Source organism: Chenopodium quinoa, unplaced genomic scaffold, assembly GCF_001683475.1.
Source record: "Chenopodium quinoa cultivar QQ74 unplaced genomic scaffold, ASM168347v1, whole genome shotgun sequence".
Lineage (NCBI taxonomy): Eukaryota > Viridiplantae > Streptophyta > Magnoliopsida > Caryophyllales > Amaranthaceae > Chenopodium > Chenopodium quinoa.
Window position 1 is genome coordinate 1172166 of NW_018745082.1, and position 72089 is coordinate 1244254.

The following is a 72089-nucleotide window of genomic DNA, read 5'->3' on the forward strand; positions in this document are numbered from 1 at the left end:
CCTAATTGGTCTGGCCCCTACATTGTCAAAACAATCCTGTCAGGTGGTGCAGCAAAATTAACTGACATGGATGGCAATGAACTCTCAAACATGACCAATCTTGACCAAGTTAAAAAATACTACCCATAATTACTTGAGTAGGACACTCAAGAGAGCTACGTTCGGCCTAATTCCTTAGGAAAGGATACGTAGGCAACCCATTACGGGTGCGGCCACTTTGTTTTTCGACATCTCCGCGTTCCAGAATCAACAAAAAGTTAACAAAAGTCGGAAAAGCAAATGGCGTCACAGAACAGAGTCTGGCGCCAGCCAAAAGCCATTAGCGCCAGACGATGGAATTGGCGCCTGGCGCCAGACCTCGATAGTTGGCGCCAATCTGCAATTACTGACGCCAATTCACTCTTAAAATCTGGGCGAATTTCGGTGTTTTTCGGAAAATTTTCGACTTCCGTACTCGAAAGGTTTCCGAAAATTAATTTTTTTTTTTCGGTTTTTCATTGCTTTAATAAAATAAATTTAAAGTAACAATTTAATTGAAAGCTAAAATTTCATTAATGAAATAAAATTGCATTGTTAATGGAATTTAAATAAGGCTGAAATAAATTAACTTTAAATAAAAATTAAGAATCTAATAAATCTAAAGCTAAGCAATGGTCTAGTCTTTCTTCTCCTTCTTTGCTCTTTTCCAATTCTTTTCCTCCTCCTCCTCTTCATCCATTACTTTAGCTAGTAGGCATCCTTTAGAGGACCTACATTCAATCTTAGAATAGATTGTTTCTCCTTCAGCTAGCACCCCATGCTTCTTTTCCACCCAAGCCTTCTTGTCTGTAGCTTTCCTTTTCCCCTTGTCTTTAGTAGTATTCTTCTTCTTAGGCATTGTAGGTGTCTTGAACTCAATTCTTGCACCTAAGAGTTCCTTGGCCGGTGTCACCCTGTCACCTAGATGATTCTTCACATCAGTTCTACCCTGATCAATTGAAGACTTCTTCAACACCACTTCTTTACATCATTAGGTAAAGAAGGGGGAACCTTTTGGGTAATCACTTCCCATAAAGGTCTAGCGCTCCAGTAAGTGTCAAATTTATCTACTTCTTGAGATATGGGATACTCATAGGGAGGACGAAGATCCCCGGAAGGAATATTTTGAAGCAAGCCATATTGTCTCTTTACTCTGCAGGGGTAATAATATGTCATGCGAGACAAGCTTGGAAGACGACAGAAAGGTTGCTTGTTAACACCAACCATCCTTTTTATTTTCCACCATGGGATGACCCACTTGATAGCGAAATCACGTGATTCAAAGACTTTCTTCCACCCATGGCGCCCAATTTTAGGGATGCGCTTCTTTCTTCTCACAAAGCAATTGGGCGTATAACTTTCAATGTCGTTTGGAGGGCTAATTAATCCTAGCCTTTCCATTAGCCACATCTGTAAAAAAAAAAAAATTCCAATGCAAATAAATTAATATTACATTACAAAAATATATTTTTTGATTTCTGTAATTAAAAATATTATTTTTCTACCTGTAATAAAATTGGAGAACCGCGAAGAGGTGCTTTTAGGTCCCTTTTCAACTCATCTAGACTAATCATAGTCTCTCCAACTATCAATGGCATTGGATTTCTCCCTGATTCAATTTGTTCAAGCACAGTGGTTATAATTGATTGACCCTCATTAATTTTACCACTACTAAGATAATATTGATTAAGCATGCAGAATAAGAACGCCCTTCTTCTATATATGTGAAAAGATTCAGAAAGCGGTTTATCAAAATAATAGCGTGCGAATTCTTTTAAATTCACCACATTGTCATCTACTATTTTTGATAAATCCCTTTCCTTCAAGTTAAAAAAGCGCTCAAAATCCTTATAGTAATATGCATCTATTCTAGGGATTACTACCAGGTCTATTGCAGGGAAGCCTAAAACAGCACCAAATTCCTCTGGCAAAGGGCTAATTTCATCATACCCTATTCTAAAACAATGTGTATCAATGTTCCAATATTCTAAAGCGGTATGTATGAAGTCTATGTCTAGATCTACCCCTTTAATGCCATATATTCCCCCCAAGTGAAATAAATCCAATTCTTTTCTTTCTCTAGCATTAAGAGATCGACACCATTCATGAGAATATTGGGTGAAGGTTTTAGTGGCTAAAGACATGATTATTATTTTTTCTAAAGAGAAGAATAATTTTTTCGCTGAAATTATGTGAAGAATCGGTTGAGCAGGGGGCTATTTATGCACAAATTGCGAGGAATTTCAATCTGGATAAACTACGGAGTCAGCGTCGATTGGCGTCAAAACACCGAGAATTGGCGTCACCCATCAGCTTTTGGCACCACACGCTAGAAATAGCGCCTGGCGCCACAGGCTGGCGCCAGCTGGCGCCAAGTCAGCAGGACAGCCCCGCGTGCTCAGTTTGCGTTTTGATATTAAATTGGAGTCGGTTAATGACTTTATGGCCCCGTTTTAATTTCTTCTAAATATCTTTCTATCCTTTTCTTAATTAATTAAATATAGCAATTATTTTTAGCTAATTTTTCCTTTTTTGGATTTTATATTAAAATTCAAAAATCAGCCTTTCTCTCCGTTTTATTTTTCCTTTTTATTTTTCCTTTTGGAGGAGAGAATCGGATAATACCCTCCATAAATAATGAAAATGACGGAATTTTTGCGCAAAATTGTTATCACATCTGCACACACTAACATACACTAACATAATAATAGATAATAATAGATTTACAGAACAAAGTGTCTAAATAACAAGTCAAAGGCAAAGTTCTATAAAAAGTCAAAATAAAATGCATATACAGAAATAAACTACGGCGCCGGAGGACGTAGGCCCATCATGCCATAAAACTGCGCCGTCCGAGGAGTCACCTCTCCACCAGCTCCAGTCTCCGTAAGAGGTGGGAAACTCAAAACAGGTTGAGACCGTGGAGGTTGCTGCGATGACGAGCCAACCTCGTACATCCCACCACCTTTGAAAGCCGAGGTAGCCTCTCCCACCGGTACAGCAGGAGCACCCTCAGAAGAAGACCCTGAGCCCTCAGCAACGTCGGCTCGAGCAGCCTCGGAACGGCCACCTCTACTTCCTAACGAAGTGCGACGACGTCTCGAGCTAGACCTCGCCGGCTCTCTCCGCCCCTCAGGCCTCGTACGGGTGTGAAGAAGCAATCGGCTGATCCTGCAAAAAGAATTAAATCAGAAACAAGGTGAAAACTGAAGCATAGTGCAGAAATAATAAGTAAAGAAAAGTTACCTCTCGGACAGCGTCGCCTCGACGACAGGTAGCCGCGTTCCTCATCCGGACGAGTTGGCTCCGGAAGCCATCTATGCATCGTGCCATAGCCGAAATCACCTCGCGTGAGAATTGTCAAGGAAATTTAAGTCAGTAAAAATGCATGATAACTGAATACAAGATTTTGAATTAGAACTAGACTCACCCTGGTCTGGTGACGAGGAATCGACCGCTCCACGAAGCGCTCGCCCTCAGGAGCCGGAGAAATCATCTCCTCGATCGGCCCGTACATCCCCTGGTAGTGGATGGACATACGGGGTGGGACAAACTCAGTCGGACCATCCTGGTGAAACAGAAAGAAATCAGTAAGGTATTACTTGGGGGCTACTTAGCGAAAAACAAAAAGTTAAGAATCTTACCCTCACATCCTCGGCCGGCACGGGGGATGGAGCCAACAAAGGAAGTAGCTCCTCAACATAACTCCGCCCAAGGATCACATGGGACCGCCAGAGGGAACCAGACTCCTCAGCCATGCTCGACAACTCTCTCTCGTCGAACATGTGGCGTGGTGGAGGAGCAGGAACGACAAAAGCATCGGAAGAGTGCTGTCTGGCGACTCTCTCTCCTAAGTACACAACCGCTCCGTAGGTCCCCCAGAAAGTAACGGTGCTCAGCAGAGTACTGTGCAGCTAATCCAGGGACCGTCCAACCACCCCATGGTCGGTATACTACCTCAGGTCCCTATAAAAATATCAATCGGGTAAGAACATGTCTAAAACGTCACAGAAGGGCAAGATAAACACTAAAAATCGTACCGAGATGATCCGACTCCGGACACGTGCAGTAGACAGGTCCGCATGGTGGCCGCCCCAAGAGGCGCTCACCGGATACCCCCTCGGCGATGGTCTCGCCGGCGCAATGGAAGGAAAGTACTCATAGAACCAGATCTACAAAAAAGCTAAAGCATGAGTAAAAGCTGCCGAACATATAGGGCTAAACTTTATAGGGAATAATGTTTACCTCTACGACTTTCCAGAAAGCAGACAGAGCAACATTCGTCCTAAAGGACCGGTGGCGACACGAGTCCCTCAGTGCGCGAACGAAGTCAGTATAGGCCAAGCTGGCCCAGTCATAAGTCCCGATCCGCCGGAGATCGCGAACAGCAGGGAGGTAGTAAAGCAACGCCCTACTACCCCTGTCAGGAGAGAATGTCCCTGACAACAACATCAGCACAAAGATGCGCACCCGCTGCTCTCGGGTGGTCGCATCATCGTCAAGAGCCGCTGCCAGCGTTGAGCGGCGAATCCCTCTAGCACTGAACTGAGTCGTCTCGACCTCAGCTCGGGCCCGAACAACAATCGGCCCCAACAGTTCCTCGACCTCTGGAGAAAAGACGTCGATACCGCCGTCAAATGGCAGCGGCACAGAAGAGAACTCCAGTCCTGTGATGAGACTGAAGTCTGTAGGAGTGACCATCATCTAACCCCATGGAAAATGAAAGGTGTTGGTGGTGTCCCAAAAGAACTCCACCAGAGCGCGTATTACGTGGTGACCCCCGCTAGAGGCGACCATAGCCTCGGAGGTCTCGAACAGGGCAACCAGTCCGCAAGACTCCCATAGGAGTCTCGTCTCTCGATCTCTGGCGATATGCATCCTATACAAATCACCTAGACCATCACAGCCAGAGCCGTGATACCGTGTCCTCCCAGGCTCGGTTCCCCGTCTCACCCTCTCAGAAATGTGGTGGACAGGGGCAAAGAATAAGGTCTGCTCATCCCACTCTGGGAACTGACCAAGCGAAGTGGACGGTGTGGTGTCGTCTTCCACGAGCTCATGCTCCCGTCTAGTGTTTCGGGACCGTGAACCTGAGCCTCGTTTTCTAGCCATGCTACATTGTGCAAAATCATCATAAATTAAGGTTCTATAGTATCTAAAGGTTTGCCTAGCCGCATGATACTATGTTCGCAAAAACAGAGTACGTAGTACTAAAACAGAGCACAAATTCAAATCGACCATGACAGCATTTTTTCAAGTAATCAAACAATTTCTTGCAACACTATAGTGATTATTGTGACAAATTGAACAAGAATTGCTAGCAAAAACAACAAGAACGGGTCACATTGTTCTTCACGACCTTAGGAGGTCCAATAATGGCGGATTGCTCATTTCTTCGCCAAATTGAGTCAAACAAGTCTCAAATTACTCCCAAGGCAATATACAAACATAAACAAGCAATTTCATGGCATAAAACTTGATAAAAAAAAGCACATTGAGCATCATAAGTTTCGAATTTTCATGAAATTCGTGAATGAACATGCCAAAAATTCATAAAAACCGTTGTGAGTTGGAGGAAAACTTACATAGATCGGGAATATGGATGAGAAGAGCTTTGATTTGCAACAAATTTGAGCGAATTCGGTTGAGAAACAAATGAGCAACGATCAATTGAAGTTTCGACTTCTTTCGAGCTGCGTTCGCAACAAACCAGCGCACGAAATGAACTGAAAACGGGAATTTAAAGTGATTCCCGTGCTGGCGCCAGTCCCTAGGCATTGGCGTCACATTCTGTGCTTGGCGCCAGACGCCAATTTCAGCGTATGGCGCTAATGCCATAAGTCTAGCGCTGATTGGTTTTCAGCGACGCCAAAGCAGCCAGCCACCTGTTGGGGTTGTGCTAGCCTTCTGCAATATATTTTGGGTTCCTTGGTACGCCAATTAGCCCCTCTAAGCAATTTGACATGATTAGGTAATCGGCTTGATTACATAAAGTGATCGACCTGATGAAAAGATCGTCTCACTAAGCTTAAAGAGCCTAAGCATTGGCTCATTAGCAAAAAGCACCGACATACAGGTTCATTAGCAAAAAGCACCGACATATAGGTTCAAGAGCAAAGAGCGCCGACATACAGGCATAGCTCGAGAAAAGTTTAGGCGAACTTTTTAAGGATCGACAGGCGTGGATCTTCGGTATTTTCCTTTGGGAGATTATCGCATCAAATGAGGATGACTTCAAGAGAAGATGTCATCGACATCATTCCCTAGCTTGCGGAAAGTTGTCACAAACAACTGAAGGTAATTTTGGGCAAAATTGTCTTCGATCATAGTTCCTGAGGCATGGAAGATGATCATAATGCGGATGAGAATTATTTCAAGAGAAATAATTTTCGATGATGTTCCCTTGGACGTGGAATATTATCACAGCGGAGAAGGTAGTTTCAGGCGAAGCAATCTTCTAATTGGAAGCGGTTACAAGGCGTAGTGGTATTCAAGCGGGATGGCATTCTCTAGCTTGCAGGAGTTCGTCAAAACAACAGTTACAACAACAGCAGCAATCGGTTACTTTCAGAGACGTGTGCTCGACGGTGCAAGATACGCGTTTCTTAACTCTTTTATCTGTTTTAACTAATGCTAGTTTTGCAGGTATCGGCGTTATAAGATTGATTTAGGATCGCATAACGTTTTGAATCATTCTCCGTCCCTATCGATACATTCTAGAACGCGTTGAAATCCAATTTGGCGTCCAACCCCAGGCCTTGGCGCCTGGAATCAGGATTGGCGCCAGACGCCAGCCATTGGCGCATGGCGCTAGCCACTGGTCCTGGCGCCAATGAGCCAGGGCTGGCGCCAAGTTAGTTTTGTGGTCTTCAGACTCTGTTTTGATAAATTATCTTTTTTGGATGTTTTTCTCAATAAATATCGTATCAAAAACTCCGGTTTCATTCATCAACAACCACTTTATGAATTACCAATAATTAACTCTCTTCATTCACAAAATTATTCATCAACTCTCTTCATCTACATCATTCATTCATCAATTTTCAATAACATTAATCTTTTAGCATTCTGTTCTAAACTTTGCTTTTTTCACACAATATTCCGCATTCACAAGATCTAGAAACACCTAGCCATATTCGAAGTTGCCTTCGCCCTAGACGTGAAAGGTTTTAATTTCTGAGGGTTTGGTCCCAAATCTTTCTTTCAATTATTTAATTTAATTGTTTTGATTATTATTTTTTCCTTGAAGTTACTAACGTGTGTATTTTGTTATTAGAAAGAGGTACGAGGCATCCAAGTAAGTACTTTAATGGTTTAATTTATTTCATGATGTAGATATCATGCTTAGATTGTTATTTTTGATTCCTAGTATCATGTCTAGGGTATCTTTAATATCAAGTATGATTAAAAATATGATGCTTCCTATACTCTTCCTAATATTTATGATTATTATGATTATGATTATGATTGATTATTATTATCACTTATTATGTTGCTTGATATGTATCATATTTATTATTGTTATTGCTTGATCACCTTTATTGCATGTTAAAGGGAATTGGTATTTGCAACCACACTTAATAAGATATAAATAATCTTGTTAGGTTAATTGTGATTATAATTCAAGTGATCGCCAATAATAGTTTATTTGTGCATTAAATTCAACCAACATAGATTAAACATGTTTAGGGTTAATCCTATTGATTGTATGTTAGTCAGAAAGCGCACATGAATACGAGCAGAATAAAGTAGAGGCCTATTATTAGGGCAGGTTCAATCTCTTTTAGGTTGGATTTGTACCATCATCCTCGAACCCTTATTTGGTTCATGACCTTATGGAGTTGACGATCTCTTGGATCGTTAAGGGGTGTAACCTTCATCCTATGAACGGTTTACAAGTTCCTTAAAAAACTTGTTGGCGACTCTTTTTCTCTATCTTCTTCCCTTTTGGACGCCACCGTACTTTAGTGTATGATCACAGTGGGGTTCGAGCTAGTGGGATTATTAAAGGCTTGAAATTATTCCCTACACTAGCATATGTAAAACTTAGCCAAAGAAATATGATTTCAAATTGACTAAGAGTTCTAAAATATTCATTTTGGAACATGATGATTATGCAAGTAATAAAGATGATTTGACAAGTTATGACTCCAAGTGGTTTAAAACCAGGAAATCTGAAATAGATTCTAAGTCTGTAAGCAAGTGTATGAAACTTGAATAATTTACCTAATTGGGTGAGACCCATTATAAGAAAAACAGACAAGAAAGAAAAATGTTTTCTAATTAAGAAAAAACTTGTTAAAGGATTCAACTAATTCATAGTATGACTATGACTACGATGAAAACTTTACATAAGTCATGTTGCAAAGATCTATTAAAAATATTTTAGTGATTTCTACCTTATTAGATTTGGTAGTGTAGACACCCATTTGTGTCTCTCCAAAACCAAACCCAGTGATGAGTACCTTTCACGTCGAATCATAATCGAATGAAACGAAAGTGTGGAAAAGTCTAGTGTTGCGGAAAGTTTTATTTTCTTTTCTCTTCTCTCTGTTTTTGAAAACTTTATTTTAAGAAAACAGTCAATCCAGTTTGGTTGGTCCATGATATGGGTCCAATAGTAGTGTATTTGGATGGGGCTTGCAAAGACCTTTCCAACGATATATTATATGCCCAATTCCGATGAATATTGAGGAAGTTATGGTCAATTTACTAAACTGGGCCCAGTTTGAGCTTTATGTACGGCCCAATGATCTTGGGGGGGCCTAATATGATTTATCATTCCTAATACAATTAGGAATGGTTTTAGTCTTCTAGATTATTCTAGAAGGTTCTTTTCATTCCTAATTCAATTAGCATTGATAAGTTGACTTTGTTGACTTTTCAGAGTTTTAATCAAGATCAAATAGCATTTTCGAAGAAATTATATTATTTTATCTTCCAATACGGTAAACTTATCGGATTTTCGAAAACGCGTTGAAATCAAGCTTGGCGTCCAACCCCAGGCCTTGGCGCCTGGAACCAGGCTTGGCGCCTGGCGCTAGCCAATGGCGCCTGGCGCTAGTGCTGGTGCCTGGCGCCAGCTAGCCAGGGTTGGCGCCAGCTCTGTTTCCTGAGCGTCAGACTCTGTTTTGTTAATTTATCTTTTTTGGCTGATTTTCTCTATAAATATCGTATTAAAAACTCCGTTTTCATTCACGAATTCTCACCATTTATCACTAATTATCATCAACTACATTCATTCACCAATTTTCATCATCTACATCCATCATTCATCATCATTAGCATTCTCTAAATCATTCATCTCTCTCTTCATCTTTCAATTCTCTAAACTTTGTTTTCATATACAAAATTCCGGATTCACAAGACCTAGAAACACCTAGCCATATTCGAAGTTGCCTTCGCCCTAGACGTGAAAGGTTTTAATTTCTGAGGGTTTGGTCCCAAATCTCTCTTTCAATTATTTAATTTTATTGTTGTTTTTATTATTTTCCTTGAAGTTACTAACGTGTGTATTTTGTTATTAGAAAGAGGTACGAGGCATCAAAGTAAGTATTTTTATTGTTTTATTGATTTATGATGTAGAAATTATGTTTAGATTGTTATTATGATATTCCTAGTATCATGTCTAGGTTAATTTTAATATTAAATATGATTGTTACGATGCTTCCTATGTTCTTCCTAATATTTATGATTGTTAGTATCATGTTAGGGTTAAAGATTTGATTTTTATTGCTTAGTGACATGATAGGGTTTGTTATTAATCTTGTTAGTATCATGCCTAGGATCTTGCTATTATTATGCTTTAATATTAATATGAACATAATTATGATTATAATCGTTATAATTTACGATGATATTATTATTATTATTTTGATGATGATTATTTATGATGATATTATTATTATTATTATTACTTTGATGATGATTGTTTTATTTATAATTATTATTATGATGATTATTTATTTTGTTGCTTGATACATTATTCTTTATTGCTTGATCACCTTTTATGCATGTTTAAAGGGAATTTGTACTTGTAATTAGCTTAATAAGATAATTAATAATCTTGTTAGGGTAAACATGATTATAATTCAAGTGATCGCCAATAATACATTTATTTGTGCATTAAATTCAACCAACATAGATAAACAGGTTTAGGGTTAATCCTATTGATTGCATGTTAATCAAAAAGCACACATGAATACGATCAGAATAAAGTAGACGCCTATTATTAGGGCAGGTTCAATCTCTTTTAGGTTGGATTTGTACCTTCATCCCCGAACCCTTATTTGGTTCATGACCTTATGGAGTTGGCGATCTCTTGGATCGTTAAGGGGTGTAACCTTCACCTCGTGAACGGTTTACAAGTTCCTAAAAAACTTGTTGGCGACTCTTTTGCTCTATCTTCTTCCCTTTTGGACGCCACCGTACTTTAGTGTATGATCACAGTGGGGTTCGAGCTAGTGGGATTTTAAAGGCTTGAAATTATTCCCTACAATTTTTGGCGACTCCACTGGGGAGGATTTCTATTTTAATTCCTAAATTTGTTTCGGAAATGATTTAGAATGAGTGGATGAGACTCGTAAATTTCTAAGTATTTCATGTGCGTAATTTTGATTAACATTATTGTCATATGCATAAAAAAGATCTTATTGGAAAGACCATCCGTAATGAGTTAAAAACATAGGATTTTACACGTAGGAAATTTGAGAAATATCTTTCACAACTAGGACTGAAATAACACCGCGTGAAACTGGAAGATTTTATCGAGCACAGAAAGCTGCTGAGGCATGTGGGAAGTAGCGTCAGGGGCCAGAGCTTGGCGCCAGACTTTCAGCCGTAGCGCCAGACGCCAGTATTGGCGCCAGGCGCTATAGTTAAAAGTTGGCGCCAGTCTCTGATTGCTGGCGCCAATTTCCCCCAATACCGAGCCAGAAATATGCGTTCTAATTTCGACCGGTTTTTCGTATTGTTTGCTCGATCCTACTTCCTGATTGAATTTTTTCTCACTTTTCTGAAACCCATATGTGTTCTACATATGGACATAACCCTCTGGGAATTCTTGCTCCATCTACCCGATTGAACGCTCCGTGCAACAAAGGGTACATCCGAGATGTTGAATTCACCAAACCATGGAAGCGAGTTTTTTCCTAAAAACTCGCAGTGTCCCATCCACTCGTGCCAACCCTTCACGGTTAGGCTTCCGCGCGGTGCATCCGGAAAATTAACCATGGACCCTCTTTGACTAAACCATATCCCGAACTTTAGAGAACTAGAGCCATGGTTAGGTTGCGAACTCATTGCATCATATTGTGCCTACTTGATTAAGTGTGCATTATTTGTTGTGCATATATATTCTATGTTTCTCTTAACCGTTTGTTGACTTGTGTTGAGACTAAATAAATTAATGACTTGAAGAACTTTTCCTAATCAATTAATTAATTAATTTGAGTCAATAAAGTCTATTTTCTTTTAATCGGAATTGACCTAGTACGACTTTAGGCATACCCCAGTTGACTAATAACACCGAAAACAGTCCCAGACCGAAGCTCCAATACTAGCGCCAAGGTCTGAGTTGTAGCGCCACACTATGGAGTGTAGCGCCTGACGACATCAATGTTGTCTGGCACCAAGCTCCACAGTGTGACGCCAGTCCTGTCGCTTGGTCGACAGTTCGGATTATTGGTCGAGTCATCACCTAGGGTCTAATTAACCAGTTTGCTAATTGATTCGGTTAATTTTCGCTGTCAATAACACCTTGTCGAGTCATTAATCGAGTCTTAGTCACATAGTCTAGCCACATGGTCATGACACGAGTCTTAACGCACCATCTACACTCACTAGTCTTAGCACACACTTTGAGTACATCACCATGACCATGTCTTAGGTCCATGCACGAGTCGGTCTTTCCGTCATTTGAGTTGGGGGTACATTCTATCCCTAATCCTTCATATCCCTCCATCTAAATCTTCTTCACATTCTATTCCAATATTTCTTCACTTCCTCCATCCATTGCATGATTGAATAAAGTTTGAGTCAAATAATTAACAATAAATATCCCAAAATTCCTTTTCCACAGTACTTGGTCGAGGAGAGAAGGGCGATTAATCAAGGACAACCTCTTTATTCAGGTCTCGCTTTTTGATAAACCGATTCCTCAAAAGAGGAAGGCTAAGAAGATAATGGCAACTCAAGAAGAAGTCAATGATCTTAAGAATCAACTGGCTATCGTGACTGAGACACTGAAACTTCTCGCACTTAGGATCGATGACCCTGTGAAGCAACAACAGATGAACCTCATGCAAGAGAGTCTAAGCAAGCTATCTAGTGACTATAAATTTCAAGGCATGAGTTCACAAGGGGTCTCGCTGGAAAAGGAACTTCTTCCGCATAAGTTCAATGCCAACGACATCCCAAAATTCAAGGCAGCAGATAACCCTTACTTCCATTTAAGAGATTTTGAAACTATAATGAGCATTAAGGGTATCGATAAAAAGGTTTTCCCCTCTCTGTTCCCACTATCTCTTGAAACCGTTTGTCAACAATGGTTTTTCTCCCTTGACAAAGAGAAAACCTCTACCTGGGAATCGATAGTAAACGCTTTCGTTGATAGGTACAAGTGCAATATTCAAGTTGAAACCGACCACAGACAACTTGAGATGCTAAGACAAAAAGAGAATGAAGGCTTCATTTCTTTCTTTAATAAATGGAGGGAAACTTCCGCCAAGATGATTGAGGTCCCCACCGAAAAGAAGTTTGTGAGGATGTTTATCAAGAATCTCCATGAAAAGTATTCAAAGCACTTAAAATATCAACACAACTTGAATACTTTCAAGGCCTTCTATGACATAGGTATCTAGATCGAAGACGACCTTGCAAAGCAAAAAGCTACGAAAAATAGTAACCACGGTGGTTGGAAAGGAAAGAAGAACGACAATCCTTCTTTTTCCGAAAACGCCCACTCTAGTAATAATGTTAATACCTTTGATCATAATGGTGTCTTAGCCATGGAAAATCAAGGATCTAAAAGGAAACCCAGGCGAGAGTTCACACCCATTGGAATAACCTACGATGCTGCTTTCGATCGTCTCTATGATCGAGGATTAATCAAACCTATTGGCCCTACCGAGGATCCAACACCAGAAAATCGATCTTTGAGATGGAATCCAAATTCCTATTGCAAGTACCATCGAGGAAACGGTCATACCACTGATGAATGCTACAGGTTTTAAAATTTCATTCAAGATCTCATAGAAGCAAACAAGATCCCATTGGCTCTAGCTAGCGAAAAGACTGGGTGATGATGAAGCGAACAACACAAGACAAGAGGCGAGCTGCAACGACAAGATTTCATGACCTCTTTTTCTATTTCTTTTTTTTTTCCTTTCCCCAATAAGCCTATCTTAGGCAGCTTGCCTTTTCCTTTAGATTAATTTTGTAGTTTTTTTTTTCTTTTTCCCTTTTTAATAAAATGAGCATTCATTTCCTTGCATATGATCATCGCATTGCATTGCATACAAAAAAAAAAAAAAAAAAAAATATGTCGAACTAAGCACAAGGTATACTAATGATTTGAGGCACCCCTTGTAGCCACATCATATCTCCTTTCACCTTTCAAATATGCAATCCTTTCTTCATAAACCACTTTGAGCCTCGTCTAACGATGACCCTTCTTTTTTCAACCTACATCTACCTAACCTTGGGATGGGATGGTGTGCAACTTATGCAATTCTAAAGAAAGCTTGAGGAAATTCAAAAGAAAGCAATAGCAAAAAATAAGCAATAATAAAAAACGAAAACAAGTGTACAAAAGGGTAAGTGTTCCAATGTCTTTGATATGAAAATATCTTCGATAAGAACACGTATCAGATTGCGTCTCTTATCGAGTGCTCGGTACCGTGCCTGAGAAACATGAATGCCAAGTGAGTGATAGACCGCATGATCGGGATTGCCCACACTTGCAAAAATAAAATAAATGCTAAAGCAAAAGATAAAAGAGAGCTAAAAAAAGAGTAGAAACTCAAGTATAAAAATACAAAGATTCAAAAGCAAGGTTGCACACCTTGGGGGCTTATCTAGGATCTTGAGCCTTTATCCCCTTCTTCTTTAAACCTTTAGCCTAACCACGTTACAACCCTTAAAAAGACCTTTTTGAGGTATACACACTTGTGCGAGGTTCGGCTAGAGCTACGTTCGACCTGATTCCTAACGGATACGTAGGCAACCTCACATTGAGGTGCGGCCGTAATAAACATGCATTCATATTCACATTCACACACTTGCACCATGATCATATCAAGGGATCTCCAATGTTCATCCCTATTCACTTAGAGCTAGACTTGGGGGCTTGTTCCCTACATCGTTAGCTTACCTAGCCTAAGAGTCACCGTCATTTGACTCTTTTAACAAGTAATATCTTTCCACACACTTAGCTCTTGTGGCCTAGCTTTAGAATCACTATCACACACATCACAGATACATGATCAAATATACTTCCCTTAGAACCCTTTGTCATGGAATCTTAACACAACGCTGAAGCATGCCTTGTCATATCAACATCACTCATCAATCATAATCGTCATTGCATCACGAAGTATGAAGTGCTTAGCCTCCATGCCTAAGTTACCCAAATACTTTCATTGAGTCAACAGTTGAGATAGCCTTGGATGGATTAATCCTTGCACCTTGAGATATAGTATCAAACAACACTTGACTAAGCTCATTCAACATGCATCTTCAAACTTTCGATTCTTTTTCGCGTCTTTCTTTTTCGGGAGAAAGTCGGTACCCTCCACAAAAATAACGGAAAATTTTTGCTTTTTTGCATTTTCGAGTCGCACGATCACATTACAATGCACACACGGGTCATGAGTCACACGTGTCTTTTCACTTTGAGTTGAGTCAACCTCGAGTCAGTCAATCACATCGAGTCAAGTTTATACCTTGAGTCGTGTCAAGTCGATGAGTCAACCAATGCTAAACCTTCGGTCAACCCTAAGATGATTAAAAAGATTGGCAAAGTTCTATAGTCAAAATAAATACAGGTGCAGCAGAACAGGGATTTCGACCTCATACAACAATTTCAGGTTCCTTGGTACGCCAGTTAGCCCCTATAAGCAATTTGACATGATTAAGTAGTCAGTTTGATTACAATTGCAATAAGTGATGCTTGAGCTTGAGAAGCTTCTGGTCCAGTAGGTCCGTAAAACTCACTAGGATAAGCAGTATTATTGAACCAGACAAAGCAACAAGCCTTATTCCCCGGATACCGTCATTGCTCGTCTCACTTAGCTTAAGCGCCTAAGTATTGGCTCATTACAAGCACCAAAGAATCGGTTCAAAAGCAAGCACTTAAACGACAATATTTCCAAATATGGATTGTCGCGCATTCTGATTAAACGACAAAGTTTTCCAAAAATTGGATTGTCATCCACAACTGACAATATTTCCAACAATGGATTGTCGTGCAACGACAATTTTTTCCAAAGTTTGGATTGGCATCTCTGGCAAAGTTTCCAAGCGTGGATTGTCGTGCTCCTTCTTTGTTTGGCAAGTTTTTTCAAGTTCGGATTGTCATACATTCATGGATCTTTGGCAAATTTTCCTAGATTGGATTGTCATACACCTAGTTCTCTATGGAAAAAATTCCCAAAGGATTGTTGTAGGTCTCTATTCATCATAATTTTCGGCAAAGTTCCTTAACGTGGATAGTCATTCATTTCAGTAAGTGGTAAATTTTCCCGAAGAGGATTGTCGGTCGACTCTTTTTTGCAAATGTTCCAAGACGCGGGTTGTCAATAGTGGAAATATTTTCCCAAAAGGATTGTCGCATAGCACTGGCAAATTTCCAAGATGGATTGCTTTCAAGAGTTATATTCCAAGATGTGGATTGTCGATCGTAGCAAAGTTCTTATGAAAGATTGTTACGAAGCATTGACAACTTTCTCTAAATCGGATTGTCATACATCATACAAGAGTTGTGTTGGCAACTATTCCCAAAGAAAAGAGGATTGTCATCACAGCAAAAGCACCGACATACTGGTTCAAAGCAGCAAAGCGCCGACGTACAGGCATAGCGGAAGCAAAGTTCAGGTGAACTTTTAAAGATCGACAGGCGTGGATCTTCGGTAATTTCCTTTGGAAAATTATCGCATCAAATGAGGATGACTTCAATAGAAGATGTCTTCGACATCATTCCCTAGCTTGCGGAGAGTTGTCACAAACAACTGGAGGTAATTTCAGGCGAAGTTGTCTTCGATCATATTCCATTAGGCATGGAAGATGATCATAATGCAGATGAGGATTGTTTCAAGAGAAATAATATTTGATGATGTTCCCTAGGATGTGGAATATTATCAATGCGGATGAGGATTGTTTCAAGAGAAATAATCTTCGATAGTATTCCCTTGGACGTGGAATATTATCAATGCGGATGAGGATTGTTTCAAGAGAAGCAATTTTCGATGGTATTTCCTTGGATGTGAAATATTATCAATGCGGAGGAGGATCGTTTCAAGCGAAGTAATCTTCCTAATTTGGAAGCAGTTACAGGCGTAGCGGTTTTCAAGCGGGATGGCATTCTCTAGCTTGCAGGAGGTCATCAAAACGAATCGGTTACTTTCAGAGACGTGTGCTCGACGGTGCAAGATACGCATTTCTTAACTCTTTTATCTGTTTAACTAATGCTAGTTTTGCAGGTATCAGCGTTACAAGATTGATTTAGGATCGCAGAACGTTCTGAATCATTCTCCGTCCCTATCGATACTTTGACTTTCGTTTTGAAACTTGCGTTTCTCCAAACTCAGTCAAAGTGGGGGCTTCTGTAGACACCCATTTGTGTCTCCCCTAAACCAAACCCAGTGATAAGTACCTTTCACGTCGAATCATAATCGAATGAAACGAAAGTGTGGAAAAGTCTAGTGTTGCGGAAAGTTTTTCGGAGACAGGTTAATGGAATGGAGAGGAATGGAAGTTGAATAAATAGTGGGAGGAGGAAGTTGAATAAATAGTGGGAGGAGGAAGTTATAAGATCATGGGTGACGATTAAACGCAACCCTTCAACTCCAAATGTTTCGCGCCAATCTATGTCACAATTAGGAACCTACCATTCAATGTCCCCAATTCCAAGATGGCACATACATTCGTGAATAATGTACCATTTCTCATTTAAATGAATTTTATAGATGGAAATGGTGTTATAGTTTATGGGGATAATTAAAAGGACAACTGAGGTTCCTAATCGTAAGCAATGGTACATTTGACAATATCTAATATACCACTTGCACTTATGTATGATTTATTTGATAAAGTAAAATACAAATAACAAATTCATTGCTTAACAGAACAATATTAATCGTTGAAAACAGAACAATGTTATCCGTTGCTTAACTAGTTGTTTAGATGAAATTAAAATAGAGTACAATAACTTGGTACATTAATTTGTAAACAATAACAGTAGATAGAGTACTTGATTCTTACATAACTTGGTACACCATTTCCATTTGCATTAGCATACTACCCAAATTACTTAAATTACGATATGAAATACAATAACACTGCAATTATTAAAATTGTAAGACTGATCTTAACGATGTTTATGTTTTGGTGCTCCAACACCTCCACCCTACAAACTACGCCCCCGATGTTGTTCGGTGGTCCGTCCTTGACAAGGTCGGAATCAACAGCCCATTCCCAGTAACCGCAGTGCCGACATTTATAATACGACCTTTTCGGATTCATTTCGGACATCGAAATGTGGAATTCGACGATGGTAGCATCTTCCCCGGAGCAGTTGCAGATTTTTGCAATGATCCATGAGATGTCAGCAGATGCACAGGGTCGACGAATTACACGACTCCCCGAAGAGGCTGCTGACATTGTTGACATAGTTTGTGGAGTACCACTTTGCAAGCTTCTCAAGTGAGATGGTGTTATGAAAAGGGAAGGATCGGAGCTAGAAATTAAGGGTCAAGTGTGACAAGTATTTACCATGGTAGAAGGAAGAAGTATATATATAGGGGTAAATGATCAATACCACAAAGAGCGGGAAAGTTGTTGTTCTTTCGCGCCTGATTTTTACCGGGACCCTAAATTTACCGAGCTCAATTTTGACTGTTACCATTCACTACAGCACATATAGTGGGACATTTATCCCTTTCATATGTACCATTAAGTTGACATTTCCATAATATGGTACATTAAGTCAGAACTTTTATACCATAAACACCATATCATCCAAAATGGTACAATATTGACTAGTAAATGTACCACTTAGGGTGAATATAACATGTTTAGGGTATTATTAAGAGACCTTATAGTCCCTAAACATGTTTTTAGGAATAGGGTAGAACATTGAAGCACTAAAAATTGGATTCCAATAAGCGATAAGCATAGAGTGAGTACTAACTGAATAACTAACTAAACAAGGGTTGATGTATGTTGTGTTACAAAGTAACTCAATACAAGGATAAGATAGTGAATCCGATTTGTATGTGTTTCGTTTTAAGGTAGACGTAACTCCATCCTCAACCAAACCACCAATGACTTGTAACGCCATAAAATCTACTAAATAAACCTCCAAACCATGCAATAATCAAACTTTTTTTTTGTGAATTTCACAATTTTTAGCACACTAAGTCACTACCCAAAGGGCCTGCAATTTCTACCATTTTTTTACGTACGTAGTGGTACAAAAATCATATGTTTTACACCATTAATATAGCAGTAGTACAATAAGTCATCAAGTGGTACCCTAGACGTGTTGCCCTCTTAATGGTACCCTAATAAAATATCGGTGTACCATATCGTCCAAAATGGTACAATATTAACCGGTAAGTGTACCACTACTGAAGTGGTTATGGTTAGGGTCATTGAGATTAAGGTGAATATAACATGTTTAGGGTATTTTTAAGAGACATTATAGTCCCTAAACATGTTTTTAGGAATAGGGTAGAACATTGAAGCACTAAAAATTGGATTCCGATAAGCGATAAGCATAAAGTGAGTACTAACTGAATAACTACCTAAACAAGGGTTGATGGAAGTGTATGTTGTGTTACAAAGTAACTCAATACAAGGATAAGATAGTGAATCCGATTCGTATGTGTTTCGGTTTAAGGTAGACGTAACTCCATCCTCAACCAAACCACCAATGACTCGTAACACCATAATATCTACTAAATAAACCTCCAAACCATGCAATAATCAAGCTATTTTTGTGAACGTCACAATTTTAAGCACACTAAGTCACTACCCAAAGGGCCTGCAATTTCTACCATTTTCGTTCTTAGTGGTACAAAAAATATATGTTTTACACCATTAATATAGAAGTGGTACAATATAGCATAATTTTGTACCACTGTAACCTGGATTTTTCGTAGCCAAATCACCATGAGTCATTGAATCGTATGCATTTATTTTTTACCCATCCCAGCTAGTAGGGAGTTCAGCTATCAGCACTAGGGGACAGAGATGTCTTGTCATAACAAACACAAGTACCCAGCTATTGGTATAATATATGAAAGCTTATGTACTACTTTACACAATATGGAGACCAACGAGATTTTAATGTACTACTGTAAAATTTTGTATCAAATCTTTTACCCCTTTTGACTTTGAGACTTTAATTACGACAGTAGGGGAGTTATTTTTTGCAGTTATTATCCAACTAACTACTTCAGAATTACACTCTTGCATAAAAAATAACTACTTATTGTGAGGTCAGTGAGTGGAATGCAGTGGTACACTATTGTATGAGAAAGTATAGTTATATGTACCAGTTTATTATTTATCTACACTAGTGGCACATTTAGTCTTCCACTGGGAATTATATAAATTGTTTTATTTCAAAAAGTAGTTGGAGGGTAATTTATTGAGGCTTTAGCACTATAAGAAACGCTGGCAGAGGACCTAGTTCATACATGCCTAGCTAATTCAGTGCAAACAATATTTTCAGAAAAAAAAAAAAAAAAAACACACACACACACACACACAAATGGGGAGAAATGGGAGCAAGAGAGTGTTTGCTGCAAAGGGATTGAGTGATGAAAAGAAAGTGGCTAATCATAAGACCCCAAGGGGACTTATGAAGCGTCTGGAGTACATGAAAAACAATGGCCATCACGATGCAAACGGCGTCATTCGAGACTTTTACCACCCTAAAAGAGGTAAAGAGATGATGTGGTCGCACCAATCGGCGACGATAGCTCGCGGTGGGCTTCAAAATCCCATTACAGGGATTGATTTCCACCCCGAGTACCCATTCCTCACGCCGTTTAAAATAGGAGGTCCCGGAGACTTTCGCAAAGAGGCGTGTGGTTTCATGCACTACCTTGTGGATGCTCACAAGATTGCGATTAGTGTTAACCTCAAAGATTTCTATGAAACAATGATAGATTGTGTGCGATCTTCGTGGTACTGCATGCATTGGCTTCAATTTTGGGAACTCTTTATGAGTTACTATGATTGGGCTGCAAACGTAGAGGACATGCTCAACAACCACTGTAAGGAAGGTGAGAAGTATTGTCTTCTACTACTTGGCCATGATTTCACGTCCGACTATGACAAAGGCGTGGTTCATGTCACTGTAGAGTGGATGAATTTCTCTCACGAGGATCCTTATGAAATGATCCATTCGAGCGAGGAGCAATGCATGTATTTTAGGAGCAAGATGTTGGCTGAAAATGGCTACGATGAGATGCAACACTTGGATCTCATCACTAGGGAGCCCTTTGACTATGATGACTACCCACAATGGTATGTCAATATGTTAAACGCGGCGAAGCAAAGGTACGATAACAAGGTCAATCCGGATTCCGAGAATTTTTGGGACGGACATGCGCCTGATTACAATGACCCATACGTGGATCCGTGGGAAGGATACCATGATTTTGGGTTTGACGACGATTGATTCCTTCTTGTTCTTGCATTTTCTTTCTGATGCTTTCCATGTAGTTTTATTAATGTTATGTACTCTTTTAATTCCAATGGCACAATAAAATCTCTATAAATGTACCATTTTAAATGTCCTGTTCTGCCATTAACTTGGAACTAAGTACGTTGTTCCATGCTGACTTTGAACTAACAGATGAGCTCCTATTAAATCCACGTTAGGTAACTAACTTCATCTAATCACCGTGAAAGTTAAAAGAAAACAGTAAAAATAGAAACAACAAAAATAATGTAACAAAAGAATTGTGTCTACAAATGTCAAATACGACGTCATTTTAGTGCAACATTATTGTCATTAGCAAGCACTCCTGCTTTATCTCAACAATTGGTACATTAATGTGTGTTCAATATGTACCACTAGGGTAATTAATACAGCTTACATGACTTTAATTCGGATTGGACCTTCCTGTACCAGGAGTAAAACCAAGTAGACTAGCTAACACCCCCCCCACCAGAGTTTCTACCCCTAACAGCAGTAAAGTAACCAATAGAACCATCCATATGACTCCTTTGTATACCTCCAACCGACCGCATGTATTCATTCGTTGACATCGATACACTGGTTTGGGTTTGGGTAGCTTGCTTTTTGGCAGCATTTTTGGCCCTAGCAGCTTTTTGGCAGCATTTTTGGCCCTAGCAGCTTTTTGTTTGCCTTTTTTTTCCGTGCATGGTGGGTACCGCGAATTTGTAGTACGGTGGGCTTTCTTCTTCGGTAATGGTGGATCTTTAATCCTCCCCGAGGCAGATGCTTCACAACTGCCTTGGAAACCACTTAATGGAGTTGAGGTGTTTGGCAGATCGGAACCAACTGTCACTGGCGTGGTTGTGGGATGAGGTAGCTTGTTCTACGCCACAGAAGAAGGAGTCTCAGCAATACCTTGACCACCTTCTGTAGGAACATCATTTGCATTGGCCTTAGTTGCCTCTTCCTGCTTTTTGGCAACCATTGCCAACACTTCATCCACTCTCAGGTCCATGAGTTGCAGCATTTCTGACACGGCCTGAACGGCCTCAATACATGTAGACGCCTTCGAGCAAATTGGTTCACAAGTCCCCATAAGTTTGTGATACTGCCTCACCTCTTCAGTTTTAAGTGGATCATGATAAGCTACTTTTACACGTGTGTGTTTCCATTGAACATCCTTTCTCCAACGACGAAGAATGTATTTCTCAGGAACAATTCCCACACCACTAAGGTCATAGGCCAAAATCATATGTCGACAAATGATTCCATGACACTCAAAGTGTTTACAGTCACAAGTTGCTTCATATGTGGTTCTATCAAACAAAAGCCTATAACATCTCCGAACCTTTGTCACAGACTCTTTCTTTGCATTTTTGGCTTGATCCAAATACGGTCCTCCATTACAAACTCAATCACATTATCTCCAATTTCAATTTGATTTAGACAACGCACATACAACACCTTGGTGCACTCCCGCTAAACTTCTTTGAATTTCGCGTCTGTATAGCACTTCTGGAACACCTCCTCCGTAGGGAAGACCGTCTTTAAATGCCTCACGTAGCGGGTCGTATTGGAGTCAGCAACTCTTTCGGCCTCAACCCTTATGGTCATAGCATCACAGTAGCGAAGCAAAAACTCAGACAAGGTTGTGTTCTTGTCAACATAACCTTTGAAAAAATGATTGAAGCTTTCCGAACGCTGTGTTGTTTTCATCCCCGCCCAGAACAAATGTTTCAAATATGCTGGGATCCACATCTCCCTTTCCTCAAATAGACCTGCATGCATCATTTCCAAAGAGGAAATCAGTAATGCTAATAATGGGAAATAACATCTGCCACCTTAGTGGTACAAAATAAATGCCACCTGATTTATTAAAATGCAACCAGCACATACAGTGGTACATAATAAAACAAATGAATGCAACACCACAACACTAAAATTGCTTCAACCATGCTGCACGCACAATCACCCAAAATGCAAGTGCAGTAACCAAGCAAGCTTAAGGGTAGATCAGCTTTAGCAACCAACAACCATATACCAAAGCAGTAAAAACAAACAAATCACATAAAGCTGATTAACCTTACCTTCAAGCCAACTGTTTTCTTGTAGTTCACAGTACTCCACTGCATCTATCCAACGAGCTACAAATTCTTCTCCATCTAAACTACCGTATATGATATTCTAAAACTCATCCTTCACAGCATCATATTGCTCATGCTTACCCACGTACTTCCAAAACTTTTGAAGGATATGCCAAATGCATCACCTATGACAAGTGTCACTCATGGTTATATGCACAGCTTTCCTAATAGCCGGATCTTGATCCATCAGGATCGAGGTAGGAGCTTTCCCTCCCATGCAATGTAGCCATGTCCTCAGCACCCACTCGTAGGTCTCTTCCGTCTCCCGAGAGATCAATGCACAGCCAAACAATATACTCTGCCCATGGTGATTCACACCGACAAACAAAGCATAAGGAAGGTGAAATTTGTTTGTTAAGTATGTACTGTCAAAACAGACAACATCTCCAAACTCTTCATACCCAACTCTACACCTCGCATCTACCCAAACAACATCTTGTAATGCACCATCTTTACCAAACCTACAAAGATGGAAAAAAATTTGATTGTCTGCACTCATTTTGTTGAAGTAATCTATCATTCCATTCACATCACCCTCGGTTAGCTCAAGTCTTTGTTTCTCAGCAACTACATTCTCCAAGTCTTTCTGGGTAAGTGACATCTCATCCACCCCTTTCTTCTCCCTCGCCAAACAACTATACATCTGCGATACCTTTACCCTAGACTTCTTTGCATTACACACTCGGTTCACCAAGTACCCATTTTTAGACACCAACTCATGCTTCCTGAACATTGTTACATTCACAACTGTTTCCTCATCATGCAAAAACCCTTCCTTAAGTACATCCACTTTACGCTTCCTGGAGGGTCTTCCGTAGCAGTCACGCGTCCACTTAGCATTCCTCTTCTGCTTACAAAACGTTCCATCCCCCAAATCACTCTTCACCTTGCCAAACCCAACAGCAGCCCTCACTATATTAAACCCCTTTTGCCTAGCATAATTCCAAAAATAACTATCAACCTCATCCCAACTACCAAATACCATACCCACACTCGGGGTTGGTACTTCCTCTTCCACACCAAATATTGTGCTAACCAGTATGGGGTTCTTCTTCGGGGTTATGAAAGTAAAACTTCCTTCCCCTACACCTCCATCTTCACCTCCTTCCTCCTCTTCTACTTCCTCATAATCTGACCACCCTTCCTCTCCCTCACTATCAGACCCCCATTCATCTCCATCATCTTCTGATCCCTCTTCAATTTCCTCCTCATCCTCTTCTCTATAACCATGCTCACTCTGAAATCCCTCCTCATTACCACATACAGCATCATCATCATCGTCACCACCAACACCACCCTAAAACAATGACACACATAAAACAATCATATACACAACACCACCACAAGTAACTAAGAACAACCTCTAAATTATACACATCAATTTCAATTTCAAGCATACACAAAGCTTCATAACAGAACAACCATTTTCCAATTTTTAGTTTCAAAATTTAACTACAAATGTTAATATTAATTTCAAGCAACTCCAAATTTCAACATACACAACACACAAATCAACCATCCCAACACACATATTAACCACGCCCAAATCAATTAATCGAGTTACAATCAACAATGTAACAATATGAGCATCAATTGCTCCAAAAGTGACTTGCAATACCAACATCAATTGCTCCAAAAATGACTTACATTTAAACAATATGCCACCTAATTTAAGCACTGTCAAATTCAATATCAACAACTATGTAATTCGAATTACCCCAAAAAAACCCTAACTTTTCAGCTAATTCAATTGAACTGTGTTAATTGTACTAATTCATGCATTAAATTGCTAAGTTAAAAAAAAAAAAAAAAAAAACCTCATGCAACGCATCGATATACATAGGGTTTCGAACACTTACATTCTCACTATCAAAACGCAACTCCCTCCTTGCGCAACCATGGCCTTCTTCTTCCCGCAATGCTTCCGCTAAGTCAACTCCCAATATATCAACTAAATGATTTCGCATTGTCAAAATGTAGTCCGGATTCAAAAAATAACTTCAATTTTGGTTTAGCTAGCTATAAGAATCGTTTGAGATTAGGTGTTCATGACGGAACACACCATTGAAGCTTTGTGAAGCTGCTGAGTCTTTCTCTTCTTCAAAAAGTAACTCTTTTGGGGAGTGGGGTAAATTTGGTTTCCCGCTTCAAAATTCACCCCCCGTTATTTTTTCTCATACTCCCGTTGGCTTTGAATCCCAATTGGCACTTTCAGGCCCCACTCATCAGTGATAAAGTTCTACTTATTATCAGCTTTGCCATCCTATATACTTGCAAACCAATAGTCCCTATGCGCCTATAGTTTTCCTCAAAATCGTATATTAAATTTGTAAAGATTATGAAAAGTTAAAAAAAATAAAATAAAAATAAAAAATAAAATTGACAAAGAAATACTCGTACTCGTACCAAGTACTTGATATGTATTCTTGTCCAATAGAAAGATAACAGAGGAATATAATACGATATGATATGGTGATATTGTATTGTTGTCATAACTTTTGGTAGGCCAAAAAGGGCGTGTGGCGTGTCCACTTCTTCGCCATACTTTCACAATTTCTCGTTCTTTCTTCTCTATCTTATAATATCAGTATACACTAACAGACTAACTAGCAATATCATTAGTGTAAAATCAACTTCAATAACAACTAACAATAACCAAAAATGGCAGCAATGCTGAATACCGTTGCAACATTACCATTAAAAAGTATTGCCAGCACTTGTAAATCTCCTCACCCTTTATTCTTTCCTACTACTAGTGGTACTACCTTCACCGATAACCATTGCTCGTCGGATTCGATTTCGTCGAGATTGTCTACTTATACTAGAAGAAGAGATTGCATTGTTTGCTCTGGTGTTAAGAAAAGCAACAATGAAGAAATTACGAGTACTGATGATGTTGAAGTTTATGAATCCGAAGAATTGGATTTGAAGAATGAAACTATGCTTTATTCAATCAATCCTATGTCGTTGATGCTATTGGCTGCCCTTCCCGGAGGTATTATGTTGATGATGGTGAAGTTTATTTTTTGTTTTTCAAGTCTTCAATTTCAATAGAATTGCTTATGATAAAAGGGTCATTTTACTTGGTATTCTGTAGGAGTGAAAGTTCAGTGTGGTTTGTAGCCCAAATCAAAACCAAAACAAATTAATTCGGTTTTGGAATTTTTCAAACCACACCGCACCGTATTACTATTGAAACCGAACAAAACCACACCGTTTTTGGCTTAACGTAGGACAGAAATTAATATCGGACTAAGCTATAATTTGAATATGTGCCATAATTTGGTTTGGATTTCGGGTTTTGGTTTTTCAAATCTTATTAAAACCGAAACCAAGCCATATTAATTCAGTTTTGAGATTCCATGAACTGCACCGAATCATACTAGAAAAAAAAATAATAAATAAATAAAAACCACAGCACATATCTAATTCAGTTTGGTTTACGTTTTGATTAGGTTTTAGATTAGACCGCATTAGTTCACCCCTAGTAGGCTTATGTCTCGTCTTATGTCCCACCTCATATCTATCATATCTATATTGATATGTCACCAACTTAAATAAATTATTTAATATTAACTATTTTTAAGAATTTAATGATCAACCATCTTAATTGATTAAAGTATTAAGGGGTGTTTTCAACAATTAAATCAAATCCCGTCTCAAGGCTTAACCATTGTTTACCATGTCAATCTAGATTTATTGTCTATAAATTCCAATTAGCATCGCTTGATATTAAGACTTGGAATTAAATCACATCTACAACAAATTTCTTACCCTTTGTACCTCCCTGTGTATGAACCGAAAAAAGAGAGTATGTAAACTCAACACATTGGTTGGAGGTCGTTTGCATTAATCTAGTGTCTGATGGTTTTGCAACTTATTGCGTGAATCACAGCTGAAACAGTGAGGTCAGCATTTGCACCTTTTGTGGAGATAGTAAAGTCATTGAACCTTCCAGATTGGCTTGTTCATTGGGGTCATCCTGGTAACATGGTAACTAATACTCCCTTTGTTTGATTTTAAGTGCCCCACTTTTCAAAAGCGGCCGTTTTTATTTAAGTGTCTCATTTTCAAATTTAGAAACTCTGCTCAAATTATATACGAAGTATTATTTATCTCTTTCTTTTGCATTATAATACCTTTATTTGTAACTTCATTGCACATCAATTAATTGTGTGGACTGATGTAATTGCAGGCAGTGGTGCTTTTCGCAATGGGTGGGTATGGTACTTACCTTGGTTTCCGCATACGCTTCTCAGATGATGTGGTATGTCAATCACTATTCATTATGCAAAAAAAAAAAAAAAAAAAAAAAAAAAAAAAAAAACAATAAAAGAGATGTCATCAGATTCATATTAATTTTTATAATCCGAATGTTGTCTGATATATCATGCTATACTATGTATCAATAATTCAATATGTGATGAGATCTAATGTTATAAGCACTACTGCAGGAGGAGAAGGCTAAAGCTAAAGACTTACACCCAAAGCTATTGGCAGGAATGTTTTTCTTCTTTGCTCTTGGGGCTACTGGAGGCGTAACGTCTTTGCTAACCTCAGATAGACCCATCTTTGAGAGGTACATCCATCTTCTTCCATCTTCATTGTCGTCGATCTTACCATTTGTATTTGCTGCAACGTAATCAAAGGTTTGCCAATTTGCCGTTTGTTTTCTCTTGTTGATTAATGATTACTTAATATTGTTCTATGTTTGGTTGCAGTCCTCATGCTGTCACTGGTGTTATAGGCCTAGCACTTTTGACCTTACAAACTATCTTACCAACACTATTTGAGGTTAGTATGTAGTTTTATTCTGCCACTCAGATAAAAAAAATATACATTGGTACTAGTTGCTCATCTTATGTAATATGCACTCGGGTGTACATTTTTCAATGGTATACACCTACTGTTGAACCACGTGCTATGCTCCCCTGAAGATGTGAGCTTTATCATGTGAGATAGTACAATGCATCTTATTTACAAATGTATATAAGAAACTTCAGTATCTGATGCCAATCTTGTTGCAATTTCAAAGTTTTGTAAAATGATTTGTGTTTGTCTTAACACCTTCATTTGAATGTTTTGTTAGGGAAATCCTGGGCTGAGGAATGTTCATGGCATCTTAGGAAGTGGGATCATGACTTTCTTTGTTGTCCATGCTGCCTTAGGACTCCAACTCGGCTTGAGCTACTAAACAAATATTCTCTATCTAGAGCTTATAGTCACATTATTAGTGTAATTCAAGGTTCAAACTTCAAACTCATGTCACAAAATTTTGAAATTCTAACATCAGAGAAAGTACAGTATATGAAGCATTCACCATGTATTTGTCTTATTTACTTGGGGCAATTTATGTTAAGAAATACTCCCTCCGTCCCTTTATTTTTACCTCTATTCGTTTTTAATTAATACATTTTTACTTTTAACACTAATCACAAACTCTACTTTAACTAACTTATCTATGTAATAAAAAGAAATGTTAGATTTATGAGAGCCCTTCTTCCCAACCCCAATAATCAACTCACAGTTATTCTCAACTAAATAGGAAATTAGAATCTAATATAAGCCTACATTTACTCAAAATTGTTAAAATTTTAGTTCCTTTGCCTTTTCATTTATCTGTTTGAGTTTTTTAAAACAATTCTTTGATTTATAGTAATTAGTGTTATGTAATTTAAACAATATTGCAAAAAAAAAAAAAGAAAAAAAAAAACACACACGTCATGTGAGATGTCATTATAATCATCTCACAAAATAATACTACGTACTTTGTATTATAATATCCTTTTTAATGATTTGTACTATTGAGAATTAAAGATATTACATACAAGTATTTGATAAGTAAAATCACTACGCCAAACAAATACTGCAACGATTTCATATAAAAGCCTCCTCTCAGTTGAAAATATGCAAGTAGTTCAGTTTCTGCAATATAGTTGGCATTCTAATCACTGTATAATTAATTTACTTCTCATAATAGCACAATAATCAATCAGATGCTGCTTTCTGGGGTTTTCTGGCTGCCCAAAAAATTTATAATATTGAAAAACTATAAATAAAGGTACATTGTTTTCTATACTTGTAAAGTTGTAATAATGTAATTATAGCCTTTTCACCTTCTTAGCCCTATTCTTGTCATGAAAGAGGAATCAGCTTTTTCTCAACATTGATTCCGCTACCACGATCACTGTAGTTAGAAGAAGAGAAGCAGCTGATCCGACTGCCAAAATTTGATATTCGGACAGCAAACTAACAATGAAAGAATTCTGACCCCTGAGGAATTTGATGATTCGTGTCCTAACTCTAAATAGTTTCAGAAATTGTCCCTGCAGGAAACTTCTGCACAAGTGCCTCAGTTGCTAACTGCACTTTCCCTTGGTCCTAAACATAAATTAAAAGCATGTCAATAGCAGTCACAACCACTTCGCTTTTATGCTTCATCAGAAGTCTAAAAATCACAAAAGTTCTTATACAAATTACCTTTCCTTCCAGCGTAATCACAAGAGGTCCATGTCTGGACTTCCGATAACACCCTTTTTACATATTATACAAAAAAATATGTTCAGATAGTGATAGAAAACAATGATTTCCCAATATAGTGTAACAGAATTTTTACCAATAAACAAATCAGGAAACTCAATACGCATTGCTGATAATGGCTGAGCAACTTCTACCTGCATATAATGTTTGGCAAATAGTCAGAATCCAATACTTTCTGAAGATAATAAGATCTAGTCAAGCTCTGAAGAGCTCTTTACTTAAGTTAAGCTTCTGTCTTAAAAAGTTAACACTGGTGCTGATCATGCTAGTAAAAATTGTTTTGTGAAGTATTTTACTTTGAGAGCTTGGGATGCCAAGCTAATTTAAGAATATAATTATCTGTATTAGCATAAGGCCTCACATAGTCATATATGCACCTTTGCAAGTGTAAAACATAAAGAAATGATTACATTCGCAAACCTACGCAACAATCATTATATGCACCCAGGAGCATGATTCACATCATGCTCCCCCCAACCTACACTTGGGAGTAATAAAAGCATATAAAATTAGAAGAGAACGCATCTCAGCTTCATTCATATAAATCCATACAGTTTATATAATAAAGAGCATACAGTTCATACCAAAAGAACATACAGTAGTAATAAAAGGATATGCAAGTGTAATAAAAAGAACATAAATCTGGAGCATCTGTTACTCATTTCTCAAACAGTAGAAAAATCAGTCTATGTTTTTTGGGATTGCGCCAACATCCTTTTTTTTTTTAAAGAATAATTTTTTTTTAAATGAGCACCTAGCAAAAATTATAACAGAGGGGATTGCTCCTTGTAACAGCAAAAAAGATTAAATATAAGCCCAATTCCACCGAATTTCACCCACTAATTTTGAAAAACCCCGTTACATGAGCCCACAAAGAAGCTTAAGTTATCCCACTCTCTTATAGCGGTTCCAGTGCAGGGCCAATATCACGTGCATTTGCTTCTTATTAGTCAAACAGTGGAACATCAGTCTACACTTCCAATAATACATAAACAATCTCCATAAATTGCAGGACCAACAACATGCACATCAAACCCCCCTTCCCCAACACACACACACAGAGAGAGAAGCCCCATGCAGAGAGGCCCATAGGGGAGGGGGTAATATTAAGGTAAGCTATGATAATTTCTAGAATGGCAGATGCTGCCAAGCAAGAAGAAAATATGAAGTAGTGAAAGTGTGCGGACAGAAGACGTTAACTACAGAGAGCAAAGAGATTTCTAGCACAGGAAATTACTCCCAAAAAGTAAGAGGAAGTGAGAAATTCTTTACACATACATCTGAAAGAGTAGTTGACAGATACTTTGAAGAAAAGGGCTTTGTCAACATAAGGAGCCCACTAGAGGCTGAAAGCTCAATCAAGCAATCCCATTCTTTGTCCAGCTCTGCTAGATTTGTTGCCATGAGAATTATAACATTCTGACACTTCATCTGCAAATAAAATCCACCAGAAGTTTATTTCACAGTTCACACAGTCACACCCCCTTAACCAACCTTTAGCTTGGCAAACAAGAAATACTTAGACAACATAGTTCAACAGGAAACACCAAAAAGGGTATTCACTGGACATAGTGACATATTGCCGACAGACATTACTAGACAGAATTCAGCTAAAAAAGTTGAATTCCATGGATCATTAACTTATCTCTGGTGATTTGAAACTTGCATGTCAATTGGAAAACAAAAGGTATCTTATTAGCAGTGGTTATTACTAATCTTTGGTTGAGTAATAAAAGAATCATATATGGGCAAGAATCTGACTAGCTTATATGCATTGGTTCATGTACTTTCTATTTATATACTGGATAGTATCAAATTTCAGTTCATTGTCAAATATTCCTTCTGTCCCCATGAATGTTTGTTTACTTGCAGAACCCAGGTTCGAACTGACAGGGCTCAAAGTGTAGCTTCCACCTTCACAAGGCAGTGCAACTAGATTCTCCGAGTTTTATGCACACTTCAGGTAATATTTAAAAAGCAAATGGAAGCCTTTTTTGAGGGGGCGAAGAGCAATTAGGTAACTAATATTTGTTGTAATTTTGTTGCAGCTGATTTGGGTCAGATGGAAAGCTTATTATGAAAATGCAATTAACATTCACCATCATTTTAGGGCATGTTCTGATTTACTGAACTGAGCTGAGTTGAGTTGAATTGAACTGTTTATGAGAGAAGGAAATTAGGAACTGAACTCATTTGAATTAAACTGAACTGAAATTAAGCTGAAGAGAACATCATTAGTCAGGTTTGGTTCATATCAATTCAATCTTAAATTGTGAAAAAATCAAGTTACCTATTTCAGACACTTCAGGTTAAATTCAAGTAAGATCTTATTGTCTGGTACATGTCATCCTTACCATCCCTAGACAATTACTAAGTTCAACTACAAACAAAAATGTAAACAGCTAGAAAATCAGTACAGAACTTCACAATATCCAAGTTTGTTTTTGTGGACATGCCAAGAAATTCTTTTCCCTAAACAGTCAAATTTGACAAGAAATGAAAATGGAAGAAAGTCTTTTTTTTTTTTTAATATAATATCATTCATTGTTGCAGAATGCAAGATTGGGGATCTTTGTGGGACTGTGTGAGAAAATAAACACAGTGTTTATACCAATGGCACAGGAAGCTTCTCATGATGCAACAATTCGGTGATGCCCTCAGGTAGTTGTGCCATCTGAAGAAATAAAATTATGCATGTGAGATGATGCGAAAGCATACAGAACCAGAACATATTAATATGTACTTCCTCCGTTCTGTTAATATTGCAACAAGGAGGAAATTACGCATCCCAAAACGCATTTTATATGCTAAATATCTATAATTGTGTAAGAGTATAAATTATAAAAAGTTGATATTGTGAAAGTATTATATGAGACGAATCCAACAAGATCCCACTTGACTATGTTTTGCTTAACGTATAACTCATATTATATGGTCAAACAAGAGTAATGAATAGTGCAAAAAGTCCATTGTTGTAACATTAATATAACGGAGGAAGTATCTAATAAGGTAGCACTTACAGAACCGCTGAACACTCTTACATCCTAACTCTGCTTTTCAAAAAATGGAAATAGAAACTAGATATACTCCCTCACACATCTCAGGAAATGAAAGCAAAAAGCTCTACATAGACAGCAGTAAAAGACAATTGTAAACAAAGACCTACAGATAATATCTTGTTGAGTAACCTATTTTCAGGCCAACAACAAGAAAGATACCTGACTTAAACTCTTCAACCACCCTCAGACCAGTTATTCTTATTTCTAGAATAGATCTACGCAATATACCTTATTCATTGGATCAACTAACTTCATTCCCAACTTATTTTTAAGATTTCTGCTAAATCATTCAGGCTCTCTCCCTTCAAAATAGCACCACCATTCTCAAGTGCTCTAAGATAAAACCAGAACAAGCTAAGTTGAAAATTAGGGTTTGCAAAAGTCAAAATTAGTCAAACATCGAAGTGCAAATAGCCACTAATAAAAACAGAGCTTTGCAAGAATTTTTACATTTCAAAACTGTTGTTCTCTCTGTAAACCTATATTAAATTGTTTTAACCAGTCGCTTCTTTAAAATTATACATAGTATATGTAAATTAAAGAAGCTACAAAGAATAATGGAGAAACTTGGATATTAGGTACCAACAATAGAGCATCTCATCTAAGCTATCTGATGACTAACATCTACTACCTCCGTTTTTTTTTATTTATTTATTTTATTTTTTTTTTTTCAGTTGACACGTTTTGACTTTAGCATTATTCACTCACTCCCCTTTGACCGTGCTTTGTGCTTTATACGTAATGAAAAATCTAGCCATGTGGGGTCTTATTTGATTCATCACGATATATAATTTCAAAATATCAACTTTTCATAATTTTTGTTTGTCGGTAATTAACTAATTAAAGATATTAATGGTTGAAGTTGTGCATTGGCAAACATGACTAAAGAAACGTGTCAACTAAAAAAACGGAGGAAGTACTAAAGAACAATGATATTCTGCAATATAATAGAGTGCAATAAATTAGAATAATATTGACCCTCGCCCAAACCAGAGCAACCACATCTTGTCACTTCAGTGCCGCCAAAAGTGAAAGCTATCAGGCTTCCATCTTTCCACAGTATCTGACCTTTACCTAAACCATGCCTCTAAATAAGATTCAAATTCCAATATTAGATCTTACTCTTTTAGCTATAGTATAGAAAATAGATGATAACTTCTAAAAAGTATACACCCCTTAAAAGCGTTTGTACACAAACATATGCGTTTGTGTGCAAGAGTAGATAGAGAGAGAGAGGATGTTCATAATTATTAACCTCGTTTTTGTCACCAGTTGACTGATAACCCACTATGCTTGTCAGGTATTCTTCAAATTCTTCATCAAGTGCCTAAATTAAAGACAGATGAATGAGAGTTTGATAAATAGGCTACCAATTAAAAAAAGTAAAACTCAAGTGACACAACTCACCAAACGGACACCAAATGATTTTGCGATGCCGGAAAGAGTAGCATCTGAATGTAACGGACCAATTCCACCATAGATAAATACCTAGAAGAAATTTTCAGTTTCTTTTAGTACACAATATAAGGCTCTAAAAGTAGATGTTAATACCCACAAATAATTGTAGCAGTACTGATCAACACTAGAAAACTCCAAGAACAATAAAATTTACCATATCACTGGTAGATTTTTGTCGTTCAACAGTTTCAGCAACAGAATCTATCTGCGTGTCAATTCAAAAATAAGAATGATTAAAATTAATTACGTAAACATAAAACACAAAAAGAATTAAAGTAAAACCCAGACTAACATTTAAAATTAAGGATTAGCAACCATTGCTTTGTAGCTTATAAACAACATTAGAACTAGATGAAATCTATTAACTATTCAACTTTTTTGTGAGGACTTGTAGTCCTCAACAGGAAAACATAACTATGAATGAACCCAATTCCTATCAATTTCCCCAGTCAAACAATTCTTGAATGTCCCGGCCGCTTTAGCCCACAATGGCACTATTTCTATCCATCAAAAAAGCAAGTGATACGTTCAAATTAACCATTTCATACGTTTATGGTTTACCTTGTATGCCCAGATTAATATGCACCCTCCTTGCTATGTCACTTTTCAAACTTTTAACAATTGACAGCAAAATTTTCATCCAAAAGACCTTTTTTTGAAATGAAAAGTTGAAGTTGATAAGCTTTCATGGTTTTTAGTTCCAGATAACATATTTTAAAATGCTTTATTTTTTTATCATCACCATTTCCCACCAAAAAAAAATGTCAACAACCTAGTTTCCTCCCCTTTCCTTTTTTGCAGTCATTTCTTCCACTCCTTCCCACCTTATTCTTCTTATGAAATCCGAAAAAACTGCATTCCATGTACAGAAAAAAAAAAAAAAAAAGGCAGCAGGATATTCATACAAAATGTCAAAGAAATTATCTTATATGACACTTTATGTTGTAAGATGATTTCCAGCATTGATTAGAACATCAACATACAACCTTTTTTTTTTTTTTTTTTTGGCTTTTTTACCCAAAATTTGCATTCATCATGAAATTCATTCCTTAATTATCTAAGATTCATTTTCACCCAAATGATCTTTCTTCCTTTTCCCCTTGAGTTAAAAAAAATAAAAAAAATAAAAATAAAAATAAAAACCTTTCTTCTTTCCTTCTAATAAAACTTACCCTATTTTCTTATCAGCGATAGGTTTTCATAATTTTTTCATATGCTGCCAAAATGCTCCATCTTTATCTAACTTAACCATCAGGTTTTGATCAGGTGGACTTCAGCATGGAAAGACCTTCAATCACTAACTTTTACTGATGTAGGTTTTTTCATAAATCTTCTCCTCAAGGTTTGATTCTCATGTTGGCCGGTTGGGTATACAGGGCCAGGGGTTGTTTAAGGGCTAGAGCTAAACACAGAAATTTCTGGAGATTGGGAGGAATTGTTTATTGGTTTTGCTTTAAACTTCATTCTTTGCAAACTATAATGAGGGAAATGCAAATTCAAATCCCAATATTAGAGGCTTGTTTATGAGGGAGAGGAACATTCATTCATATTTGAATAAGGAGTGAGAAAGGAAGGTGGCTTCAGAGAAAAGACAAATTGCTAGGGTGAGCAAATTGGAAATTACAGTTTAATTAAGTAAACATAGCGTTGGACTTCAGCCAAAGGTTTAATCATTTGTTCAAAGCACAAACTTTGTACAAAATAAGAATGGAAATGGAGGAATTGGGCTCACAGGAGAGAGATGAGGAGAAGTCAAATCAAAAGAGGGAAGTGGAAAGGAATATAAAGAAGGGGGAACTAGGCGCCAAAAAGGAAGGAAAATGTTGGCAACATGTTTTCTTAAAACTTATTTCAGTTGTCAATTGAACTTGGATGACCCTCATAAAGACTTATTTTGTTTTCCTTTATTTCAACATATTTTCTTAAATTTATCTAAGCTGAACTTAGAACCTTATTTACACTTATTTTCCCTTTGAACAAGTGGAAATAAGGTGAGCACACAGGGCCTTGATCTCTAAACCCAAAATCAAGAAATCTGTTCTTGCCAATCAAAATAGAAACTAGGGATTGGTTCCTTACATCACTTCGGAGGACATTGAATTGCGTCACTGTCCAACCAATGGAATGAAGTTTTTGCACAATGATGGTCCCACAAGATCCTCAACCTTGCCAAGCCTGCACTATCAGATAATTGACATTGGAATCTCAAATATTAAAAATTTTGATGCCCGAACATAGAGGTTAATAAGAAATATATTACATAGAGTCACTATTTTATTGACAGCCAAGTCACTTAATAGCAACTTGCTTGAGTCATAAGTTAACTCTCTGCTGCTTACCTGCAATCGGTCAGACACTCATACTGTTTTAATATATTAAAATTAGGCTCATTAAGTAAAACTCAGTTTTAAAAAGTAAAAATATTAGTAACCGCTTACAACAAATTGTATCAGTATAAATCAAAAATTGATCTAACCAAAGAAAATTAGTTTCAATCGACAAATTCTGTTTCAATCAGGAAATATAGGTTTATCAATATAAAATCAGTTATATCAGTAAAAATCAGCTGAGGGGAATGGGGGGATAAGTTTGCTATGAAACATCCGTCACAAACACAAGAACATAGTAAAACTGTAAAACATCCAAAAGTTGAGCTACAGCTTTTTCACTTCGCCTTGACAACTTGCTTTTTTGATTGGGGATGCTTCAAATATACTGTCCTAGATAGGTACCATTACTCTTTGCAATCATTGTATAGCTCAATCAAACATGATAAAACTGATTATTTTAGCATTTCCTAACATGCATGATTTGTCAACAAGAAAAGTCTAGGTAAAATAAAGGAGTACTCAATTTTCGCCAAACAAACAAAATATGATCACATACATACAATTCTCTGGACCCAATAAACAACAAAACAATATGAAAGAACATGAGGAAAAAAAAAAGAAGAAGAAGAAGAAGAAACCAATAATTTATGATAAAACACAGATAGGTCAATTACAAAACTAGATAGTTAAGGTTAACTAACCAATCAAGCCCATATTCCAACTACTTTGGGTTGGCTAAATAGTTTACTGGAGTAAAAGCATTCAGTACTTAAGTAAAATGAAATCCAGTCATTTTTACCTAGTTCAACACTAGATGAATACTTAAGAATGAAAGCTTACCCTGACAGAAGAAAAAAAAAAAAAAAAGCAAGTTTAATATTCAACTTAAGGTGCTAATTCTCTGATCATATGAGATGGAAGGAGATTCCAATAAATATATGAGTGTGTTCATGAAGGAATTTCCAAAAGATATTCTCTGAGTTATTTAAACTTGCCTTGCTAACACAACTGTGAGTAAAACCCATATTGGGCTTATCTTGTTGCCAATTTCATCTGGAAAACTAAGGTTCCCCACTTCCCCTTCGGGAGGGAACTTTTGTGTGGGCGCTAAGCACAATTCATAATAAATAGGATTAAGATAATGTTCCATTGGGAGATACTAGTATTCACAAGGAGACATTAGGGAATCTAGTTCAGATGGCTCTTTGAGATTTCCTCCTAATTCTTCTGTATTGCTTGCAAATACGCAATATAGGATGGAGGAGAGGAGGCAAGGAAAACAGGTTTGCTTTGGTGCCACGGATTTATGGAGCTTGGTGTAGTTGGCTAGAACACACTTTGCATATCTGTTTGTGAGCCACCTTAATATGTGATATTTTGTTGGATCTGGTAGCTTGACTGACTTCCTTTAGGGCTAAGGGCCTGGAATATATAACAGTTTTACACAATTTGGGTAATAAGAAGAATTGGATTAATTTATAATAGATGTTTTGGTTGATAACTAGCTTGCCTTCAGGGGTCATATGAAAAAAAATTACATACTGAAAGTTGTGCGCCTCAAGTTAGTCAATTCAAATGCACCTCTCTAGCACTTCACCACTTGCGCTAAGTGCATCATAGCCTAAGCACATCTTTTCATACATAGCTATTAACACATTCTAATTTGATTAACTTTGGTAATTTATAGTTTAAAAAAAATATTAGTCATGCGAGATCTTGCTGGATGCATCTCAGCATATACTTTCAAAAATAGCAACTTTTTATATTATTTTTACGTAATGATATTTAAAGTATTAATGGTAGAAGTAATTTGTTGGCAAGTGGGATGATAGAAATGGTGCAACTAAAAAATTCTACACACACAGGAACTAAATGCTGAAAAATCGCCAGAAAATATTATTATGGAAGAACTTCGTAAAATAGTTCCATTTTAACAATGATATTCTCATCAAATGATTGTGTGTGCGAGCGAGTGTGTGAGAGTGTGTATTCTTTTCTATGTCTAAGCAACCCTATTACAGATAGTAGTTGACCGCAAAGATGGCAGAAAGTAAAAAAGGCACATACAAACACACCAGATATGCAAACAGAAAATAAAGCAAACAATCGACATTTCACAGAAGGAAGTAAACAAAAGGTTATAATAAGTTTTACAAATGTTAAGCTTTAAAACAAATACTAGTAGTAGATAAAATTAAATATGAAGGTGATCTCTCGGTAAGAAGCAATGTAAAATAAGACACTGCCAAAGCATTACCAAGTAAATCAGGATAATAACAAAATAGAAACAAGCAAAATAACAATCCAGAATCAGCGCACCTACAATTAAATAACGTAAAACAAAGGACTCACAGAATCTCATCCCCGACACCAATAACTGAAGCTGTTGGAATACAAGTTTGCTGTGATTCCACATCGGTTGTTCCATTGCTAAGAGAAATACTACTGTCAGCTACTTTAGATTTCCTTGTCCTCCCAGCTCTTTCCGATCTTCCATCTGCAAGCATGTACGCTGGCCTATATTCCACTTTACCGCTAGTGGGATTACTAACAGACAGAAGACTATTTGGAACTGTGTCATATACACTTCCAATGGAAGTATAGCTGCCAGAGGAAATTTATGAAACAGTAAATATGTGCATGTTAGAACCCATACTGAATAAGGCATACGCATAGCAAAAATACGCAGGATGATGCTTATCCTACATTCCCACTACAATAACAATCTAGATATAGATATTTGACAAACAGAATCAACAAAAATGCACAAGGCTCAGTATAAGATGGGAATATTACCCTTGATCATAAAGGCTGCAGTAAGGTACTTTGGATGTTAGTAGGAACGCCCATACATCTCTGTGAAAGGTTTATCAGAAACATTAGATTTAAAGAACTCCAATGAAACAAAAAGACATTGCAAACATGCCAAAGACGTTCTTACAAATTGACAACAAGACAATAGCATGTGGAAATTAATTCCCATTAAATTCACAGAAAATCCAAGAAACGATCTTTCGATATAAAGACAACAATAGAGTATTTTCAGACCTATAAGACCAATCTAAGATGGGGTTCACTCTCATAAATGGTGGCCATCCAGGAGAACTAGGAGAGAACTGCTCTTGGCCTACCTGCAACATGATATCGCATAATAAAACATCAATTTATCATCTTAGTGTGACCACCTATTTAGTGGAAATTCTGTATTACATAGCTATGTCAAATGTAGAAGCAATCACTATTATGTCATACCGCGGTAGGATCACCTATACGGACACCGAGAAAAATGGCTCTTATAGGCTTAGTCCTCAACAAACCCTCCAGACCAGATTTAAAATCCTGACGAAGGATGTCCAATTGCAAATTATAGCTGCTCAAACATCAGTAAAACTAATAAGATTTCTCACCAAAACCAAAATATAAATAGAAAGATATAAAAACTGTTGAAACTTTTCTTACATAGAAGCTGTTTCATATGTGAATGAATTTATTTCAGGGAAAGCACAAGGGCTCTCAAAATATATTGTCCTAATTGGAAATTTGGATTGATTACATCCAAGATCTTCATCATGCTTTACTTGCTCCAATTTATGGAGATAATATCCAGCTCTTAGAAGATGCAACAAAACCTGCAATTTATAGCATTGTTAACATCAACAATGGAAAGGTGAGATAATTGTTTTTCTCTGGTTTATAAGACAGAACATACAATTGAATCTTTTCCTCCATTGAAGCTGAAAGCAACCTCTTCAATGCTGTAATGGAGGGAAGTTAAGAATTCATACAACAAGAAAATCATAACAAAATACCATATAAAATTTCATGAAATCAGAAATCAAAAGTCCTAAAATGAAATTAAAAAAAAAAAGGACATACTTGTAAAGAGCAAGAGCTCTCTGAATAACATAGACAGCGTTGTTATACTTTGTTTTCAACCTTTGATCATTGCAATCTCCAATTGCTTTATCGATCTCCATTCAATCACTGCAGAAACAAAAACCCAGAAAGATTAGATCATAACAATTGAAATATCAAATGGGGTTTGACTAAAAATTTCAATTTCAATAAAAAAAGTTATTGGGATTGAAAAAGTTTTGGTAAAACTCACAGAACAGAAGAGTCTAATTTCACAGCAGAAGCAGATTCAAAGTCAGATTTTAAGCAGAGATAAACAAAGGGGTGGAAAAAGAATACGAAAATGTAAGAGAGTATTTTAATAGTTAAGAGAATTTCCAAGAAAAGAGTGCAAAATTGGGTAGAAAAACAGACAAAATGGGTTTAGGGAATGGAAGATGTATCATTCAGAATCCACAGGTTTTTTATCTTTTGCAATGCATTTGGATTTGGATTTGCATTTTGGGATTCACCTTTGGCCGTTTTCTCTATTTTTCCCCTTTTCTTGCTACTACTAGTTGATGCTACTTTCTCTTCTTTTTTTTTTTTTTTTTTTAAAATAAAAATTAAAATTGCATAGAGAAAGGCAAAACAGGACGTTAATTAGTACTCCGTATTAGATTGGAAATTTATACGGCATACATTGAGTTGGCTTGAACTTGAATCAAACTGATTGAGTTAATTGCTACCTTTAAGAGCACTATCACTAATGCTCATGAGGAGAAATACTCTGTAATCGAGAACAGAAGTTAGTCCCTTACTTGTAAGGAGAAAGGATTTTATTAAGAGATAACTCAAATATGAATGTCCACCAGATATGCAAAATGTTTCTTATTAAGGAGTAAAAGTGTTATTGAAATCTCGATGGATTATTTGACTTAGTACATAGGACTAGTTTAGGAAAACTGAACAAATAGCTTGTTTACTGAAAATTGATAGCCTCTTGAATAATGTTGAGAGATAAGTCGAATATGAATGTCCAATAGCCCCTCTATCTTATAATGCAATTTTAATCACATTCGTCATTTAATTCACTAATGACCTCTTATCTTCCCCTACTCTCTAATACAAATACAATATTCATTACATTTTTTTTCACATCACCAAAGTTCTAATAAAAAAAATAGAGAAATATCTCTCAAAGTTCTATATGAAACTTTTAATATAATAAAGATGATGATTGAAAAGGAAAAAATTGAGGCTGCAAAGAAAAAAGACTTGAATTTGTGTAGAAAATAGAGTTTCACATAATAATATTATGGAAATTTCATGGTCTACATTGCTTGCATGTCATTAGGCTAACAATATTCAAAAGCATACTTTAAGAGAAATAGATTTGGTTAAGAAGAGCATTATATTTGATGTAAAAATATAAAAATCTAACAAGAGTTTAATATTTTGGTTATAAAAATTTTTTAAGCCAACTTTGTTTAAAATGTCAAAAGACAATTAATGAAATAAAGTTATTCAAATAGTTTGTGAGTTTTAAGTAAAAAATGATAACTTGTGTATAACCGTCAACGGGCTCAAAAGCTAGTTTACTTTGAATTATTAATTTTATTGAAGTTTACTAACATTCTATTCGTGATGGGTTTACCAGGTTTCGCAATCATAGTTAGTAGATATAATTAGTTCTATTATATTTATGTCATGCTAGCATCATGTTTAAGGATGATTTTGATTATTTGTATTATGTTAGTATTAATAATTATTTAGTATCATGTTTAGGATGTGTTGATTTGTTTCCTAATATAATCGAGTTACTTCCAATATTATTATATTATATTTGCTTCTTTAGTTGTTATCACCAATTACATGTTTAATCAAGACTTGCAATTAAAATCATGCCTAATAAGATAAATTGGACAATTGGTTTAGGTTTCTAGTAAACATGTTGCTTGATCAAAGTGATCACAATCATTATATTATGTGTGCATTAAATTTAACCAACTTATATTAATTAGTTTTTGTGCCTCTTGACTTTAATGCAAATCTTATTTTGTTGAATTACCCTTTAAAAAAGTTTTTCAACGATATATCATAAGCCCAATTCCGATTTAAAACGAATGAGATATGAGTTAAACACTAATTAAACTTAGCCCAAAATTGACACCCTTGCACTCAAACATCTATATCTAAAAATCACCATCAATCATCAATTAATCAATCAATAACTATATACTAAAAGACACACCAACAATGATATGTGTCATTTTCTGATGTGTCCTTAGTATTTTTTTTAAAAAAAAAAAAATTAATGGAATTTTTTTAAAAAGAAGTTATTTGTAAAATATAATTACTATATAAATAGCGATGATATATATATATATATATATATATATATATATATATATATATTATATGTATAAATATATATATATATTATATATATTATATATATATATATATTTATATTTATATATAATATAATATATATATATATATATTATATTATATTATATTATATATAAATATATATATATATTTATATATAATATATATATTATATTATATTATATTATATTATATATAAATATATATATTTATATATTTATATATAATATATATATTATATTATATTATATTATATTATATATATATTATTGACATTCAATTAACTAATATGGAAAATTATAATGTTTGTATAATATTATTAAAAATTCTACTATAAGGTTCTGTGTGTCAAACATGCATGATATTAGTTTTTGTTTCAATGATACAATTGAGATAGACAAAAGTTCATGACTAAAAACAAGATACTACAATATATGATTGTAATGCCCTTTTTGATCCACTACTTTATGTGCATAAAACCTATTAAACCTAATTTCTAATTTAAATATCAATTTCTAAATTGAAATGTTGATTTCATTATTTGATATAAGGGTCATCCCAAGCTTTGAAACCCTAATTATAATATTTTGACAAAACGGTTGAAAGGTATTATGTTGCATATTTGAGTTTTAATTAATCATTTCAAACTGTATTTGACTAGTCTGAATTGATATTAGCTTTAAAGGGTGATTCCTTAAGTTTAAATGTCAATTTAGATATTTAACCTATTAAAATTGATACAGGTCATCATAAATGATTCCTTGACTAAAGTGTCAATTTTATATGTATAAAATGATTTTAGAGTTTTTAAGACGTTTTACGTTCAATTGTATCAATATCGATAACTAAAGTGGTATTGGGTGATTCCGTCAACTCGTTTATCGAATTGATATTGTTTATAAACTATTCTTTAATTTTTATTTATAAAACTCATTATAATGTCCTTTTATTAATTAGGTCATTATAAATATTATTGGTTTCGCATCTCGCATATATATATATATATATATATATATATATATATATATATATATATATATATATATATATATATATATATATATATTGTAAAGTATGAACTATATGTATATTATTGTATCGTAATTTAAACTATTGTTTTCATTATTACTATTGTAATTATTATTGAGATATCAATAATATAATATATACATTATCATTTTAAACGTGTTTCATATCACCTTTCGTTACATCCCTTGCCTAGTCTAGTTTCGGGCCAACTAGACTTTGTTTATTAGTCGGGTTTTGCCTTAACACTTTCATGACTAAATAGATTGAGATAGGCTTGTTTATTATTTTCCTTATCCCATTCTTAAGCCTCAACTAATTATTCAATCAAGCCCATTAGTGTAGCTTAACTTAGGGTTTGTATGAGAGCTAATTTAGCCCATTTTCTCCTCACTCTTCACGGTAGCCACAAGGCTTTACTACTGTACATATTCCACCTAAGTAACCCACCATATTCACCTTCATTAAGCCTAATAAAACCTATTAATTTTCTTCCCAAACCCTTTCACTTCCTCTTCTCATTTCACGTACAAAGAAGGCAAAATACATCAGTTTTTCCCCACCTAAAGATGCAACAACTCACTCCTCTTCTCTACATACTTTTCTTGGGATTCAAGGTGGAAATCAAAGCCTAACTTGTTGTTATAATCTCGTAAAAAATTGTGCTCCATCTCTCCTCTAAACCGACTCACAAATGAAGCACGAACAAGACTGTTTGGGTGGGTTTTTATGCGTGTGGTTGTTGTTGTTTGTGTGTGGGGTTGTTGTCCTTTTCTTTGGGTTTTGGTGGCTGTAGACACCCAAATGTGTCTCCCCAAAACCAAACCCAGTGATGAATACCTTTCACTTCATTTGATTATCGAACGAAGTGAAAGTATAAAAAGTCTAGTCATACAGTTGTTTTTATTAAAATATCTCTCTTTCTGTTTTTTTGAAAATATTTCTATTATGCTCTATTTATGAAAATAGCCAGTCCAATTTAGTTTAGTCCATGATAAGGGTGCAATAATAGTGTAGTTGAATTGAGCTGGAAAAGATCTTTCGAAAGATATATTATAAGCCCAATTCCGATGAATAATGAGGAAGTTATGGCCAAAATACTAAATTGAGCCCGAAATGAATTTTATATGCGGCCCAACGATCTAGAGGAAGGCCTATTAATTATTATTCCCAAAGTTGTTAGGATTGACTTTAATCTTTTAGAATAACTAGAAGGTTCTTTTAAATTCTAATAATATTAGGATTGATAATTATATTTTAAAGAGTTTTATTTGGAATAAAATACATGTTTTATGATAAACCCGGTTTTAATTGATAAACGTGGAATTTATTGCTTAATCGTATTAAGAAGAGGATTCTGCGTACAAAGCGCGTTTTATTTCTGACTCAGCGCAAGGCGACAACAATAAGCCTGTCGCCTGGCACTGGTGTCTGTCGTCTGGCGCTGGCTCCTGTCGTTCGCGACATGAGGTTTTTTATTCCGAATGGAACTCGATTTTTCTACAAATAGGGTACTAGACCCCTAGTTTTTATTCATTCATCAATCATCATCCAATCTCTATTCTCTCTCTCTAAAAGCCAGAAGCTTATTCTCTCTATATTTTTTTTCTAAACCTTTCCCTTTTACAAAATTCCGCATACATTAGTTCTAGACACACCTAACCAAGTTCGAAGTTGCCTTCACCTTAGACGTGAAAAGTTGATAATTTTTTAGGGTTTGGTCCCAAATCTCTATTTCAATTATTTAATTTAATTGTTTGATTTAATATTTTTCCTTGAAGTTACTAACGTGTGTATTATGTTATTAGAAAGAGATACGAGGTATCCAAGTAAGTAATTTAATTACTTTGTTATTATTTTAATATAGATATCATGCTTTGATTATTTTGATTCCTAGTATCATGTTAGGATGTTTTATTGCTTCCTAGTATCATGTTTAGGGTAATAACTAAGATTTCTAATATCATGTATGTTTCTATGGGATGCTTCATATTCTTTCTAATATCATGTTACGGATAAAGATTTGATCTTTATTATTTAGTGACATGCTAGGATTTGTTATTAATCTTGTTAGTATCATGCCTAGGATCTTGCTAATATTATTATGGAAAAATTGAAAAGAATAATCCCACTTTTGTTCAACCTACTCAAAACAAGCCAACCTTTGCATATTCTGGGAACGGGCCAACCTTTACCCCCTATTTTCTCAAAACATGCCTTTGACATGTTTTATAATTTGGTAACTGGTTTTAGAAGGTGACTTGCCACGTGTCAGCTTCTAATTGGTTATTAGCTTAAAAAAAACAAATAATTTTTTTTTTTTTAAAAAAAAAACACCTCCTTCCTCCTGACCCAGCCCCCACCACCACCATAGCTACCCTTTTTCCCGCCGACCCATCACCAGCAACCAACAAAACCGCACAACCATTGAGCCTTGACTAACTGACCACAACCAGCACCTTACATTGACCACCGCTTCCAACAGCCGCCCATCACCACGCAACCTCCTTCCTCTCACAACAACAAGCCACCAACCCACCACCAGCAATTAACAAACCCATTCGATTTGATAGATAATCCCACCGGACTGAAACTAGCCCTTATTCACTCCTAACGACCACCGTCATCTTCCCCAAACCAACCCCTTCCCCTGTTTACCCCCTTCTCTGCCGGAGTAACTCATCCACCTTACCCCACGAACTGAAACCACCCTCGCCCCTTCGTCACCGTACAAAACCCACTTCGAAGCAAGCAATTTTGTTTTTGATTACTTTGGAAATCAAATTGAGTATTTCTTTAAACTCTTAGGCACCTTCAACTTCAATTACTGTTTTACAGTCTAATTTTGGGGTTGGGTTCGGTAGGGTGGAGATCTGGTACACGTGGTGGATTTCAGGGCAGAATGGGCTTCAATTAAGGGGGTTGTAGATTGTGATGGTGGTCACTGGTCAGTGGTGGGGCTGTGGTGGGCATGGGAGTCAGTTTGGTTCAGCAATGGAGGTGGTAGGTGGTGATGTGGTAGTAATGGTGAAAGGTGCGGGTGATTATGCTGGTGAAGATGATCAAAGAAAAAAAATTTAAAAAATAAATAAATAACCTTCTCATCAGGTAACTTGTAAAAGAGACCGTTTAAAGAAAATAAGGGGTAAAGGTGAGCTTGTTCCCAGATTTTGCAAAGGTCGGCTCGTTTTGAGCAGATTGAGCAAAGGTGGGATTATTATTTTCAATTTTTCCTATTATTATTATGCTTTGATAAGATTGAGATTATTAAGATGATGATTGTTGTTATTATGTTTCTTGATATATATTATTATTGTTATTGCTTGATCACGCCTTTGTACTTGTATGTTAAAGGGAATTTGTACTTGTAATCACACTTAATAAGATAGTTAATAATCTTATTTAGGCTAATATGATTATAATTCAAGTGATCGCTAATGATAGATTTGTTTGTGCATTAATATTCAACCAACATAGATTAAACAGGTTTAGGCTTAATCTAATGATTGTATGTTAGTCAGAAAGCGCACATGAATACGAGAAGAATAAAGTTGACAAGGCTAAGTCGTATCACCTAATCAAAAGTAATTCCTAAATCCTCTAACTAATGTAGATAGGGAAGTAGGGTCGAATCCACAGAGAAACGAGTCCTTCTATTCCTAATTAATTAATATAATCTAGATTATAAAGTAACCAAAATATTATTATCGAAGAAAACTAAACTACGAAGATTAAGAATAAGGAGAAAACAATATATAAAAGGTCTATGGTATAGGTTCACCAATAAATAATAATCCAGGGTAAAACATAATAATCAATTATCAATGCATAAATTAATCAGATTATAAAGGGCTTTCGCTATGTATTACAATCACACAATTAATTTACCGGTATTAAATCTCATCTCACGAATCTCGACTTAACCATTTATAAATTAACCTGCCTATTGAAACTAAACCTAAACATCAATTCTCATCTTTCGAATCTTGAATCAATATTGTCAAACTCATGCATAAAAGATCTGCGCAAATCTAGTCACAGAGCATTAAATCAATCAATAGGAAATTAATCTAGTATTGACAATTAACAACAATAAATTACCCCTTCATATTATTTATGGATCCCCACAAACCCTAGAAATAGAACTACTCACACATAATAAAAACTAAACTAATCAAAGCAATAAAACAAGACATGATCAAAGGAATAAAATAAATAACTAAGATTAAGAGAAGAGAAATCGTTACAAAAGAAATCTGGAATTAAGAATAGAGTTAAGAACAAAGTATATGAGAGAGAAACTAATCTAAAAGCTAAGTAGAGAGAGAAAATCTAAGAAAGAATTTAGAAAGAGTAAAAAGAAGATCCTAAACTCGTTTTACGGAAAAGTATTTATACAAAGTAAGAATCCTAAACTAAAACAAACTTAAACGACGCTAATCGTCTCCTAACAATAACACGCGCCCGACCGGGCGTGACTTTTTTCCTCTCAAGTATGAATCTCACGCCCGGCCGGGCGCGAGTTTGGGCGCCAGCCTTTGCTTCCCTCGCCCGGATGGGCGCGCCTCCGGGCGCCAGCCTCTTTGGCCGAGCGGCTCTCTTGGGCCACTATTTGGACTTCAATTCTTCGGGCCAATTTGGATTTCCTCTTCGGGTCTTGAATACTTGGTCCAAATGCCCCGGTATCACATATACCGAGCCCTTAATCACCAGTTCGATGGCTCTAACTGGCCCTGGGCTATAAAATTGGTCGTGCTTTTCCAATGCTCGTAATTGCTCCATAATATCTCGGGAAAATGCTCCAAAATTGCAAATCCCTGCAAAAGTCAACCAAATCTACGAAAACACTAGAAAACACCAATTAGTCTCTAAAGAGCAAAAAACACTACTAATTATGACCAAGGGACGGGGGTAAAATACTATATAAAATAGACACATCAAACTCCCCCAAGCCAAACCTTTGCTTATCCCTAAGCAAAGATCTCATCAATGAATAAATAAATATGCTTCACCCCCAAAAGTAAAAATCAAGCACAAACAATTCAGGGTAAATCAAATAAACATGCTTCAAAATCAACCAATCAAATCCATCTAATTGCCCTTCTTCCCTAACAATTGTCAAATAGAGCAAACCACAAGAGCATATAGAATTCAAGACTAGTGCTCACACACTCAACTCTCATTTATGTGGCGAGTAAAAGATGTATTCGATCGCTCTCCAACCAACCCCTTTATGTGAACAATGCCCTCCCAACTCACACTCTCGTGTGTATAAAAAGATGTACGCTCAACCTACTAGTCAACTCGAAATATGTCAAATCATAACTTGCATTGATAAACAACAATTTCACATTCATACAACTCTTATGCACAAAGGTCGGAAGGTCTTTAAAGCTTGTAATGTAAGGCTAGGGTGAAGGGTAGGAATCATTTGGGAACAAGTGAGAGAAAAGCTATGCTTAAGGGAGCCATATCCTAATAAAACCCATGATCAAAATAAATAATGATCAACATCTCCTACATAACTCAACTCTAACAAAAACCCACCAAATACAACTCCAAACAACATAAACAATCCCAACTCTTACAATTTCACTCATAAAATATAATAATAAAGAAATGGAGTGAATAAACAAACTTTATTTTCCAAATTTAATTTTTTTTCCATAGAAGCTCAAAATTTTTCTTCCTTTTAATCAACCTCCAACTAGAACATTTGAACATTGAACATTTTTTTTTCTTTTTGCTTTTTTTTTTCTATTGAAGTTCACTCATTTTCTTTTCTTATTTTTTTCTTTATTCTTGATCTTCTCATTTTATTTTCATAACATCATCCTTTATTTTTTTTTCAAGAAGATAGATATAACTTTCAAACTCATCAAAAATAAATATGATAAAAAACAAAATAACTTCTCAAAACCCACCCAAATTGTGCAAATAATAAGCACACTACAAACTCCCTCACCTCACTCACTATTAGCTCCCCCAAGCCAAGCTTGGGACTAGTAAACAATGGGGCAAAATAGGCTTGTAATGTGACTAATAAACAACAAAAAGTCAAGGCAACAACATGGGTAGCAAGAAGGGAACAAATGTATCTACAATCATCTGGAGGCTATCTAAAAGAATGAACGCCTTCGTCCTCCTCAATGTGCATAATAATGAGTCATATAAATATTACTTATAGTTGCAAATCAATACTCAAATTCATTGACATACCAGGAACTAACACACAATCCTAACCAAATCAACTAGTCAAGCACTATATTCACAAATAGTTGGGCAAAATTGACGCATGTTAAGGTTTCAAGACAATTAAACATCAAATCATGATCAACAAATCCACAATATTTATCATAAATAACCAAGAATCAAAACAATTTTCTCAAGTAAGGGGCACAGGGAAACATGATTTATAATTCATTGGAACGTATTTTTGGATTTTTTTTTTCAATTTTTTTTTATTTTTCATATATAAGAAAGCAATAAAACTAACCAAGAAAGCAATAAATATAAACTAAGAAAACACACCAAAAATAAAAGAAAAGAGGAAAAGAAAGATACCAAATCCAAAATCTCCCCCAAGCCAGAATCAGACAATGTCCTCATTGGTTCGGGAACTAGCCCAACATAGCTAGTCCTCATCATCCTCATCCATGGAGCCGAAACCTCCACCTCCACTGCATCCTTGTGGAATAATAAATAAAATAAATAACAACCTTGTGGAATAATAAATAAATTCATTCCACTTAAACCATTCAATTCCAATCCTTTAATAATCCAAATGTGGTTAACAAACCAATCCAATAAAATTATGCTTGTATCAACATTCCATACAAACAATTAATCTAATGTAATTCAACATGTTTGCATCCATAATTCCATACAAACATAATCAATTCACCAAAACATGTCTCATAAACATAAGCACATGAATTAATTAAATGTATAACCAAACAATTTTCATTTAAGTGTTCTCTAATCATGAAACTAAGTTCTTTTCTTTGGTACCTAAACATGATACCACTTACAACGAAGTAGACATGTACGTACCTCGTGTAAACAATCCTTTGTGCCACTTTTAATCACTTAAAAGTCTCCTAAGAAATAATCACTTCCTAGAAAACAAGCAACAACAATAAATTAATACTTAACCAAATTTCCAGCATTATAAATTAGATTAAAAGTTCTTAAAACTTCCTTAAAAACATGTTTTTATGCTTAATTAATCAATAGAAATACAATAGGAACAAAAGCCCCAAATTAATTGATCATAAGAACCCTAAAATCCCAATTTCAATAAATTGAAACCCTAGGTTTTATAATCACAAAATCTGAAAATTTATAACATAATTAAAATATGAAATTATAAGTTTAAGCTATCAAAAACATGAATTTGATACTAAAAATATAAACTTTATATTATAAAATCAAAACCCAAAACTAATTTAACAAACATTGAACAAAAAAAAAAAGAAAACAAAGGGAAGAGAGAGAAGAGAGAGCAAGCAGCCACGTGGGCCACGCTGCTGGTGGTGCGCCGGCGGTCAGGGGGCGGCGCCGGTGACCGGCGGTGGTGTGGCAGTCGGTGGGGGGCAGCAAGGTGAGTGAAAACTCACGTAAGAAAGAAAGGAAAAGAAAAAAAATAGAAAAAAAAAGAAAGAAAAAGGAAAAAGAAAAATAAAAGAAAGGAAAGAAAAAAAATAAAAGGGAAAAGAAAATACTAACCTTTTTGTGTGGGGAAATATTTGGGGATGTATGGAGTATTTATAGGAGAGAGATTTGTAGGGTAAATATGAATATTGGGCCTCATAAAATTAATGGGCTAATTAAGTAAGTAAAGTGAGGTTGACTTTGATTGTTTGGACATGACACTACAAGAAAAATGTCTTTTAGTAGCGTTTATTTCGTAGCGATTGTACATTCTCTACATTATGCAAGTATGTTTGTGAAATAATTAAGGAAGTCGTATCATTTTACAATCGCCATGGTTTTTCCATATAAAATCGATACGAAAAACATAATAATACATATCCACACTATTTTTACACATTTATATAATTTTGAGAAATCGTATCATTTACAATCGCCACTAAATCCTAAAAATCGATACGTAAAGCCTTTTCAACACTAGATATATAAATATTGTTTGACAAAAAATACATAAAATATGTAATAGCTTATTGGTGAAACATTTAACATAAGAGTTTGAGGTTGCATGTTCGAATCCTGTAAAGATCGTACGCATGTATTTTTTTTTTTGGAAAAAAATGAGTTATACATTTATAGCCATTGTAATCGCTACAATAATCACCACGATTGGATGTAGTTTTTCGTATCGATTATTGAGGCCAACCCCAGCGATATTGAAAACCACTACTAAAGGCTAAAGCAACGGGGGATATTGTATCGAATGACCATTCGTTGGGAAAACTTTTTGTTGCAATTACAATCGATACTAAAGGTTAAAATAATCGCTACGAAAAGGTTATTTTCTTGTAGTGTGAATTATAGAATGATGGTATGTAAAAAAAATTTGTACCAAAATAATTTTCGACCCAAATTAAAAATTGAAACTTTTGAAATTAAATTCCGAAAAAATACAAATATATATTATAAATGAAATAAAATTCCATTTATAATTTATTTTAAAAATATGGGGGATTACAATCTACCCCTCTTAAAAGAAGTTTCGTCCTGAAACTTAGCACAAACCCCCTTAAATTGCAAAACTTTTGCATAAAGCCTTTTCAAAATTATCAAAATTATGTTGCTGGAATTCCAATTGTGTCATAATATTGACACTAATATCTTATCACCATCTCAATTTACGCACTTCACTAGATATGTAGACAATAAATTAGCTATGAAAAGCATGAAAACACCATAAAATAACATAAAATAGGGCAAAAAAAGCGAAATTATATGCATTCTACCCCCCTTAAAGAACAATAGTTACGCCCTCGTAACTCACCTCATTAAATAACTCACGATATCTCTTTCTCATATGATCCGCGGCCTCCCAAAGGGCTCATGTTTTTCCTCAAAATTCGAGTATACCAAAATATCATCAATAAAAACAACTACAAACTTACTCATGGAATACTCGATTCATCAAGTCTATAAAGATTGCAGATGCGTTGGTCAACCTAAAAGACATAACTGATAACTCATAGTGCCCATACCTAATCCTTAAAGAAGTCTTAGGAAAGTCCTTATTAGCAACTCTTAGTTGATGGTACCCCAAACGTAAATCAATCTTGGAGAACACACTAGCTCCCTTCAATTGATCAAACAAATCATCGATCATGGGTAGTGGGTTCTTATTCTTTATTGCCGTAATATTTTAACTCCCTATATTCAATGCACAATCTCATGCTCCCATCGTTCTTCTTCATAAAATACATCCAAAAACTCATTCACAATTGGCACATTTTCCACATTCACCTTACTACTCATTGGTTACAAGTTACACAACAAAAGAACAAAGGATACCCCTTACTTACAAGTTTCGACAACTTCATTGCAGAATCAATCTCAATACCTTTTGGTTTCCTAAAACGTCTGTAAGACACTTTCTCTCCCGAAGGACTCCTTAAATAAACCTTCTGTATCTCATAATCAATCTTAGCTTTATAAGTGGTCAACCAATCTATTCTCAAAATGACATCAAGGTCACCCAACTCAAATTCTATAAGATCAAATGGAAAATCAGTCTCTCTAATCCTCAATGGTTATCCCTTATGTATCTTGGTGCACCTCACAACTTCACCAGTAGGCAAACTAATAGGCAAGTCAATCGGATTCTGTTTAACTAGTCCTTATTATTTCACAACAGAACTATAAATAAAAGAATAGTTGGCTCCAAAAATCAAATAAAGCTTTAATAGAAATAGAATGAATAGAAAAGTTACCAGTGACAACATCATAAGACCTTTCAGCTTACTTCTTGTTCATCACAGACAAACGACCTGTAGTGACATTCTTTCCTTGATTCCTGGAGTTGTTGTTGCCAACATTTCTGTTCTTTCCATTCCCATTATAACCATTCGAATTCTCTCCTTGATTCCTTGTTGGAGTAAACTTGTTCCCATTCCCTTGTTGCTTCAGTTTTAAGAAACATTCAAACTCCCTATGGCCCTTCTTGTTACAGAACCTACACACAACCAAGTTCCCATCACAATCTTTTCCAGGATGATCCTTGCCACATCTCTTGCAGTTGTAATGCCTTTCAGCTTGGCCATTAGGTCTAGAAGATCCTCCATTGTTTTGAACATTCCTATTCTGGAAATTCTCGTTCCTTGGCTTCTTAAAGTTACCTTGGTCACTCAAATTCCCAAAATCCTTACGCTTTTCTCCAACACTCCCACTCTTAGGTGCATTCCTGACATTCAAGATATACAGGTGCGCTGCTCTCCCATACACCTTATCAAGAGTCTTAAAAGTCTTTCCAGCCAAGTCCTTTTGTAACTGCTTAGTCAAACCTTGATCAAATCTTTGAGCTTTCAACTCCTCAGTGGCACTACTTCAGGAGAAAACCTCGACAAGTTCATAAACTTGTTATAGTACTCAGTAATCGACATATTGTTCATTTTCAGATTGATAAACTCTTAAGCCTTTTGTTTCCTTAAGAATGGTGGATAGAACTTTTCCCTAAGTTTGGTTTTGAAAGTCTCCCAACCAAAATTAGCCTCAGCACGAAGCACGTTTCCATTATCCCTCCACCAAACATCTGCCTCTTCCTTCAAATACATGGCAGCTTGATCCATTCTCATATTCACAGGACAATTCAAAGCAGTAAAGATCTTATCGAACTCCCTAATCCAATTCTCCAGAAAAGTTAGGTCTACACCTCCCTCAAAGTATGGTGGTTTGACTTGTGCAAGCTTCTTAAACATCTCACCAGAATGATCGGGATTATCATTACGGTTTTGGTTCAAGTTCTCAGCTAGTAGCCTAATAGCATCAGCTAGAGCATCGTTGTTAGCCATCCTCCTTCTCTGCTTAGAAATGTAACACACTTTCAGGCCGACATCTACATGAAAGAACTCACTTGCTCAATAAATCACATTCATAAGCATCAAATATATATATATATATATATATATATATATATATATATATATATATATATATATATATATATATATATATATATATATATATATATATATAAAAGTGGACACGGCCACACAATCGCCCCTAATAAATCACTTTTAAAGGAAATGATTATTTAATTTTAATCATTCCTACGCACACGAAAATTAAATAAAATAATTCCCTTGATTATATCCCTTCCAAAATCCAAACATTAAGAAAATAATATAATTAAATAAACACATTATAATAATCACATAATTACATGCTTCACGTAAGGTTAATTTACACATATCATATAGCACAAATCATCTCATATAGTTCCATATTACGTGCTTTAAACCTTAAACATGATACTAGGTGATCACTCAAGTTTGCAACATTAGATAAAACATACACAATTAAATAACTTGTATAATCACTTCATACAATAATAAAAAGACAAAAGAATTAATTACAATGCATATAGAAAGAAATAATCTATCCTATACGCCCTTTCTAAAGCTACCCAAGTCTCACCGATAAAATGAAACAAGCAAGGAAGTTGAGAAAATAAAATTAATTAATTAATTTTATTTCAAAATAAATAAATAATTCGAAAATTAGATAAAATAAACATTTTTTTTATAAATGCTGAATCAAATAATTAAAAAAAAAATAGATTAAACATTAAATAAGTAGATAAAACGAAACTCATTAGATTTAAAATGTTAGGCGCCTAAAAACTTTAAAATTGGCTTTAGTGGTAATTAAATCTAACCTAAGCTCCCAGATACCACTTTCTAACACCCCAATAATTCTCCCATTTCCAAACCACTTACTTTAAATAAAAATAGAGGAGAACCATTGGCATGTTACCGCCACGTGTTAAAACGTTAAGGCTTTATCAAAGTATTGCAGCGGAAATCCAACTTACATCTTAAAATAATATAATTTAGAAAACAAATAAGTCAAAGCTTACAAATTGGAACCATAAAGGCCCTTATTAAAACCAAACCAATATTCCAAAATTCAAAAACATAATTAAAATAATAAAACATAAATAAGTTCAACACAAAGAACGAATACTCTCAATCACACCAATCCCTTGACAATGCGTATGTCAAATCCCCGAACTTCACATCATCAAGCTAACCTGTGCAATACTGATCCCCAATAATACAAGTGTAATAATTGGATCATCACAGGGTCATTAAAAGGCGAAGGCCATGACCAAAAGAAACACACAAAAGCACGCAATCAGCAAAGCTGAGTACATAAAAGTTACAACGCACAAAACCTGACATGCTCAACTAGTTAAAGTAAATAAACATACAACTTGAATTCATTAATCAAGACTCCACACTTCAACAATTCAACTGACTCAACATACTTTCTAACCAATTCTAAACACTCGACTTTTATATTTAATATAATTAATTTAGTTTGGAGTAAGCAATAGACGAGGTTGTCCAATCCACCAAATCATTTTGGTCCCAAATGACCATTTAAAATAAAAGTTTAGCGCGATGCAAGAATGGGCGCGACTCCATTCTCACAAAGTTAGTCTAGGATCCCATCTAACTTTCATTATAAAATAAAAGTGTAAATACCAAAAGAAAAGAGGACATGTTGATCAAACAAGCCTCGAAAAGCCACGGGCTACCACCGTGTACCCCAACCCATAATTGTCAATACTCTAGAAGTGCACGCTTTCTAGAGTTTTATTGCTCATCCATGTTTCACTTTACGTGATTACAATTTTAATTAATAGCCGACTCAATCAAATAGACCATATATAAAAATCATATATCAATTTACTTTTAATCTTATTTAGGACAATGGTGATCACATCCCAAATTGGCCTTTAATTTCATTAAACTTCCAAATTATCCAAATTGTTGAACATAGTCAACCCACCTAGCCATTTCGGATTAATCCACTTTTACTCAACATACTAACAAGTCATGCTTGATTAATAAATAAAATAAATAAAAACCTTGTGGAATAATAAATAAATTCATTCCACTTAAACCATTCAATTCCAATCCTTTAATAATCCAAATGTGGTTAACAAACCAATCCAATAAAATTATGCTTGTATCAACATTCCATACAAACAATTAATCTAATGTAATTCAACATGTTTGCATCCATAATTCCATACAAACATAATCAATTCACCAAAACATGTCTCATAAACATAAGCACATGAATTAATTAAATGTATAACCAAACAATTTTCATTTAAGTGTTCTCTAATCATGAAACTAAGTTCTTTTCTTTGGTACCTAAACATGATACCACTTACAACGAAGTAGACATGTACGTACCTCGTGTAAACAATCCTTTGTGCCACTTTTAATCACTTAAAAGTCTCCTAAGAAATAATCACTTCCTAGAAAACAAGCAACAACAATAAATTAATACTTAACCAAATTTCCAGCATTATAAATTAGATTAAAAGTTCTTAAAACTTCCTTAAAAACATGTTTTTATGCTTAATTAATCAATAGAAATACAATAGGAACAAAAGCCCCAAATTAATTGATCATAAGAACCCTAAAATCCCAATTTCAATAAATTGAAACCCTAGGTTTTATAATCACAAAATCTGAAAATTTATAACATAATTAAAATATGAAATTATAAGTTTAAGCTATCAAAAACATGAATTTGATACTAAAAATATAAACTTTATATTATAAAATCAAAACCCAAAACTAATTTAACAAACATTGAACAAAAAAAAAAAGAAAACAAAGGGAAGAGAGAGCAAGCAGCCACGTGGGCCACGCTGCTGGTGGTGCGCCGGCGGTCAGGGGGCGGCGCCGGTGACCGGCGGTGGTGTGGCAGTCGGTGGGGGCAGCAAGGTGAGTGAAAACTCACGTAAGAAAGAAAGGAAAAGAAAAAAAAAAAGGAATAGAAAAGAAAGAAAAAGGAAAAAGAAAAATAAAAGAAAGGAAAGAAGAAAAAAATAAAAGGAAAAATAAAATACTAACCTTTTTGTGTGGGGAAAAATTTAGGGATGTATAGTGTATTTATAGGAGAGAGATTTGTAGGGTAAATATGAATATTGGGCCTCATAAAATTAATGGGCTACTTAAGAAAGTAAAGTGAGGTTGACTTTGATTGTTTGGACATGAATTATAGAACGATGGTATGTAAAAAAAATTTGTACCAAAATAATTTTCGACCCAAATTAAAAATTGAAACTTTTGAAATTAAATTCCGGAAAAATACAAATATATATTATAAATGAAATAAAATTCCATTTATAAATTATTTTGAAAATACGGGGGATTTCAGTGTGAGAATGCTCGATACGGCCTAAAGCCTGACCTATACTCTGAAGGTCCCAAACTGGGTCAGAGTCAACATGGGGGAACGAGTGAGACATGCCAAGTGCAGAAAATGCTACCTCGGGCTCAGGTTAGGGTGGCGGAACTGGTGGTGTTACTGATGGTGCTTGCCCCCTAGCGTTGGCAACCAAAAGGTCGTATGTGTAAGATGCTTGCCCGTGGGGAAAGGCGGTCAAGTCAGGACTAGGTAGGGAAAAGATGGGCAAAGGCTGCTCAGTCCCAGTCCTAATACACCAGTGGGGTATTTGCTCACTGTCCAGTCGTACCCACATGTAGGGAATATTTCAAGCGTCAATCCCCTAGCTTGAACCCCACTGTGATCATACACTAAAGTACGGTGGCGTCCAAAAGGGAAAGAAGATAGAGCAAAAGAGTCGCCAACAAGTTTAGGAACTTGTAAACCGTTCACCAGGTGAAGGTTACACCCCTTAACGATCCAAGAGATCGTCAACTCCATAAGGTCTTGAACCAAATAGGGTTCGGGGATGAAGGTACAAATCCAACCTAAAAGAGATTAAACCTGCCCTAATAATAGGCCTCTACTTTATTCAGATCGTTTTCATGTGCGCTTTTTGACTAACATGCAATCAATAGAATTACCCTAAACCTGTTTAATCTATGTTGGTTGAATATTAATGCACAAATAAACTATTATTGGCGATCACTTGAATTATAATCAAATTAACCCTTAACAAGATTATTAATTATCTTATTAAGCGTGATTACAAGTACAAATTCCCTTTAATCATGCATATAGGCGTGATCAAGCAATAAAAATAAATATAATGTATCAAGCAACATAATAATAATCATAATAATAATAATAATAATTATAATCATAATTGAAATAACAATCATAATAATTAAATTAATCATGATAAAGCATAAAAATAGTAAGATCCTAGGCATGATACTAACAAGATTAATAACAAACCCTAGCATGTCACTAAGCATTAAAAATCAAATCTTTAACCCTAACATGATACTAACAATCATAATAATTAGGAAGAACATAGAAGGCATCGTAACGATCATATTTAACATTAAATCTACCCTAGACATGATACTAAGAATATCATAATAACAACCTAAACATGATCTCTACATCATAATATCAATAAAAATCATTAAAGTACTTACTTTGATGCCTCGTACATTTTCTAATAACAAAATACACACGTTAGTAACTTCAAGGAAATAATAATAAAAACAATTAAATTAAATAATTGAAAGAGAGATTTGGGACCAAACCCTCAGAAATTAAACCTTTCACGTCTAGGACGAAGGCAACTTCAAATATGGCTAGATGTTTCTAGATCTAATGAATGCGAAATTTTGTATTTGAGAGAAGCTAGTTTAGAAATGAGAGAAAAAGAGTAATCAAGAAAATCTTGATGAGAGTTGGTAGATTGATTATTGAAGAGAATGACAGAGAATTGATGATTGTTGATTGGTTATTGTAGGCGTCGCTCGAAGTGCGCCTATGTTAAAGCATGTGTGAATATGCTTGGCACTCATAGGAAGTGGGAATTGACATATACAATTAGGGACAAGGAAAGTAGGGAGCCGCCAACAAGTTTTAAAGGAACTTGTAAACTGTTCACGGATCATTTAAGGCAACCACGATAAGGGACAACGATAGGAAACAACGATTGACCCGTGAAGGTTACACCCCATTCATAATCCATGAGATTACTAACTCCATATGGTTCAGAACCACGAAAAAAGGATCGGGGATTATGGTACGAAGTGAGTCATGGAGTCACATTCGCCCGTATTGGCCTCTACTCGATTCTTATAATGAAAAGTGATTCCTGAGATCTCAAAGGCATACAAACAAAGATTCAATTTGCTCCAAACTATTATTACGCTATATTGGTTGAATATTAATGCAACATATAATTCTAAAATATTTGTGATCACTTTAATTAACAACAAGATTCAAAAGGAACTTAAACCGGTTGTCCAAATTATCTTATTAGGCGTGATTTTCAATTACGTATTCCCTTTAAACATGCAATATGGTGATCATAGTAATAAAAATAGAATAAGCATTAATATTGGCAGCAATTTAACAATAATAGCGTTAGTCAAATCAAATATAAAATAACCTTATCATGATACTAGCAATAAGAATAAAAATAAGAGTAATTAAATTAATTAATTACTCACATTTCGCGCGTTCCTTTAAATTGCTACATCATGAATAAACTGTTAGTAACTTCAATAAAAATATAAAGCAAATTGAAAATTAAATTAAATAAAGATAGATTTGATTTGGTCCAAACCCTCAGTTAATTATACCTTTCACGCCTTGGTTTAATTGTAGAACTTTGGGTATTGTATGGACTCCTTGGAGTGCTTAATTAGGGGAAGTATTTTGAGAGAATAGGGTGGCTAGTATTTAGGCTAAAGAGGGAGAAGAGAATTATTTGATGATCAAACTTGTTGATGTTTGAAAAAGGGAGATATGACCTCTATTTATAGAGAAAAAAAAGGGGTCGAAAAATTAAGATAAGATCCGAATTAAATCGGAATAAAACTCTTGCGATAAACAACAGTTTTTGCGGTTTTTGTTTTTATCATATCTTTTGATCCAAAAATCGAAATAAGATGAATAAGATATAGTTGGAAAGCTCTTGAAGTCTACTTTCTAACCCAATTACAGATTAAAATATTTTGTAGAACAAAAGCTATAGCCGAAATAGTGAGATGGTGTCAGTTTTGGATAGAGTTTGACATTTTATTCATATCTTTTCCGTTATAGCTCGGAATTGATATCATAATATATCATTGGAAAGATAATTTCAAGGGCTATCCAACCATATAAAATTTGGATAAAAACTATGAGGCACAAAAATAATATCTGTCTATCTTTGAACGTCTTTCAATTCGGATAGAATTAGGATTTTCAAAAAGAAAAGTTTTATTCAATTTCAAATTCTTTAATCTTATCTTTTCAAAAAGGATAATTAAGATCTTTTAGAAACTTATAGAAGCTTCTAATTAATCCTAATTAGTTTATGAATGGGATTAAATAATTTGGACCCTCCACATGATCATTGGGTCGTAGGCAAGGTGGGTTTAGGTTCGGTTTGGGCTCAGTTTAATATTTTGGCCATAACTTATTCGTTATAACTCAGATTTGGGCTTATAATATATTCGTTGGAAAGCTCTTTTAAATCTCCATCCAATTATTCAATCATTGGACCAAGATTATGGACCAAAATAAACTAGATTAAACGTTTTTATAAAAAGGACACGAAATGAATGATTTTAAAGGACACAAAATGAATTATTTTGGGTTTAAAGGCACGAAAAGAGGAAAATAAGTTATATTTTGGGGAAATGGGCTAGGAATTGGGTTGGTTTATGAAATGGAAATATGGATTTAAGCACTCCAAGATTAAATACTAAACCCGACCAATAATGGCGGTGAAAGGTTGTTCATCATCGAGTTTGGTTTTGGGGAGACATTTTTAGGTGTCTACAGTTATAGATGAAAACTGGTTCCCGAAAACGGAGTTTTTATTACGTTATTTAAAGAGAAAATCAGCCAAAAAGATAAAATATCAAAACAGAGTTCTGGCGCAGATAAAACTGGATTGGCGCCAACGCTGGCAATTGGCGTCAGGCGCCAATGCTAGCGCCAGGCGCCAATGCATGCTCTTTGATTCTAATTAAAACTCTAAAAAGTTAACAAAAGTCAATTTATCAATGCTAATTGAATTAGGAATGAAAAGAACCTTCTAGAAGAATCTAGAAGACTAAAACCATTCCTAATTGCATTAGGAATGATAAATCATATTAGGCCCTCCCCTAGATCATTGGGCAGCATATAAGGCTCAAACCGGGCCCAGTTCAGTAAATTGGCCATAACTTCCTCAATATTCATCGGAATTGGGCTTATAATATATCGTTGGAAAGCTCTTGTCAAGCCCCATCCAACTACACTACTATTGGACCCATATCATGGACCAACCGAAATGGATTGGCTGTTTTCTTAAAATAAGTTTTCAAAAACAGAGAGAAGAGAAAAGAAATTAAAACTATCTGCAACACTAAACTTTCCACACTTTCACTTTATTCGATTATGATTCGACGCGAAAGGTACTCATCACTGGGTTTGGTTTTGGGGAGACACAAATGGGTGTTTACAGAAGCCCCCACTTTGATTGAGTTTGGAGAAACGCAAGTTTCGAAATCAAAAGTCAAAGTATCGATAGGGATGGAGAATGATTCAGAACGTTCCGCGATCCTAAATCACCCTTGAAACGCCGATACCTGCAAACTAGCATTAGTTAAACAGATAAAAGAGTTAAGAAACACGTATCTTGCACCGTCGAGCACACGTCTCTGAAAGTAACCGATTTGATGCCGCTTTACTGTATTTTTGATGACCTCCTGCCAAGAGAATGCCATCCCGCTTGAAAACCGCTTCGCTTGTAACTGCTTCCAATATTGAAGACTGCTTTGCTTGAAACTATCCTCTTCCGCTTTGATAATACTACACGTCCAAGGGAATACTATCGAAGATTGCTTCACTTGAAACAATCCTCTTCCTCTTTATGACCATCCTCCACGTCTAAGGGAACATGATCGAAGACAACTTCGCTTGAAATCACCTTCAGTTGCTTTTTGACAACTTTCCACAATCTAGGGAACGCCATCTCACTGTTTCGATGTTCACTCGTCTCTGAACAAAGAGCTTCTTTTTTTGATATGTTCACGTGCCTCTGAACAAAGAGCTTCTTCTTTTTTTTAGATATGTCTACGCGTCTCTGAACAATAGAGCTTCTTAATTTTTTTTTTAATATGAACTCCTGAATGATGTGTCCACGCGTCTCTGAACAATAGAGCTTGATAATAGGATGCCCACGCGTCTCTGAGCAAAAGATCTTGAAAGAAATGTCCACGCGTCTCTGAATAAAAGAGCTTCGAAAGAAATGTCCACGCGTCTCTGAACAAAAGAGCTTGAAAGAAATGTCCACGCGTCTCTAAACAAAAGAGCTTGAAAGAAATGTCCACGCGTCTCTGAACAAAAGAGCTTGAATGATATGCACACGCGTCTCTGAACAATAGAGCTTCGATAACATGTCCACGCGTCTCTGAACAATAGAGCTTGAATAACATGTCCACACGTCTCTGAACAATAGAGCTTGAATAATATGTCCACGCGTCTATGAACAATAGAGCTTGAATAATATGTCCACGCGTCTTTGAACAATAGAGTTTCGATACTTGAACGTTTGTTGCGATAATATTCTGAAGAAAATTTCCGAAGACCAACGCTTGTCGATCTCTAAAGCTCGCTTGAACTTTGCTCCCGCTATGCCAATACATCGGCGGTTTGCTGCTAGTGAACCATTATGTTCGTGATAAGCCAACTCTTAGGCGTTTCAAGCTAAGTGAGACGATCTTTCATTAGGTCGATCACTTATTGTGACTGTAATCAAACCGACTACTTAATCATGTCAAATTGCTTATAGGGGCTAACTGGCGTACCAAGGAACCCGAAATTGTTGTATGAGGTCAAAATCACCTTTCTGAGAGGCTTCGAGCTCTATCGCTGCTGAAATATCTCTGGCGCCAAGAATTGACTCTGTCGCCAGACACTGGGATTTAGTGCCAGGCGCTAAAAACTGTTGCCAGACGTTAGATATTTTCGTCTGGCGCTGAGGTAGTGTAGACACCTAAATGTTTCTCCCCAAAACCAAACCCAGTGATGAGTACTTTTCACGTCGAACCATAATCGAATGAAGTGAAAGTGTGAAAGGTTTAGTGTTGCGGATAGTTTTAATTTCTTTTCTCTTCTCTCTGTTTTTGAAAACTTATTTTAAGAAAACAACCAATCTTGTTTGGTTGGTACATGATATGGGTCCAGTAGTTCGATGGGGCTTGACAAGAGCTTTCCAACGATATATTATAAGCCCAATTCCGATGAATATTGAGGAAGTTATGGCCAATTTACTAAACTGGGCCCGGTTTGAGCCTTATATGCGGCCCAATGATCTAGGGGAGGGCCTAATATGATTTATCATTCCTAATGCAATTAGGAATGGTTTTAGTTTTCTAGATTTTTCTAGAAGGTTCTTTTCATTCCTAATTCAATTAGCATTGATAAATTGACTTTTGTTGACTTTTCAGAGTTTTAATTAAAATCAAAGAGCATTTTTGAGGAAAATACGATTTTATCCTCCTGTACGGTAATTTTTATCTGATTTTAGAAAACGCTTGAAATTCTGAAATCATCGCCAAACGCCAGCATTGGCGCCTGGAGCTAGTGTTGGCGCATGGCGCCAACCGCCAGCGTTGGCGCTGGTTCCTTTTTGTGCGTCAGGACTCTGTTTTGTTAATTTTATCTTTTTGGCTGATTTTCTCTATAAATAATGACGTAAAAACTCCGTTTTGATGGACCTACAACCAGTTTTCATTCACAATCATCAATTCTCGCATTCTCTTCTAATCCATCTCTCTCTCTCCTCCTTTTTTAAAGTTGCTTTTTACATACAAAATTCTGCATTCATTAGATCTATACACACCTAGCCATATTCGAAGTTGCCTTCGCCCTAGACGTGAAATGTTTAATTTCTGAGGGTTTGGTCCCAAATCTTTCTTTCAATTATTTAATTTAATTGTTTTTGTTTATTATTTTCCTTGAAGTTACTAACGTGTGTATTTTGTTATTAGATAGAGGTACGAGGCATCAAAGTAAGTACTTTAATTGATTTATTGATGTTATGATGTAGAAATCATGTTTAGATTGTTATTTTGATTCCTAGTATCATGTCTAGGGTAATTTTAATATCAAATATGATTGTTACGATGCTTCCTATGTTCTTCCTAATAATTATGATTGTTAGTATCATGTTAGGGTTAAAGATTTGATTTTTATTGCTTAGTGACATGCTAGGGTTTGTTATTAATCTTGTTAGTATCATGCCTAGGATCTTGCTATTATTTTTATGCTTTAACATGATTATTATTATCAATTATGATTGTTATTATGATGATTATTATTATGATTATTCTTTATGATTTATGATTATAATTTTGGTAATTCTTGTGATGATGATTATTTTTAATTATAGTTTTTATTATAATTATTATTTTGATTATTTATTATGTTGCTTGATGATGTTTATTGTTATTGCTAGATCACGCCTTTTAAGGAATGTTAAAGGGAATTTGTATTTGTATCACGCTTAATAAGATAATTAATAATCTTGTTTAGGGTTAATTTGATTATAATTCGAGTGATCGCCAATAATAGTTTTATTTGTGCATTAATGTTCAACCAACATAGATAAACAGGTTTAGGGTTAATCCTATTGATTGCATGTTAATCGAAAAGCGCACATGAATACGATCAGAATAAAGTAGAGACCCATTATTAGGGCAGGTTCAATCTCTTTTAGGCTGGAATTGTACCTTCATCCCCAAACCCTTATTTGGTTCTAGACCTTATGGAGTTGATGATCTCTTGGATCGTTAAGGGGTGTAACCTTCACCCTGTGAACGGTTTACAAGTTCATAAAACTTGTTGGCGATTCTTTTACTCTATCTTCTTCCCTTTTGGACGCCATCGTACTTTAGTGTATGATCACCGTGGGGTTCAAGCTAGGGGATTAACGCTTGAAATTATTCCCTACAGGTAGGGTCTTTCCTATTTTGCTGCACCTGTATTTATTTTTTACTATAGAACTTTGCTAATTTCTTTAATTATCTTAGGGTTGACCTAAGGTTTAGCGTTGCTTGACTCATTAACTTGACACGACTCAAGGCATAAACTTGACTCGCTGTGTTTGACTTGAGGTTGACTCGACTCGAAGTGTTTGACACATGTGTTAGACTCAAATCAAAGTGATATGACACGACATGACTCAATGTGTACGTGACTCGTGCGTGCATCGTAATGTGATCGTGGGACTCGAAAATGCAAAAACGCAAAAATTTTCCGTCATTTTTGTGGAGGGTACCGACTTTATCCCGAAAAGGAAAGACTCGAAAAAGAATCGAAGTTTTTAAAAGTGCATGTTGAATGAGCTTAATCCGTTAACGTCGTCTCTCACAGTACAAGGATTGTAACATCTTAGACTATCCTAGTTGACTCAATAATGAAAGTATGTAGGTAACTTAGGCACGGAGGCTAAACACTTCATACTTCGTGATGCAATGATGATTGATGAGCGATTTTGACATGACAAGGCATGTTTCAACGTCGTGTTAAGATCTCATGACAAAGGGTTCCTAAGGGAAGTATATTTGGTCATGTATCTGTGCGGTGTGTGAAAGTGATACTAAAGTTAGGCCGCAAAGGCTAAGTGTGTGGAGAAAATATTATTTTTAGAGGAGTCAAATAAAGGCTAGGTAAGCTAATGATGTAGGGATCAAGTCCCCAAGTCTAGCTCTAAGTAAATAGGGATGAGCATAGGAGATCCCTTGATATGATCATGGTGTAAGTGTGTGAATATGAATGCATTTTTATTACGGCCGCACCTCAATGTGAGGTTGCCTACGTATCTGTTAGGAATCAGGCCGAACGTAGCTCTAGACGAACATCGCACAAGTGTATGTATACCTCAAAAAGGTCTTTTAAGGGTTGTAACGTGGTTAGGCTAAAGGCTTGAAGAAGAAGGGGATAAAAAGCTCAAGACCCTAGATAAGCCCCCAAGGTGTGCAACCTTGCTTTTGGATCTTTATATTTTATGCTTGAGTTTCTACTCTTTTAAGCTTTTTGTTTTGCTTTAGCATTTATTTTATTTTAATAAGTGTGGGAAATCCCGATCATGCAGTCTATCACTCACTTGGCATTCATGTTTCTCAGGCACGGTACAGAGCACTAGATAAGAGACGCAATCTGAGACGTGTTCTTATTAAAGACATTTTCAATGACATTGGAACACTTACCCTTTTTGTACACTTTTATTTATTTTTTGCTTATTTTTGCTATTTTAATTTCTTTGAATCACTCAAGCTTTTTATGAAATTGAAAATTGCATAAGTTGCACACCATCCCATCCCAAAGTTAGGTAGATATGGGTTGAAAAAATGAAGGGTCTAACGTTAGACGAGGCTCAAAGTGGTTTATGAAGAAAGGATTGCATATTTGAAGGGTGAAAGGTAATATGATGTGGCTACAAGGGGTGCCTCAAATCATTGGTATACCTTGTGTTTAGTTCGACATGGATTTTTTTTTTTTATATAATGCAATGTGATGATCATATGTAAGAGAATAAAATGCTCATTTTATTAAAGGAAAAGAAAGAATCTACAAAAATTAATCTAAGGGAAAAGAAAGGTGTCTGTGCTAGACTTATTGGGGAAAGGATGAATAAAGAAAAAGAAAAAAAGATGTCATGAAATTTCGTCGTTGAAGCTCGCCTCTTGTCTTGTGTTGTTTGCTTTATCATCACTCGCTCTTCTTGTTAACTGGAGGTATGGGAAGCTTGTTATTATCAATCAAATGTTGGATAGCCTCCTTTAGCTTCCAACAGCTCTCAGTAGCATGACCCCTACCTTGATGGTACTTGCAGCGCACATTTGGATTCCAACTAGGCACTCTCTTCTCAAGTGGGGGATCTTGAAGAGGTCCAATGGGATTAATGAGTCCCTTGGCATGGAGTCAATCGAAAGCATCATCGTAGCTAATTCCAATAGGGGTAAAATCCCTTTTTTATTGCTTTCTAAATCCTAAGATCTCATTAAGGTCGAAAGTACCAACACTGTTGTTAGAGTAGGTGTTTTCGGAAGAAGAAGGATAGTCGTTCTTCTTCCCTTTACATCCACTGTTACTATCGTTACTAATCTTGGCCTTCTTGTTGCGCTGAGGAACATGAAGGAGATTTGAATCAATGAAGTCTTGAACACGATCCTTGAGGGCGAGACACTTTTCAGTAGCGTGACCGCGACCTTTATGGAACCAACAATAGGAATTTGGATCCCAATTGAGAAAACGTTTTTCAAATGAAGGGTCTTGACTGGGACCAATGGAGTGAATATGACCTTGATCGTGAAGACAATCAAAAGCTTCGTTGTGAGTCATTCCTATTGGTGTGTATTCTTCAATGGTCCATTTTTCCCGTGGCTTAGGAGCATTGAGTTCTTCATTAAGCCCTTGGCGAGGATTTTGTTCGATGGCCATTACCCGATTTGCTAATCCTTCTATCACATTCAAGATCATGGCGACGACATCTTGCAATTTTCAAACGTCCTCTTTTAGACTTGACGAGTCTTCCCTGGTATTATCTAAGAAAAGACTTTCATCCTCCTCAATCATGGCCACTTCATCGAGAGAGGTTATATAAGTTGTCTCGATCATGGGCTCTCCTACAGGTGTGATAAGAAGTGATGGATCAAAGGACATTTGATCTTCTTCGATGGCTAGAATTTCGGAAGTTTCATTGTTATCGATCAGATCTTGAATAGCTTCTTTGAGTTTCCAACACTCCTCGGTGTCGTGACCCTTTCCTTGGTGATATTTGCAGTGCTTATTAGAGTCCCACTTGGGTGGCCTGGCTTCTGGAACTGGATCTTTGACAGGCCTTATGGGCAGGACTAGTCCTTTGTGGTGTAGTTTCTCAAAAGCTATTTCATAACTCATACCAAGTGGAGTGAACACTCTTTTTGACCTTTGGATTCGCGATTTAGAGGTGTTCGTAGCATGTACTTCATTAATGGGAGAGGAAGAAGAAGGATGGTCGTTCTTCTTTCCTCTCGCATTATTATCTTTCAGATGGTCATCTTCAATGTCAATGCCTAAATTATAGACAGCCTTGAAAGTATTCAAATAATGTTGGTACTTTAAGTGCCTTGAATACTTCCCTTGGAGATTCTTGATAAACATCCTCACATATTCTTTTTCGGTAGGAGCCTTGACCATATTAGCAGAAGTTTCCCTCCATTTGTTGAAGAAAGAAGTGAACCCTTCATTTTCATTTTGTTTTAACATCTCGAGTTGTCTATGGTCTGTTTCGTCTTGGATGTTGCACTTATATCTATCTATGAAAGCGTTTGCTATGGACTCCCAGGAGGAGGATTTTTCTTTCTCGAGAGAAAAGAATCATTGCTGGCAAACGATCTCAAGAGATAGTGAGAACAGAGATGGAAAAACCTTCTTATTGATACCCTTAATGTTCATTATAGTTTCGAAAGCCCTTAGATGGAAGTAAGGGTTATCTGTTGCCTTGAATTTAGGGATGTCAGTGGCGTTGAACTTATGCGGAAGAAGTTCCTTGTCCAGCGAGACCCCTTGTGAACTCATGCCCTGAAATTTATAGTCACTAGATAGCTTGCTCAAACTTTCTTGCATGAGGTTCATTTGTTGTTGCTTCACAGGGTCGTCAATTTTGAGGGTTAAAGCCTTTAACACCTCAGTCACGTCATTCAATTGATTCCTTATTTCATTAACTTCTTCTTGACTTGCCATTATCTTTTTAGCCTTTCTCTTTTGACGAATTAGTTTATCAAAAAGTGAAACTTGAATAAAGAGGTTGTCCTTGATTAATCGCCCTTCTCTCCTCGACCAAGTACTGTGGAAAAGGAATTTGGGGATGTTCATTGTTAATTATTTGACTCAAAATTTATTCAACATGCAATGGATGGAGGAAGTGAAGAAATATTGGAATAGAATGTGAAGAAAAATAATGTAGATGGAAGGATAGAATGTGCTCCCAACTCAAATGACGGAAAAAACCGACTCATGCATGAACCTAAAACATGGTCATGGTGATATCTGTACTCAAAGTGTGTGCTAGAACTAGTGAGTGTAGGTGACATGTTGAGACTCATGTCATGACTATGTGGCTAGACTATGTGACTAGACTCAATTAATGACTTAACAAAGTGTTATTGACAGCGAAATTTAACCGAATTAATTAGCAAACTAGTTGATTAGACACTAGGTGATGACTCGATCAATAATCCGAACTATCGGCAAAACGACAGGACTGGCGTCGCACTATGTAGTGTAGCGCCAGACGACAGAGTTGTCGCCAGGCGCCACACTCCACAGAGTGGCGCTACAGCTCAGATTTTGGCGTCAATGCTGGAGCTTCAATCTGAGACTGTTTTCGGTGTTATTAATCAACAGGGCTATGCCTAAAGTCGTACTAGGTCAATTCTGATTAAAATATTAGACTTTATTTACTCAAATTAATTAATTAATTAATTAATTAATTAGGCAAAGTTCTTTAAGTCATTAATTTATTAAATCTCAACACAAGTCAAACAAACGGTTAAGAAATCATAGTATATGCACAACAAATAATGCACAATTAGTCAAGTAGGCACAATATGATGCAATGAGTTTGCAACCTAACCATGGCTCTAGTTCTCTAAAGTTCGGGATACGGTTTAGTCAATAGAGGGTCCATGGTTAATTGTCCAGATGCACCGCGCGGAAGCCTAAACGTGAAGGGTTGACGCGAGTGGATGGGACACCGCGAGTTTTAGAGAAAACTCGCTTCCATGCTTTGGTGAATTCAACATTCTCGGATGTACCCTTTGTTGCTCAGAGCGTTCAATCAGGTAGATGGAGCATGAATTCCCAAAGGGTTATGTCCATATGTAGAACACATATGGGTTTCAGAAAAGTGAGAACATATTCAATCAGGAAGTAGGATCGAGCAAACAATGCGAAAAACTGGTCGAAATTAGAACGCATATTTCTGGCTCGGTATTGGAAGAATTTGGCGCCAGCAAACAGAGCTTGGCACCAGGTTTTAGCGGTAGCGCTTGGCGACAAGTCTGTCGTCTGGCGCTATAGTTAAATGTCTGGCGCTAATGCTCTGGTCGCTGACGCTAATTCCTACATGCCTCAGTAGCTTTCTGTGCTCGATAAAATTTTCTAGTTTCGCGCAGTGTTATTTCGGTCCTAGTTATGAAAGGTATTTCTCAAATTTCCTACGTGTAAAATCCTATGTTTTAACTCATTACGGATGGTCTTTCTAATGAGATCTTTTTTATGCATTGAGAATAATGTTAATCAAAATTACGCACATGAAATACTTAGAACGTTTCGAGTCTCATCCACTCATTCTAAATCATTGCCGAAACAAATTCAGGAATTAAAATAGAAATCCTCCCCAGTGGAGTCGCCAAAAAACTGTAGGGAATATTTCAAACGTCAATCCCCTAGCTTGAACCCCACTGTGATCATACACTAAAGTACGGTGGCGTCCAAAAGGGAAAGAAGATAGAGCAAAAGAGTCGCCAACAAGTTTTAGGAACTTGTAAACCGTTCACGAGGTGAAGGTTACACCCCTTAAAGATCCAAGAGATCGTCAACTCCATAAGGTCTTGAACCAAATAGGGTTCGGGGATGAAGGTACAAATCCAATCTAAAAGAGATTGAACTTGCCCTATTAATAGGCCTCTACTTTATTCAGATCGTATTCATGTGCGCTTTTTGACTAACATGCAATCAATAGAATTACCCTAACCTGTTTAATCTATGTTGGTTGAATATTAATGCACAAATAAACTATTATTGGCGATCACTTGAATTATAATCAAATTAACCCTAAACAAGATTATTAATTTTCTTATTAAGCGTGATTACAAGTACAAATTCCCTTTAATCATGCATAAAGGCGTGATCAAGCAATAAAAATAAATATAATGTATCAAGCAACATTATAATAATCATAATAATAATAATTATAATCATAATTGAAATAACAATCACAATAATTAAATTAATCATGTTAACGCATAAAAATAGTAAGATCCTAGGCGTGATACTAAAAAGATTAATAACAAACCCTAGCATGTCACTAAGCATTAAAAATCAAATCTTTAACCCTAACATGATACTAACAATCATAAATATTAGGAAGAACATAGAAGGCATCGTAACGATCATATTTAGCATTAAATCTACCCTAGACATGATACTAGGAATATCATAATAACAACCTAAACATGATCTCTACATC

The 72089-nt window shown here is 36.0% G+C and overlaps 3 protein-coding genes and 1 pseudogene across 3 annotated transcripts; 1 reads left to right on the top strand and 3 right to left on the bottom strand.

The window, feature by feature from the left end:
• Positions 1-22408: 22408 nt before the first annotated feature.
• On the bottom strand, positions 22409-25040 carry LOC110709894 (protein FAR-RED IMPAIRED RESPONSE 1-like). The gene is made up of 4 exons (XM_021888154.1): positions 24933-25040; positions 23199-24370; positions 23017-23096; positions 22409-22707 (listed from the first exon to the last, which is right to left on the bottom strand). Exons 1-4 carry the CDS (start codon positions 25038-25040, stop codon positions 22409-22411), a joined length of 1659 nt encoding a protein of 552 aa, XP_021743846.1.
• A 543-nt stretch (positions 25041-25583) lies between these two features.
• Positions 25584-28467, top strand: LOC110709920. Its single transcript, XM_021888179.1, has 6 exons — positions 25584-26068; positions 26969-27066; positions 27269-27340; positions 27528-27652; positions 27795-27867; positions 28163-28467. Exons 1-6 carry the CDS (start codon positions 25735-25737, stop codon positions 28265-28267), a joined length of 807 nt encoding a protein of 268 aa, XP_021743871.1. The 5' UTR covers positions 25584-25734; the 3' UTR covers positions 28268-28467.
• Positions 28468-29009: 542 nt separating this feature from the next.
• On the bottom strand, positions 29010-40904 carry LOC110709915 (annotated as a pseudogene).
• A 12752-nt stretch (positions 40905-53656) lies between these two features.
• LOC110709895 lies at positions 53657-54705 on the bottom strand. Its single transcript, XM_021888156.1, has 2 exons — positions 54362-54705; positions 53657-54236 (listed from the first exon to the last, which is right to left on the bottom strand). Exons 1-2 carry the CDS (start codon positions 54703-54705, stop codon positions 53657-53659), a joined length of 924 nt encoding a protein of 307 aa, XP_021743848.1.
• Positions 54706-72089: the final 17384 nt, after the last annotated feature.

Excerpts from the sequence above, each read along its gene's own strand:
- LOC110709894 (XM_021888154.1), bottom strand. The coding sequence starts at position 25,040 with ATGCGAAATCATTTAGTTGATATATTGGGAGTTGACTTAGCGGAAGCA. Across the intron at positions 24,371-24,932 it reads TGCGTTTTGATAGTGAGAAT|GGTGGTGTTGGTGGTGACGA; the intron begins GTAAGTGTTCGA and ends TCATTGTTTTAG. Across the intron at positions 23,097-23,198 it reads ATGAGTGACACTTGTCATAG|TTTAGATGGAGAAGAATTTG; the intron begins GTGATGCATTTG and ends CATATACGGTAG.
- LOC110709895 (XM_021888156.1), bottom strand. The coding sequence starts at position 54,705 with ATGGCTAACAACGATGCTCTAGCTGATGCTATTAGGCTACTAGCTGAG. Across the intron at positions 54,237-54,361 it reads AAAACCAAACTTAGGGAAAA|TGCCACTGAGGAGTTGAAAG; the intron begins GTTCTATCCACC and ends CTCCTGAAGTAG.
- LOC110709920 (XM_021888179.1), top strand. The coding sequence starts at position 25,735 with ATGGCAGCAATGCTGAATACCGTTGCAACATTACCATTAAAAAGTATT. Across the intron at positions 26,069-26,968 it reads ATTGGCTGCCCTTCCCGGAG|CTGAAACAGTGAGGTCAGCA; the intron begins GTATTATGTTGA and ends CGTGAATCACAG. Across the intron at positions 27,653-27,794 it reads GATAGACCCATCTTTGAGAG|TCCTCATGCTGTCACTGGTG; the intron begins GTACATCCATCT and ends GTTTGGTTGCAG.